Source organism: Miscanthus floridulus, chromosome 5, assembly GCF_019320115.1.
Source record: "Miscanthus floridulus cultivar M001 chromosome 5, ASM1932011v1, whole genome shotgun sequence".
NCBI classification, from domain to species: Eukaryota; Viridiplantae; Streptophyta; class Magnoliopsida; order Poales; family Poaceae; genus Miscanthus; species Miscanthus floridulus.
Window position 1 is genome coordinate 68,848,522 of NC_089584.1, and position 70,357 is coordinate 68,918,878.

At 48.1% G+C, this 70,357-nt stretch overlaps 5 protein-coding genes, 1 long non-coding RNA gene and 1 pseudogene across 6 annotated transcripts; 5 read left to right on the top strand and 2 right to left on the bottom strand.

Annotated features, from left to right (window-relative positions):
- The first annotated feature begins 21,010 nt into the window (after nt 1-21,010).
- Nucleotides 21,011-25,422, top strand: LOC136452299 (uncharacterized). The gene is made up of 5 exons (XM_066452921.1): nt 21,011-21,650; nt 23,027-23,132; nt 23,727-23,870; nt 24,532-25,130; nt 25,272-25,422. The coding sequence occupies exons 1-4, from the start codon at nt 21,373-21,375 to the stop codon at nt 24,796-24,798; spliced, it is 795 nt and encodes a 264-aa protein (XP_066309018.1). The 5' UTR covers nt 21,011-21,372; the 3' UTR covers nt 24,799-25,130; nt 25,272-25,422.
- An 862-nt stretch (nt 25,423-26,284) lies between these two features.
- On the top strand, nt 26,285-28,752 carry LOC136452300 (uncharacterized). Its single transcript, XM_066452922.1, has 7 exons — nt 26,285-26,479; nt 26,609-26,670; nt 26,798-26,881; nt 27,220-27,274; nt 27,933-28,068; nt 28,256-28,306; nt 28,404-28,752. The coding sequence occupies exons 1-7, from the start codon at nt 26,392-26,394 to the stop codon at nt 28,501-28,503; spliced, it is 576 nt and encodes a 191-aa protein (XP_066309019.1). The 5' UTR covers nt 26,285-26,391; the 3' UTR covers nt 28,504-28,752.
- Nucleotides 28,753-31,346: 2,594 nt separating this feature from the next.
- Nucleotides 31,347-32,131, top strand: LOC136450046 (uncharacterized). Its single transcript, XR_010758246.1, has 3 exons — nt 31,347-31,419; nt 31,538-31,803; nt 31,914-32,131. It is a non-coding gene; the product is annotated as an uncharacterized lncRNA (long non-coding RNA).
- Nucleotides 32,132-32,668: 537 nt separating this feature from the next.
- Nucleotides 32,669-40,401, bottom strand: LOC136454744 (glycerophosphocholine acyltransferase 1-like). Its single transcript, XM_066455052.1, has 5 exons — nt 40,317-40,401; nt 40,130-40,230; nt 33,622-33,717; nt 33,458-33,551; nt 32,669-32,900 (listed from the first exon to the last, which is right to left on the bottom strand). Exons 1-5 carry the CDS (start codon nt 40,399-40,401, stop codon nt 32,785-32,787), a joined length of 492 nt encoding a protein of 163 aa, XP_066311149.1. The 3' UTR covers nt 32,669-32,784.
- Nucleotides 36,253-38,513, bottom strand: LOC136450043 (3-oxoacyl-[acyl-carrier-protein] synthase I, chloroplastic-like; annotated as a pseudogene).
- Nucleotides 40,402-40,446: 45 nt separating the features above from the next.
- LOC136450044 (pentatricopeptide repeat-containing protein At1g10910, chloroplastic) lies at nt 40,447-43,740 on the top strand. The gene is made up of 6 exons (XM_066450306.1): nt 40,447-40,508; nt 41,407-41,511; nt 41,625-41,724; nt 42,572-42,891; nt 43,372-43,548; nt 43,636-43,740. Exons 1-4 carry the CDS (start codon nt 40,470-40,472, stop codon nt 42,817-42,819), a joined length of 492 nt encoding a protein of 163 aa, XP_066306403.1. The 5' UTR covers nt 40,447-40,469; the 3' UTR covers nt 42,820-42,891; nt 43,372-43,548; nt 43,636-43,740.
- An 11,366-nt stretch (nt 43,741-55,106) lies between these two features.
- LOC136454745 (uncharacterized) lies at nt 55,107-55,472 on the top strand. The gene has a single exon (XM_066455053.1). It carries the CDS (start codon nt 55,107-55,109, stop codon nt 55,470-55,472), a length of 366 nt encoding a protein of 121 aa, XP_066311150.1.
- The last annotated feature ends 14,885 nt before the right edge of the window (nt 55,473-70,357 follow it).

Consider the following 70,357-nt stretch of genomic DNA (forward strand, 5'->3'; position numbering starts at 1 on the left):
TTCCTTCGCCTGCTTATGAGCCGCTGCCTCTTCTTCTTCCTTTCCACCGAATGTGTTCGTGCGTCACGGCGGTTCCTAGGTGAGAGAGGGTAATGCCAGGGAGAGAAAAAACTCACGGATCCACTCATGAATCCAGAGCGTGATGTCGAGCTGGAGGTTTTCTAACGAATATGAGATGGCGTTGGCCACCTTTGCCGAGAAGGGGCCGCCTCCTCCGAAGGAGGAGGTGGACTAGAGGGTGCCGAGCGTCGTCGGCTTTGCCGTCATTCATGGCGGACGTTCTTTGGCGAGAAACGCCCCCGCATAGACGCCGTTGTTAAGGTTGCGGCTGATCATGGTGGTGTAGTCCCTGGACACTCAGCAGAGGTGCCATTGTTAGGGTTGCGGCTGATGATGATGGCATAGTCCCTGGATGCCCTAACGGCGATGCCGTTGTCAGGGTTGTAGCTGATGACGATGGCATAGTCCCTAGACGCCCCGACGGAGGAACCACAGTCACCAACATGGTGCTCGACGTTGTAGATGACGGCGCCCTTGAGGATCCTATGGAGTGGTAGGACATCGCCGATGGAGAGCGTGGCGCGGTGACTGTAGTAATACTCATAGTAGGGCTGGTCAAAAACTATAATCAAATAAGTTTGTGGGGGAGCCCCCGAGTGAACAGCCTTCTATATTGATGAATACAATAGTCCTTTTCATGATGAAATTAGTTTGTAAGCGATGAATTTGTGCAAAAAATGAATAAGTTTTCAACTTTCGCTACGGCAAATAGCTTTTTGGCCTTTCTCCCTCTTTTTGTAAAAGATATTTTGATGCCTTCTGACCCTTCTCATAGTTAAGGTCGCAAAAAACTCAGCGTGCGGGAGCGCCAACTCTGATCACACTGGTGAGCAAGGAGGCCATAGTCATGGGGGAGTGGGTTTCCCGTAGTCCTACCAGTTGTACTCAGATTTTGTTCCCGAAATTCTAGCCTTTAGGACTTACCATGAGAAAAAGGGGGAACACAGAAAATATTTGCAAAGATAACACAGATAGTGTTTACAAGATAAATGTACTTATATCAACCCCCGAGTGAGGTCCAACCCCTTGCTCTTTACAGGGGTCAGAAGTCACTAAAGATTGGGGATTTTTGGAGACAAAACTGATAAGAAAGAGTATGCGTTTATTTAAGGGTAAAAACGACGTAGCTGCTCAATGTTCCAGGCATTGGAGAAGACCTCACCATTGACGGTTTTCAACTTGTAGGCGCCTAGTCAAAGTATTTCTGCGACGACGTAGGGCCCCTCCGAAGGTGAGGAGAGCTTATGACGGTCCTTGTTGCTCTGTACGAGGTGAAGAACCAGGTCCCCGACGTTGAAGGCTCGGTCCCGCACTCGTTGGCTGTGGTACCAACGTAGCGCATGCTGGTACTTGGCCAAATAGAGGAGGGCGATGTCGTGGGCTTCGTCTAGCTGATCCATGGCGTCTTTGTGGGATGCCTTGGCTCCCTGTTCATTGTATGCTCTGATTCTTGGCGCTCCGTAGTCGAGGTCCATCGGGAGGACGGCCTCGGAACCGTAGACCATGAAGAAAGGTGTGTAGCCGGTGGCCTGGCTAGGAGTTGTCCTTAGGCTCCAGAGCACCGCAGGCAGCTCAATGACCCAGTGTGCGCTAAACTTGTTCAACCGGTTGAAGATCCTAGGCTTGAGGCCCTGTAGGAGCATGTTGTTTGCGCGCTCGACCTGCCCATTTGTTTAGGGGTGTGCGACGGCAGCCCAATTGACTTGGATGTGTTGTTCATCGCAGAATCGAATGAATTTCTTACCGGTGAACTGCATGTCATTGTCTGTGATGATGGAGTTTGGTACTCCAAAGCGATGGATGATGTCGAGGAAGAATAGCACAACCTACTCGGATTTGATTACGGAGATTAGTCGAGCTTTGATCTATTTTGTGAACTTGTCAATGGTGACAAACAGGTGGGTGTAGCCCTCGGGCGCCTTTTTGAGAGGCCCAACCAGATCGAGCCCCTAGACTGTGAAGGGCCACGTGATGGGGATCATCTGGAGTGCCTAGGCCAGGAGGTGAGTTTGGCGAGTGTAGTACTAGCAACCTTCGTAGGTGCGTATGATTTGCTCGGCATCAGCTACCGCAGTGGACCAGTAGAAGCCCTATCGGAATGCATTCCCAACCAAGGTTCTAGGCACAGCGTGGTGACTGCAGACCCCACCATGGATGTCGCCTAGCAGAAGCTTCCCCTATTCGGTGGGGATATAGAGCTGCAAGATCCCGGTGTGGCTCCGTTTGTAGAGTTTGCCTTCTACAAGAACGAAGGACTTGGCGTAACGTGCGAGCCATTGAGCTTCCATCTTATCTGTCGGTAGTGTGTCATGGAGGAGGTAGCTGAGGTAGAGTGTTCTCCAGTCGTCCAGAGGGTCAGGCTCTATCGCTGGATCCTTTTCAAGCTCCATGACATTGGGGCCGGGTGGAGCCGTCGGTTGGTTAGACCCTAGGGCTAGATTAGATGGGCCATCGTTGGCCCGCTCTGACCCTTCATAGCGCACCGAGGGTTTGTGTTGGTCGCTGGTGAAGACGCCCATCGGCACTAGTTCTCGATCGAACGCTGCTTTTGCAAGTGCGTTGGCCGCCTCGTTGAGGCACCTTAGGATGTGATTGAGTTTGAGGCCATCAAATCTGTCCTCCAACCATCGAACCTCTTGGTAGTATGTAGCCATCTTGGCGTCATGGCAGCTCGACTCCTTCATGACTTAGTTGACGATCAGCTGGGAGTCACCCCGGATGTCGAGGCATCGGATGCCCAACTCGATGGTGATTCGTAGGCCATTGATGAGCGCTTCATACTTGGCTACATTATTTGATGAGGGGAAATGGAGACAAACCATGTATCTCATGCGGACCCTAAGGGGTGATACGAAGACCAGCCTCGTGCCGGCGCCCTTCTTCATCAATGACCTGTCAAAGTACATCATCTAGTACTCTTGATCGATGACCGCTGGTGGTGTCTGGACCTCGGTCCATTCTGCGATGAAGTTAGCCAACACCTAGGACTTGATCGCCATTCGGGAGGCATATGTGATGCCTTGATCCATCAGCTCAAGTGCCCACTTCATAGCTCTTCCCGTGGCGTCCTGGCTCTAGACAACCTCGTCGAGGGGGAACGATGTCACGACCGTCACGGGGTGTGACTCGAAGTATTGACATAGCTTCCTCTTGGTGATGAGGACGGTGTATAGGAGCTTCTGGATCTAGGAGTAGCGGGTCTTGGAGTCAGATAGTACCTCGCTGATAAAGTACATAGGGTGCTGCACCTTGAGTGTGTGCCCCTCTTCCTCCTGCTCCACTACTAGGGCGACATTGACTACTTGCATGGTGGCTGCTATGTATAGCAGGAGGGGTTCTCCATTTCTTGGAGGAACTAGGATCGGAGGCCTTGTCAGAAGCAGTTTGACCATGTTAAGTGCCTCCTAGGCCTTGGACGTCCACTCAAAGTGGTCGGCTTTCTTTAAGAGTTGATAAAGGGGGAGACCTCGTTCGCCGAGGTGTGAGATGAATCGGCTGAGGGCGGCGAGGCACCCCGTGATTCGCTGAACCCCCTTTATGTTCTGAATTGGGCCCATCCTTGTGATGGCCAAAATCTTCTCCGGGTTGGCTTCGATGCCGTGCTCAAAGATGATGAAGCCGAGCAGCATGCCCCTTGAGACCCCAAAAACATATTTTTTGGGGTTGAGTTTGATGCTATTTGCTTAGAGTTTCGTAAAGGTTTGCTCAAGATCAGCGACGAGGTGATTAGCCCGTTTAGACTTAACTACGATGTCATCGACATAGGCCTCAATGGTCCACCTGATGAGGTCCTCGAAGCATCTGAGCATACAACGCTGGTACGTAGCTCCAGTGTTTTTCAGACCAAATGGCATTGAGACATAGCAGTATGATCCGAAGGGGTGATGAAAGATGTCACGAGCTGGTCGGATTCTTTCATCGTGATTTGATAGTAGCCAGAGTACGCATCAAGGAAGCAGAGGGTTTCGCACCCTAAGGTAGAGTTGACTATTTGGTCTATGCACGGTAAAGGAAATGGATCCTTTGGGCATGCTTTGTTGAGACCCGTATAGTCAACACACATCCTCCATTTCCCGCTCTTCTTTCGTACAAGAACAGGATTAGCTAACCACTCTGGGTGGTGCACTTTCCTGGTGAATCCAGTGGCCGACAGTTTTGCTATCCCTTCACCGATGGCCCTACACTTTTCCTCGTCGAAGCGACACAGGCACTGCTTCACCGGCTTGGAGCCTAGATGGATTTTCAAGGTATGCTCGGTGACCTCCCTTGGAATGCCTAGCATATCCGAGGGTTTTCACGCAAAGATGTCTTTGTTGTTGCGAAGGAAGTCAACGAGCGCGCTTTCCTAATTAGAGGAGAGTGTGGTACCAATGCGTACCATTTTACCCTCAGAGCTGTCAGGATCTATGAGGACCTCCTTGGAGCCCTCTACCGATTCGAATGACCCGGTCGACTTCCTCGCATCGGGTGCTTCTTCGGTGACCTCCTTCTTGAGGTCGGTGAGTTCCTAGGAGGCGATGATTGTTGTAGCATGGCCGTAGCAATCGACCTCGCACTCATAGGCCCACTAGAAGGAGGTGTCGACGGTGATGACCCCATGGGGACCCGACATCTTCAGCTTGAGGTATGTGTAGTTGGGGGCAGCCATGAACTTCGCATAGCATGGACGTCCCAAGATGGCGTGGAAGGTTCTTGGGACGTCTGAAACCTTCCACGCCATCCTACGACATCTGGAACCTTCCACGCCATCCTACGACATCTAGAACCTTCCACTCCATCCTGGGACCTACGAGTGCGAGGATCTTCGAAGGATCACATGCCTACTAACGATGTTTGGAGTCGTAGGCCATTGATCCTCTAAAGATCATGAGGCAGCCATCTAGCGTTGGAAAGCCATCCTCCTCCTCCTTGGTGTTGTCCATAGTGGGGGCAGGTTCCTTCCCCTATACCCCTTTGTTGGAGCTTCCGGACAAGAACTTCTACATGAGGCTGCAGTCCTTGAGCAGATGCTTTACGGGAAAGGCGTGGTTTGGGCACGACCCTTCAAGCATTTTTTCAAAGTGTTTCGGAGCGCCCTCCATGGTCTTCCGACCACCCTTATGGTCAGCAGTAGCCATGAGCGAGTCCTTACACTATTGCTTCTTATTATTTCTTTTGGCAGAATGATTGGAGGTGCCTTTGCTGGCACCCTCGTCCTGCCTTGCCTTGCCCTCGAGGAGATCAAATATTGCTCCGACTGCCTCCTCTCTTGAGGCATGGCTGGTGAAAGGTTCTTGTGTTGTTTTGGTAATTAAGTGATAACCTAGGTGGACTAATTATATTTATGTGAGAAACATAGGTGATTAGTCCACAAGTACATGTGTGTGAGAAACATATGCCATGAAGGTGAAAATGGCTTGGAGATGTTGCAAAAGCTCACACATGTGAAGATGAAGGAGCTCATTGCACATGAGACATGACATTGAGTCATGTGATCAAGGTGGAGAAGATCAAGACAAGACTTGGCTTGATGGACCGGTTGCAAGCGTGAAGGGCAAGTCAAAGGCTTTGGAGTGATGGACCACGTGGCGGTGAAGCTTGAGCAAGACTTGGTGCCGATGGACGAAGGCAACAGTGAAAAGCAAGTGATGTCAAGATCGATGAACCAATATGATCATATGATGATATGAAGTGGATCATATCATTATTGATCATGTTGGTGCATGTGTTGCATCAACATTGGAGGAGATGGAATGGAATGCGCAAGGCAAAAGTATAACCTAGGGCATTTCATTTCACCGGTTATAGGTGTGTAGAGAACTTTACGACCGGGTTTAGGATAGATGGACATACTATCAAGAGGGGCAAACTTGTTTGCATGTCGGTCATCTAGTGCCACTCGAGTGATCTAACTTTGTATTATCACTAGGATTGAGTGGCGTGACAAGTTGAGTGGCTAACCCTTTGGGAAATGATTGTGAAAAGCTAACACACGTACACATGGTGGTGTTGGCACATTTACAAAGGAGATGAAGTTGGAGTCGATGTGGATCAACTCGGTGAAGAAACGGAGATGAGAAAGGTCCCACAGAGTGGACCAGACTCTGGTCATGCAGTGACCGAACGCTAAGGCTCAGCGTCTGGTCAGTGGTGGCAGTCAGCATGCAGCATCGGTCAGTCGACCGGACGCTGACTCTAAAAGTGACTGGACGCCGGAGGTAGTGTCCGGTCCTATTGTCGGACGAAGCAGTGTCACTGGAGAGTGACCAGACACTAGGGCTGCGTCCGATCATGTCTGACCGGACGCATCTGGTTGGGGTCGGTACCTTACTGTAAATGACCAGACGCTGAGGGTCCAGCGTCTGGTCAGTTGAAGCTGCTGTGTCCGGTCAGAAGATGACCGTTGAGATCGAAAGAATGCCGTTGAATGCTGGTGACACGTGGTTGTCATCGGGCGATCAGACGTTGAGGTCCAGCGTCCGGTCAACATGACCGGAGTGTCCAGTCGGCTCGATTTTCGCGCAGTGAAGGGGTAACGGCTAGTTTAGCCCTTGGGGCTATAAATAGAAGTGGCCTTAGGCCATGGCTGGTGCTGAGCACCTTGGAGGACTTTGTGTCCATGCTTGAGAGTGCTTAGGAGCCCTCCATCTCACACATACTTGATAGCGATCATCCGATTGTGTGAGGGAGCGATTCTAGTGTGATTGCATCGTGAGGTTGCATCGAGTGGCACTAGGTGATCGAGTTGTAAGCCAGTGGTGCTTGTTACTCTTGGAGGCTGCCACCTCCTAGATGGTTTGGTGGTGGTCTCCGTCGAAGACCGCAAGAAGCTTGTGCGAGGGGTATTGTGCTCGCCCCACTGGAGTCGCAAAGAGCAACTTTAGTAAAGCGTGTCATTGAGCTACCCTCACTTCCGGGGTGGGTTCTTGCGGCGCCCGATGTGTGGGCTTAGCGGGTGATGCTAATTAGCTGCTGAACCACCAAGTGAGCGATCGACATAATGGGGACTAGCGTGTTGGCAAATACGTGAACCTCGGGAGAAAAATCATCGTGTCGACCTTGTTCTTCCTGTTGGTTTGCATCCCTGTTACCAAGCTTGTGATTACTTTCATATACATTGAGCTTGTGTTGTTGCTTTTGTAATTAGTTAGCTTGTGTAGCTTGCTAGTTACCTTCTTGCTTGTGTAGCATAGAAGTAGTTTCCTTGCGTGGCTAATTAGATTTGTGTAACCTTGTTAGTCACTTTGCTTAGTTTGTGTAGCTAAGTATTTGCGCTCTCTAATTTGGCATTGGTTGCCTTGTTATTGAGCATTGCTAGTGAGCTTAGTTGGCTTTATGCTTTTGCTTACTAGCATGTGTAGGAGCTCCCTTGTTGCTTAAAGTACTAGTGGCATAGGTTTTTGTGACCTTGCTCCTAGAATTGGTTAGGTGAGCTTTAGCTAGCCCAGCACCTTTGTTGCTTGATTAGTATCTTTGGAAGGTGCTAGAGAACTTAGATAGAGGGGTGTAATTTTGGCTAGACCGATAGTTTTAATTCTGCACTTGTTTCGGCTAGCCGACGCGATTAATTTTAGAAAAAACTATTTACCCCCCTCTAGTCCGCCATCTCGACCCTATAAGTGGTATTAGAGCTAGGTCTCTCATTTGTGGTCTTCACCGACCCGAGAGGATGGTGGCTTATGGGCTAGATGTTGATTGTCCATATATTTTTGATGGCACACACTTTACACGATGGAAAAATTGGATGATATGCGATTTTAAGTTTATTTGCCCTCAAATGTGGTGGATGGTAGATGTAGGCTTTTCTCATGTGTTGGATGAAGATAATCTAACTCAAGCACAAGAGAAATGCCTAGATCTTGACATCCAAGCTACTAACATCATGTATAGATCTTTGCATGATTGTATATTTGGAGAGATCATTGACATGAAGACCGCCCATGAGATTTGGAGTTATCTAAATAAGAAGTATGGGACGGTCTCCAATGATGAAGATGAGCCCAAGAAGGAGACGCATGAGTGTGTTGAGCATGACCATAATTCGGTGGTTGTGGAAGATTGCTCCACCTCATGGTCAAGTGATGATGATAATGATCATATCACAAGATCACTTGACAAGATTGATGATGATGCCATAAGTGATGCCAATGATGATGCTACTCCATGCACACTTGATGGTGATAATGATGGATCACGCTCAGGCTATGAGAGTGATGTTTCTTCAAGCTCTCCAACTACATCACATTGCTTCATGTCTCAAGGTGACACTAAGGTATCTAATGCAAATGTGATTGATCTTGATTCATATGAGGAGCTTCTAGATAGATATAGTTGCATGATCAAAGCTTTAGAAAAAGAGATGGCTAAAACCGAGAAATTGAAAAATGAAAACTCTTTTCTAAAGAACACATGTGAACAACAAAAGCATCTACTTTATGTTACTACTTGTTCACATGAGGAGCTAAAATTGGCTCATGATGAACTTAGTGTTGCTCATGATAACTTGGTACAAGACCATGCTTTTCTCACTAAGGAGATTTCTAATGGAAAAACTGAAACTAGTGAGAGATCATGACATGGATCAATTGATCAATCACATATTATTACTGACCCTTGTGATGTAGGCAAGAAGCATGTATCCACCTCTTGTGATGACTTATTAGATATGCCATGCTCTTCACATATAGATGCTTATTCTACTTCTATGTCTTGTGAGACTAACCTTTTGAAGGAGAACAATGAGCTCAAAAAAAGTGAAGAATTTGAGCAATAAGTTAGAGAGGTGCTACAACTCAAAAGTCACCTTTGAGTATATGTTGAAGACTCAAAGAAACTATGGTGACAAGTGTGGCCTTGGCTTCAAGAAGAAGATGACAAAGGGTGAAAGAAAGAGAGAGAGAGAGATAAAGAAGCTATAACAAAGAAAGCTCTCTCATGCCATGTGCTACCGGTGTAATGAAGTGGGACATCTTGCAAATGGTTGCCCTAACATTGAGAAGCTCAAGAAGATAAAAGAAGATGAGAGGCTCAAGCATGTCAAGTGCTTCAAGTGCCGCACTTGGGGTCATCTTACCTCAATGTGCCCAACCAAGTAATTGGTGAAGCAACAAGTGAAGCCTCAACCAAAGCCACAAGTCGAGCAAGAGAAGACACCCCAAGTTCAAATCAAGATCAACCATGAAGATGGTGGTGATTTGATGATAAAGAAGAAGAAAACAAGAAGGGGTGGAAAGGCAAGGCATCTAATGCAAACTCAAGATGCCAAGATGATAAGCAAGAATGAAGATGAGAAGAAAGATCATGCTCACATCAAGTGCTTCAAGTGTGGAAGTGTGGGACACTTTGCCTCTAAGTGTCCTACCAAGCTTGAGAAGAAGGCTCAAGCAATCCATGAGAGGCAAGGCAATGAGAAGCACCACATGAGCAAAGAAGAGAAGGCTCAAGCAAAGAGAAAGTGCTACTCATGCCGAGAAAGGGGACACATGGCACATTCATGTCCCCTAGGTAACACTCCTAAGCCTATTTCAATTGATGATGATTCTATGCTTAGGAAGGATGATAATGGTACCTCTATGGTTGCTATTGCAAAACATCCCGCTACTCATACTAAGACGTTGCCTAAGTATGTTGCTCCTAACTTGAGAGGACCCAAAGTTGTTTGGGTACCATAAAAAAGTGGATGATTATTTGTAGGTACCGTCGGCATTGGAGGCTTGGTTCAAATGATATTCATCTTGTTGATCATGTAGTTGAGCCAAGTATTGCTAAGTGATGATTATTATCCCAATGGCATGACAAATTGAGTGAAGTCCAAATGTGCTACAACATACAAGTGTCAATTTTAAGTGATTGGTGATTCATTGGATATATTTGATGACTTGCAAATAATTGAGTTGAAGCTTGCTAGTTGGATGATCATGAGCTAACCAAGGTATATCTCTTGTTGATTATTTTATTTGGGTGCATATGAGTTGATTGAATTAGATAAATATGCAAAGTTGCTTGCTATAAGTTGATTGAATGGATAATTGCTTAGTAATCAAGTTTGGATTGATTTATGTTGGATAAATTCATGAGATGACATTTAGTAAGTAATTTGAATGGATATATGTCTTATGGAAGTATTCAAACAAGTTAGTTTCAAGTTTGATTCATACATGATGAAGTATAGCTCAATTATTGAAATCTGTCCTATAACTGAGAATCTGAGCTAGCTGTGATCTTAGCCATGTTTGAGTAATCAACACTTATTTGATTGGCATAAAAATTGGTGTACATGCTCTAGACTTATGGTATAATATGCTGTACAATTTTTATGAGAATTGGATAAGAAATGCTTCGGTTTTGGAGTGGATCTTGTTAGCTATAGTGCAGCAGTTTTCAGCATATAGCAGTGGTGGAAGAATTAAAATCTGGTAGCAAACTAGAAGTCAAATGAAGCTCAAATTTTTAAATATGCTAGATAACTTAGTAAATCACATCTCCACCAAATTTTGTGATATTTGGATTTGTACTTTGGGAGATATGCTTATTTCTTTGAAGGGTACAGAATCTGCCAGAAAAGTGACAAATATTGGATTGATCTAGAGTCACTTTGATTGAAAGGTCCTTAAATTGGAAATATGTTTATAAGTAATTGAGGCATATAAGTTTGGTTTTAAGATAATCTAAAAGCATGACAAGCAAAGAGTACAAGGCCATTTGATTGTGGAGTGTACTTTGCATATATTTGGTACTCAAATTAAAAGATCAAGATCAAACTCAAGATGAAGTTAAAGTTTAAGTTCTAGTGACTATTGGAAATCATTTGGTAGAAAGAAAAAGACTTAAACAAGAAGAAAGAAAAGGACTTAAAGAAGGAATAAAGGTTACGCACCAAGTTAAGTCCATCACTTGGATCAATCAATCAAGTCATTTCAAGTGAGTATCAAGAATGATTCTTGGAGAGAGGTCACTTCTCCCTAGTGTAGGGGCTTGCCGCCTATGTGTAGGTGAACCAAGTGTGGTACTTGGAAGGCTAACATGGAAGTGGTGATCCGAGGAACATTTGAGATACTTAGTTGAAGCAATCAAAATGGTTGATCAAGAAAAGCAAGCAACACCCAAAAGAGAGCTAGTCATGATATTTCAAGTGGTATTCTCAAATTGATAATCTCATGCAAGCAAAGATCAAAAGATAAAGCAAGCCAACCACAACAAGAAAGTACACTTGATCATAAGTGGTATTCATTTTATATGGGTGAAGAATAAAATTCAACATGGTATCTATTGGTCTTCACCAAGCTTATAATTGGACTTCACATTGCTATTGAAGTAATGAATTAGAATCTATGTGACTATCCTCTACTCCAACATATCAAAGGTATCATTGTAATGTGCATGATCATTTCATCCCTTACTAGTATGTGGTTAGTGCATATAGTACATGCTTCATAGGATCATGCATAATAAATGAAATGCTTAAATTCATAGCCTACCACTATTGTTTGAATGATTACTTAATCTAGTGGTTAGTACATGAATTTGTTCGTGAGCTAGTGAACCCAAGTACTTGACTCAATTTAGATTGCTAACAAGTGACAAGTACAACATTGGCAAGATAACCCTTGCAAGAGGTGTGAAGAAGCTTGTCATTGGTTCAAACTGGACTTGGAAGCTTAGGCAAATCAATTTAGTTGAAGTTAATCATAGAAGCTCATGATAGTGATAAGAGTATAAGCACAAGACAACAATGCAAATGGATATCTAGTTTGTTTGTTTCAAATGGTATCTAGACTTAAAGTATTTTATCAAGAATCTATAAATGATGTCTAGATCAACTCACAAGTGATATCCTATAAGTGGTACTCATGAAGATAGCAAATGTTCAAGAAATGGTTTTTATTGATAAATCCAACAAGTGGTTCCATACTAGAAAATTCTTTCAAGTGATATCATATCTACACATGGTATCAATCATGCAAGACGATGGTTCCACAAGTGATCCTCAACTTTAAGTGATCATCAAATGAAGAATGCATCCCTCACCTACAAGAGCTTAAGTGTACCAAATGGATGACCCATGCTATCACATAGGGGGAGGTGTCCCATAAATTGATATCAAGATCAAAGATCCAATGTGTGGTATCTCAAGAAGCCCTACATAAGATTCAAGTGGTACAACTTTCAATTGGTATCAAATTGGTATCTATAAGTGGGGTCATTCCAACAATCAAGTGATGTCCATAAAAATACAAGACTCAAGCCTCAATCATCTACCCCAAAATGTATACCCTTGCATCATTGAGAAACACACCTTTTATGGAAATTAATGACAAAGGGGGAGAGAGTGTACAAAGATATGAAAGATAAATTGTGTAAGGGGAGAGATAAATTGTGTAAGGGGAGAGATAAGATATGAAAGCTTAAGAGGTTAGACATGAATATGGACAAAGAGGGAGCAACATTGAAGAAAATAGATGGATCAAAATTCTTGGACAAGAGAAGCACATAAGTAGGAGGAGCAAGCTCATGAACTTTGATTGATTGCATTTGATATGTGCATATTCATGTGCTTGCTTGCATTGCATAAGTTTTAAATTCAATATGCATGCTTGTGTGGTGTATGCTAGTTATAGAACTTGAATGACGATTTGATAACTAGCATGCATAGGATGATAGCTAGACACTTGGTATGCTTTTCAAGTAATGCTAGTACCTTGCTTTTAATATTGATCTCACAAGGTATCTAGTGCTTTTATTGCCAAGTAATATCTAGCTAACCATGGTGCTAAGGATGAATTTCAAGGTGCAACTCCGATTGGTATCACACTTCAAAGGTTTACTTTATACACCTTAGCATCATCTAGTAGTAATTACTCTCCCACAATTTTAATCTATGCATATGTGCGAACTTCAAATCAAACACTCTAGCACATATGTAGGGGGAGCTAATACTACCATTTTGGGTTTGTGGTACTTGTCCAAAATTATTTTCACATGGTAAAATTGCTTGGGCAAGCAACATGAATCCAAAAGAGCTTAATTTCCATATCTTTGTAGAGTTGTCATCAATTACCAAAAAGGGGGAGATTGAAAGGTCCTTGTGTGGTTTTGGTAATTGAGTGACAACCTAGGTGGATTAATTGTGTTTATGTGAGAAACATAGGTGATTAGTCCATAGGTACATGTGTGTGAGCAACATATGCCATGAAGGTGAAAATGGCTTGAAGATGTTGCAAAAGCTCACACATGTGAAGATGAAGGAGCTCATTGCACATGAGACATGGCATTGAGTCATGTGATCAAGGTGGAGAAGATCAAGACAAGACTTGGCTTGATGGACCGGTTGCAAGCGTGAAGGGCAAGTCGGAGGCTTTGGAGTGATGGACCGCGTGGCGATGAAGCTTGAGCAAGACTTGGCACCGATGGACGAAGGCAATGGTGAAAAGCAAGTGATGTCAAGATCAATGAACCAATATGATCACATGGTGATATGAAGTGGATCATATCATTGTTGATCATGTTGATGCATGTGTTGCATCAACATTGGAGGAGATGGAATAGAATGCGCAAGGCAAAGGTATAACCTAGGGCATTTCATTTCACCGGTCATAGGTGTGTAGAGAAGTTTATGACTGGGTTTAGGATAGATGGCCGTACTATCAAGAGGGGCAAACTTGTTTGCATATCGGTCATCTAGTGCCACTCGAGTGATCTAACTTTGCATCGTCACTAGGATTGAGTGGCATGACAAGTTGAGTGGCTAACCCTTTGGGAAATGATTGTGAAAAGCTAACACACATACACATGGTGATGTACACTTGGTGGTGTTGGCACATTTACAAAGGAGATGAAGTTAGAGTTGATGTGGATCAACTCAGTGAAAAAACAGAGATGAGAAAGGTCCCATAGAGTGGACCAGACTCTGGTCACGCAGTGACCGGACACTAAGGCTCAGCGTCCGGTCAGTGGTGGCAGTCATCGTGTAGCATCGGTCAGTCGACCGGACGCTGGCTCTGAAAGTGACCAGACGCTTGAGGCAGTGTCTAGTCCTATTGTCGGACAAAGCAGTGTCACTGGAGAGTGACCGGACACTAGGGCTATGTCCGATCACGTCCGACCGGACTAACCAGACGCTGGGGCTATGTCCAATCATGTTCGACCGGACGCGTCCGGTCGGGGTCGGTACCTTACTGTAAATGATCAGACGCTAAGGGTCCAGTGTCCGGTCAGTTGCAGCTGCTGCGTCTGGTCAGAAGATGACCATTGAGATCGGAAGAATGCCGTTGAACGTAGGTGACACGTGGCTATCATCGGGCGACCGGACGCTGAGGTCCAGCGTCCGGTCAACATGACCGGAGCGTCCGGTCGGCCCAATTTTCGCCCAGTGAAGGGGTAACGGCTAGTTTAGCCCTTGGGGCTATAAATAGAAGTGGCCTTCAGCCATGGCTAGTGCTGAGCACCTTGGGGGACTTTGTGTCCATGCTTGAGAGTGCTTAGGAGCCCTCCATCTCACACATACTTGATAGTGATCATCCGATTGTGTGAGGGAGCGATTCTAGTGTGATTACATCGTGAGGTTGCATCGAGTGGCACTAGGTGATTAAGTTGCAAGCCGATGATGCTTGTTACTCTTGGAGGCTGGCACCTCCTAGATGGCTTGGTGGTGGTCTCCGTTGAAGCCCGTAAGAAGCTTGTGCGGCGCTTCGGAGAAGTGCTTTGTGAGGGGTATTGTGCTCGCCCTGCTGGAGTTGCGAAGAGCAACTTTAGTAAAGTGTGTCATTGAGCTACCCTCACTTCCGAGGTAGGTTCTTGCGGCGCCCAACGTGCGGGCTTAGCGGGTGATGCTAATTAGCCGCCGAACCACCAAGTGAGCGGTCGACACAACGGGGACTAGCGTGTTGGCAAACACGTGAACCTCGGGAGAAAAATCATCGTGTCAACCTTGTTCTTCCCGTTGGTTTGTATCCCTATTACACAAGCTTGCGATTACTTTCATATACATTGAGCTTGTGTTGTTGCTTTTGTAATTAGTTAGCTTGTGTAGCTTGCTAGTTACCTTCTTACTTGTGTAGCATAGAAGTAGCTCCCTTGCGTGGCTAATTAGGTTTGTGTAACCTTGTTAGTCACTTTGCTTAGTTTGTGTAGCTAAGTATTTGCGCTCTCTAATTTGGCATTGGTTGCCTTGTTATTGAGCATTGCTAGTGAGCTTAGTTGGCTTTGTGCTTTTGCTTACTAGCATGTGTAGGAGCTCCCTTATTGCTTAAAGTACTAGTGGCATAGGTTTTTGTGACCTTGCTCCTAGAATTGGTTAGGTAAGCTTTAGCTAGCCCGACACCTTTGTTGCTTGATTAGTATCTTTGGAAGGTGCTAGAGAACTTAGATAGAGGGGTATAGTTTTAGCTAGATCGATAGTTTTAATTTCGCACTTGTTTCGGCTAGTCGACGCGATTAATTTTAGAAAAGACTATTCACCCCCCTCTAGTCCGCCATCTCGATCCTACAGCTAGTGGCGATGTCCAGGAGTTCCTTGGTGGTTCACGGGCCCTTGTGTACTAGCTTATGAACCAAGGACTCGCAGGTCATCCCGGACAGGAAGGCTCCTATTATGTCGGCGTCGGCAACGTTAGGGAGCTCATTGCACTACCGAGAGAAGCGCCAGATGTACCCACGGAGGGTCTCACCGGTCTTCTGATGGTAGTTCTTGAGGTCCCATGTGTTCCCAAAGCGTTTGTACGTGCCTTGGAAGTTTCCCACAAAGATCTCCTTTAGATTTGCCCAACTCTAGATTGTGTTGGACGGTAGGTGTTCCAACCACGCTCAGGTCGAATCGGCTAAGAACAGTGAAAGGTTGCTGACAATGAAGTCATCATCATCCGCACCACCGGTTTGACAGGCAAGCCGATAGTCTTCAAGCCAAAGTCCGGGGTTTGTCTCCCTAGAGTATTTAGGGATATTGGTAGGTGGTTGATACCTTGGCGGGAATGCAGCGTTGAGGATGTGCCGGCTGAAGGCTTGAGGCCCTAGCAGGTCGAGGCTCGGGCTCTGGTCCTTGCCACTGTCGTAGCATCCGCCGCGTCAAGGATGATAGCCGTGGCGGGCTCCTTCCCTTAGGTCACTGTAGGCGTGTCTACGGGAGTCGATGGTGCTGCGTGCATCGCGGTTGTGGCCGAGACGTTGATGTACTGGGATCGCAGTGCGCTGCCCGGCGCCTTGTGGTGCTTGGTGGACTGATGCGTCCCTGGCGAGACGCATCAAGGGCATACGCTGGTTGGTGTCGAGCTCACGTCGCTGAGACAATGAGCTTTTCGCCTACTGCGCTGCCGCACGCTCAAGCAGCATGTGAATTTTGCGGTGGGCCCGACGATCCTCAGGCATTGTGGCCTCTGGAAGGCCATGGAGCAGAGACGTTTGCGGCGGCGATGTTCTGGCTTGCCCGAGCGAAGTGAGGAAGGGTTTCATCATCGATGAAGATCCTTCGGTTCACGTTGCGGGCCACGGCGCGTGCGCGCCCACCGTTTTTGCGGTGTTCGATCTCCTGATCGACCTCCACGTATTCCCGAACAAGCTGTTGTCCGGCTTCATCTATTTCCCACTTTCGGGCTCTCAGCTGCTTCACCCCTACGTGAGGCAGGGCCGCTGTCCCCCCTTTGGATCCATCACCGAGGTTGCCTGTCGGGGTAGCATCATCCATGGAGATGATCTTGACGTGTCCCTCGGGGGTACCCGCCATGAAACATTCCTGGGAGGGGTGATGGCTCCCCTGTTGGAGTCAGAGCCAGAGTCCGACCCTGGTCCCTCCACGAGAAGGCCATGGAGGGATTCCATGATGCTTTCGATCATTCCCATAAACTCGTTGTTCGCGGGGGACGGGATCGTGTGCTGTGCCACAAGGTGGCTAACGGTCATCATGGTGTTGCGGAGACCGAACGGAAGCGCCATCAGGGCGCTTCGTGTGGAGTGTTCTGGAGAGGGGGTGAGGCGGCGCGGGTCCTCCCAAGATGGCTGGGGCCTAGGGGAGACGCTAGGCTGGCACTTAAGCCTCCCGTAGTTGAAGCTGACGGAGGGGAGAGACTGGATGGCGGCGTGGGCCAACGCCAACTCTCCTCCCACCGTGACGATGAAGTCCAGGTCACCGAAACACATGCATGCGCCCGGGACCCAGCTGATTGCGTGGCCAGCCATTCGAGGCTTGATTTGGAATGCGCAAAGGCCCCTACCTAGCGCGCCAACTATCGGTGTTTCGAACAAACACCGGCTAGTAAATTTATAATTGTTGCGCATTAGGCCCGGATGGTGCACTAAAGGACACAAGGTTTATACTGGTTTGGGCTGAATGTCCCTATGTCTAGTCTGTTGCTGCTCATGTTATTAGTACCGAAAAAGGTTCGTAGTAGAGGGTACAAACGGTCGAGAGAGGAACAGGTCCCAAGTCTCTAATGGAATGGTCGAAAGGACGCCAAGAGCTCGGTTGCTGTTTGGTTGTGTGTTATGTTGAATTGATTTGTCAAAAGTCGGTCCCTTTAGTGGGGTGCCATGCCCTCCCTTTTATAGACCAAGGGGGAGCAGGGGTTACAGATGAGAGAAAGAGGAAAAACCAAAGATGGAGAAGGTCCTTCGGGGGAGCCGGGTCTTTCTTTTCCCGTGTGCCTGCCTTGCTAACATGGCCGACCATCCCAGGGATGGCGTGTTTGTTGATCCTTATAGAGCCATGCCCTAGCTTATGTCAGCAAGTGGGTGCATCCCATCCAGCGCCGACGGAGGGTGCGGCATGTCAGAGGGCCAAGTTATGACCCTTTGGGGAGTAAACGGGGAAGTGACCCTACGCCCGTCACTGTAGATGATGTGAATTGTGTCTTGGATCATAGTGGTTGTCGTATGTTTGTGTTAGTATCCGTGTCCGAGGGTTGATGGCGGCGCCTACAACACTGTTCGGGCACTGTTAGGTCGGAAAGGGCTTAAAGTGCCCGTCCCATCGTGTCCTTGTGGTGCCTTCCTACAGGCGTACAGGGCATGGCCCTCGATACTGCGGTTGACTCAAACGTCCTATCGTACCCTGTGCTTGTCTTTATGAAGGATCAGGGTGCAGTCGTCGGGCGAGGCGGAGCCCGCCCTCAAGCGTCGGGTGAGGCGGAGTCTAGCCCTTAGCCGTCGGGCGAGGCGGAGCCTGCCCTCGGACGTCGGGCGAGGCGGAGCCCACCCCTAGCCATCGGGCGAGAAGGAGCCTAGCCCTCGGGGGTTGGGCGAGGCGGAGCCAACCCTCGGTGGTCGGGCGAGGCGGAACCAATCTTCCGTCGTTCGGGCAAGAAGCGCAGTAGCGTTCTCATCTGACCGGAAGTGTCAATGTTCGATGGTTATTAGTTCCACCTCGTTGGGTACCCCGGTATTAGGTCCCCGACAGGGACCATGCAGTTCTGGCCACATGGCTACACCGGTGTTGGCGGTCTTTAACTCGCATATTTTGACCGTCAAGTTAATCTAAAATGACAACTTTCCATGCTACATCCTAAGTAAGATAGTTTTGTCTAACGAGTTCTACGAGTTTTGATGACTTTGAATTGTTTTGCAGGATATACTCAAAATCGCGTTAAAAGGATATTAAATAGTACACGTGCTTGGCGAAAATTGAAAGACATTTGAATTTTGTTTCATAGCAAAATAGTTTCAAACAAAGATTTAAAGCACACATTGATAAGAGCTCGTCGAGACGATCGAAATACATATATTGTTCATGTATATCGGAGACCAGACGAGAGAGATATAAAATTCGCAAATTTAAAAGGCGGCACTCTACAAAATTTGACGTGAGCATGCAGCCATCGTGGCCATCAGGCCATGCAAAAGCTGCAGGGGGCAGCTGGGCCCCGCTGCTCCCCACCCACACCCAGCAGGGGAGGCCATCTCCAAGCCCCGTCCTGCAGGGCAGCGCGACGGGCCGCGCGCAACACCGAGGCAGAAGCAGCGCAGCATCCCAGGACCAGGGTCACCCGTCTTGGCCTACCAGGTGTCCATGTCAGCAATCCGTGGCTCGCTGAAGAAACATATTTATGGACGTTTTGGTGAGTTGATCAACGGCCAGTTTGATCCGGTGGTCACCAGGATGGCAGGATCTCTCCATGGACTGAAGGGTCCATACACTAAAGCAATCTACTTATCTTTTGATATACATTACAATAATAAACGTCATGTTCGTTTGGGCTGGTTTGGCTTATAAGTCATAGCTGAAAGTACTGTTGACTGGTTTGGTGTGAGAGAAAAATATTATTCGTTGGCTACGAGCAAACGAACAGGCTGAAAATGAGTTGTATTTAGAATCGGGGAATACTAGATTGTTGTGGCTCTAAAGCGGCTTCACTAAATGCTTATAAGAAAAAGTTCTCATGACCTTCTTAATTAGGAAACCAGATGTGTGTACTCAGGATCGGAATGGCATAGCTTCGCTACCAGCTTTATAATCTGTTTGATTTAAAGTTGTTTTTTACTAAACAATTTTTTTTTTTGCAAATAGTATTAATAAAGCTCATTAAATCATGCTCACATAGGAGTAAGTTAGGATGAAGCTGGAAATAATAGTTTTCAAAGCTTCACCTTATACTTGTGGGCCCTGTGTAGGATTCTATTAGAGCAAGCTTTAAAAAAATCTAATGTTGAGTTGTTTTGTTAAACGATTTACTAAAACAGCTTTAGCTTACCGGAAAAACTAGTACTCAGGTTGAGTTGTGCTAGAGCCTCGGACTATTGAAACCGATTAATTTTACTCCTTAGGGCCTGTTTGGGAGTATAGTAAACTTTTGCACCCGTAAATGGATTACACCTGTATTTTATTGTACACAAGAAAAACCCTTATAAGAGAAATGGATGTTTACTGTTCAGAAAACTGCTGTTTGGGTAAGGGGTCAAAGGAAAAATCGACTTTGTTGAACAACTCGACATGACCACATCCATTTGATTTGTACACTGCAAGAAAACTGCAAAACATTACCTCGCCTTGCAAGGATTTATCTAGAAAAAATAATAGGAGATCGTTCTAATTGAAAATACAAAAGGTCGAGAACCATGGTTTATCAGCAAAAAAAAAAATTCACTCTCAAACTCTGTTTTCCTATTGCGCATGAAATGCAACCGAGCCAAACCAAAATGGGAGCTAAAAGATTCAGATCAGAGCACCAAATTTCCAATCGAAGTATCAATTGGACCATTGAACTGAACAAATTTCATATCAAGAGTTCGTACAGGAGCTCCAGAAAAATCAGATGGAACCATCAATCGGGAGGCCATGGTCACATAACTGTCTGTCGGTGATTTGAGTACGCCGTATCTGAGTCCACGGACTCGATTAGCTGGCGTGGCTTTGCCACCCAACGTCACTCGCCGCTGCCGTGCTGGTTCTCCAATCCTGCACGGCCTCGCCCTCGTCCTCGCAGACTCGCTGCTGCACGGAATCGACGCTGCGTAGCCATGGCCATGGGAGAGGGAGCTGGGGAGGGAGGGATCGAGGGACAGCGACTGAGTGACGGGAAAGGAGAGAGGGGGAGGGACAGCGCAGATGCAGAAGGCCACGGAGCCGGGTGTCATCGTCGAGACGGCACTCGGGTAATTGGGGTTCCGACCGCCGCCGCCACAGGACGTGCGAGAGGCGCTCGAGGAGCCCGATGTTTCTTGTTTTTATTTCCGGGCCTTCACAGGTATTTATTTTTCCGGTGGTTTTAGCCCAAAACCAGTGTAATTTTTAGTAGGCTCACCGGCCATCCAAACAGCGATTTCCATCTTGAGCCGGAAAAGAATTGTGGCCTGTAATTTACAGGGGTTTTGAGTAGAATACCGGCCTTCCAAACATGCCCTTTTAAGACAGTTCCAGTCGACGTCGACGTCGACGTGGCACTACGAGGTACCTTCCATACTGGCCATTGGTCCCACATGTCAATCACACTCTCTCCTTCCTCCTCCTAGCGCCTGCTTAGTGGGCCAAACGGAAAGCTTCTCGCGGCCTACTCCGAAAAGCCAAAGCCCGTGCGAGGGAGCTTTTCCGCAGCGCCCCGCATCGGCCCCGGCCGCCTCACTCGCGCCGCCCTCCGGCCTCCGCCGCCTCGCGCTGCCTCCCGCCCCCTCGCACCGACCCCCTCACCCTCCCTCGCCGGAGCCCCTCCACCACCGGGCGCTTCCCTCGCCGGAGCCCCTCCCCTATCAGGCGCCTCCCTCGCCAAAGACCTGTGAATGTGAGCCGGCTTCCGGGCTCCTTTGTCCTCTCTCTGCTCGCCGCCTCTTGCGCTGCTTTCCATTCTTTCCTCGCATCCTGCGGAAGAGGGGAGAGGCGAGAGCGAGCCTCGACCGCATCCAGGGGTGGGGCTCGGTATGGGGGGAGGCGAATGCGCCCTGGGAGACGCCGCTATAGGCGAGGAAACCCTAAACTACGACGGCGATGACGTCGAGATGGCCGACGCGGACTCGGACACGGAGGAAGCCCTAGCAGCTGAGGTCTCAGCTGCAACTGGAGGAGCCGCCGGTGGTGGCGGGCACGCGGAGAAGGACGGACAGGAGGGAAAGAAGAAGAGGAAGAAGAAGAGGAACAAAGGGAAGAAGAACAAAGGGAGGCAGGATGGGGCGCCAACCACAATCGCTGACATTAATCGGTAAAAACCCTTGCACTACTCACCTAGGGTTTTGTGTTTTGGGCTATGTACGAATTGAGGATGCAAACTTTGGTTGGATACCGACTGGTAGTATTTTGTTTATGGCTATCGGGGTTCATATAGCACTGGAAGAATTTGTTCATGCCTTGGACATTTCGAACTAAAAACTGTTAGGGCCTGTTTGGATCCCTAGATTCGAAACCCATTCTTGGAATTAGATTCTAGGTATTAGATTAGACTCAACAAGAAAAGAATTTAGAATTACTCAGATATTTATTCAATTCAATTTTCTTGTTTGGATGTACATGGAATCCTTTTCTAAGAATCAATTGTAAATGTTGTTTGGATGATTGGAAATATGGAATATCCAAATGCAGCTGCTCTGTGTACACAACAAGATCGATATCACTATCGCTCACAGAAAACTCAACCTCTCACTACCCAATCTTCTCTCTGCAAATAACAAGTATGAATGTATGATATCTTTCTGCACACAATGTCAGAGAGCATGATGTGGCCATCTTCCCTCACGAGGATGAGCATGACATGGTTGTCTTCTGGCTTTAGGTCTCTGTAGACCACTCCAAGCATATGCAGGTACTCCATCACAAGGGGCACTTCTGCTTCATAAAACATGCCAAAAATGAAAAGAAACACACACAATAGAACCTTCCAAAAATGTGTCTATCCTAATTTAGGCATCAAGTTCCACAGCATTATATGCAGCTCTCCTGTATGTTCGAGAAAAAATAAAAAGAATATGGTGTAGGCTGTTGTGCCTTATGTTACATGGCAACACTTCTTTTGATCTGAAGAGGTAGAGTTTAGCTTTTGAAGGGCAGGCCTGGTGCAAGCGGTAGAGTCTTACCGCCTGTGACCGGAAGGTCCCGGGTTCGAGTCGCGGTCTCCTCGCAATGCACAGGCGAGGGTAAGGCTTGCCACTGACACCCTTCCCCAGGGTACGCCCTTTAGGTAGAGTTTAGCTTTTGAGATGTCTTCTTGGCAAACTGTTTTGTTTGATAAACAACTTGTAGTTATTTGAATCGTGATCGATTTTTTTATCATGTATTGATATTCAAAATGAAGGGCGGGCCTGGTGCAAGCGGTAGAGTCTCACCGCCTGTGACCGGAAGGTCCCGGGTTCGAGTCGCGGTCTCCTTGCATTGCACAGGCGAGGGTAAGGCTTGCCACTGACACCCTTCCCTAGACCCTGCACAGAGCGGGAGCTCTCTGCACTGGGTACGCCCTTTTTTTTATTGATATTCAAAATCTGCTTTCCATTACCACTGATTTGGCCCAGGAAAGTCTATTCTCCTTTTGCATCCAGTATATGTTAGGCTGCTGAATTTCACAAACTCCTTTTATCCCTGATGCAGATTTGTCCTTGACACTTGCAAGCGCTTGAAGGAGAAGAAGTCATACCTTGTCTGGAATGCTGTTGGCTGCCTTGGTGTCACTGCTGTCACTGATCTTGTTAGAGAGGTATGCAATGCTTATGTTGAACAGCGCTGCACTACTACTGAAATTTTATTAGAAGAAATAGTTTAACTAATAAGTGGCTTATTTCTTTTCTACTAAAGCAGTATAAATGCCATTGAATATTTGTATTTTAAGCTTTTGTTGACCTTTTGTTTTGCCTGGCACTTCAATGGTAGACCTGTATAGTAGTATTCCTATCCTTCATTGGAGATCTGTTGCCCACTGCTCTTACAAGCATCACTGCCTCAGTTATTTTTGCAGTTCCTTGGATTTGTTTGTTTTGTGTACTTGAGAGATTTGGAGTTATTTCAGGAGAATCTCTGAAAAATATTACCATCTACATACTTGTTTTGGTGACAAATCAATTTGCAGTTAAGTTTCTATTTCATTGCTACCATGTTATGAACTCCTTAGCATTAACATATACATATATATATCATACTCTGTATTATGTAAAAGCAAATGTCATTAACATTCAATTTTAGGAGTTAGTATATCAATTGTTGTGTTAAAACTGGTGTTTGGTTTGTAGATGTGTAGTTTGTGATACTTATATGTTTATTCCGCCGTAGTTATCCTAAATATATTTGATTCCAGGTGGAGGCTATTCAGAAGTGTGGTGGGCAGACTATTGCTGATGGAAGCCGTTTCCGCACTGGCGGTGGAATTCTCTGGAACATCTTAAAGTCACGGGAACCCAAGGCTTACAAGGAAATAATGGCCAAGGGGAAGGAACTTGAGGTACACTTTTTTATTATTATGAAGGGATTAGTTATGTGTATGATGCCTATACTACGAAAATAACAACAAAAACAGGTACAAAGTCATTTAGTCCCAGGCAAGCTGGTGTAGGCTATAGATGAAACCTGACATGACCCACAAAAGTGGAAAAAGAAATAACCTAGATATGCTTTAGCAATTATATACAGGAGATAAATGTAGTAACTTGTCTTTATTAAGTAATTTGTCGTTTTCCTCAACTTTCTTCTACCTTTTCAAAACAACTTTGGAGTCACTGTGCATGCCCATCATTATCATAGAAACTTTGGGTATTGATTTCTTCTTTGAGGTATCACTGCCTGTGTGGACTAGAATTCAGTTCGGTATTAGATTGCTGCCTCTGTAATGAAAATAATTGAAGGAATCATTGTGAGTCCCCCCCCCCCCCCCCACCCCACCCCACCCCACCCCAATTTGTCGACATGAAGAACTGAGAGTAAATTACTGTTCCTTTCCTTTCGTTTTCTTTTCTTCCCAAGACACTATTTTGAGCATTCTACTAACACATTGATATTTTTCTTTGTCAGTAAATACATGTTTTGGTGATCCTTTTATTAATTCACTGGTCTTTTTTGGCATCTGTTGTATGGAATTAACTCATATACCTGTTTCCTCCTTGCAGAAGCAGTTTAGGTATACAAGACGACCACAGATTAGCAGAAACGAAGATGCTAGTTCACAGGGCAGTGCATTAATCGATGATGAAAGTGAAGCGCAAGAGCAAAAGGAAATGTTGAATGATCCTGAGCAGTTGGATGATGTGGAGGAGCCACCTGCATCAGATAACAAAGCTCAACGCAAACCACTGGCGGACAGAATTCGTGCTCCTGTTGCTTATGACGATCTGTTTGAAGAGGGAGAGATACACGAAGGAGAACCACAAAGTTGAAGCATTTCAAAGGTTATGCCTCGTCACGAGTTGTGAGGCCCAAAGGAATGGCACATAATTGCAAGAGCATGAGTATGAACTAATGAACTACCACTGCAGTGTAGCAATTTTTCCCCTAAACATCATCCCCGTGATCTTGCAGCGATAGAGATTTTGTTGCTTTCAGTGAAACCAGTGTTGGGCCTGAATTCAGTGGTCAATGGAAATCGTGGTTATACAAGTTTTGGGTGTATAATGTATTGTTTTTTCACCACACTATATTGAGGAAGAAAGAATAGTGCGGCTTTGCATTTACTAGCAGTCTAGCACTGTAGAATCGTCGTTAGGTTTAGGCCCCGTTCGCTGGTCTGAACTTTGGCTGAAACTGGCTGAAAAACACTGTTCCGGCTGAATTGTTGTGAGAGAAAAATACTATTCCGGCTAAAAAAACAAGCCGAACAAGCCAAATTTAAGACAAGCGAACGGGGTCTTAGTGTTGGCTCTGGCCTTGCTGGGGTAAAAATGCCAATGACATGCATTTTAAGTTGCTAGCCCTTATCCATCCTGAGTATGCTTTACGTAATACGTAGTCACAGGAAATAAAACCAAGTATAGCAATGCTCAATCTAAGGGTTCAACACCTAAGGGCCTCTTTGGAATGGAACAAAGGAATGTCCAAAGAATACAAAACGGATAAAAGATCCGAGGTTCTGAGCTCCAAACAAACGGCGTGTTCGCTGGTTGGTTTCCGGGCTGGCTGGTGCTGGTTCGTTGTGAGAGAAAACACTGCTGGCTGATTGAATAAGCCTGGCTGAAACCAACAAGCGAACAGGGTGAAAGTGATCTAAGTAGTACTACTTGGATTCTTATGGCACTTCGAAATTCTTGCGTGAACTAGGCTTTTATTTATTTTGGAAAAGAAATAGGTGTAGCTAGTAATTTGTATATGAAGCTTCTGTAAAGAATTTGTGTCGCAATATTTGAGATTCAACTTTTGTTTACCTAACTGAAACATAAGTTCTTTTTGTGTTTGTTTTTATTAAATTTAATTATGTTATATACTCCCCTGTCTCCTTAAAAAAATATAATTCTCACTTCTCGATTAGTCAAATAATTTGAAGTTTGATAAAAGTTATATATAAGAACATAAACATTTATGATACAAATAACCATTATTAAGTTAATTATGTAATATAATTTCCTAGTAGATCTACATGAAGATATAAATGCTAATACCACATTAAAAAATTGGTTAAACTTAAACAAGTTTGACTGGCACAGATCTCATTGTTATGTTTTTTTTTACGGAGGGAGTAGATTTTGCGACCAAAATTTGGACAAATCTTTTAAAATCTCGCTTTCAGCGCTGTCCCTTGACTGAATTCAGGCGATTTCAGATCCTCATGACAAATTTCCAAATTTCCCCGCTACAAATTTAGCGGCTGAAAATTAGCAGAGTAATAATAAATTACTATACTAATATAATTGTATATTTCCATTTCGCAACCCCAAGTCCCCCACCGGAACTGCGAGCCAAAGAAAGGTCGAAGCGTCGTCTCTTCCGCACGGAGCCCTCGTGCCCGACCTCCTGAGATCAGAAATTCAGAAGCGAGGATGGCGACGACTGCGACTAGGCGGTGGTGGAGGCGGCACGACGGCGGCGACGATGACCCCGACGACCTCGTCCCCATGGACACCCAAGGTACGATTCAATTTGGGTACCCATTCAATTTCACGCGCGCTCACCTCCCCGTTACCCCGCCCTTGGTGTTTTAGACGCTGCTGACGCCACGAAATCGAATAATTGTTGCTGCGTTGATGCGTTTTGCAGAGCAAGAGGAGCTGGTCCGGTCGCTGGAGGCGAAGCAGGCGCAGCAGAGCCGCCGTTGGAGGGTGCGTTTCAGATTCCCGATTCCTTCGGCCTGGCGTTATGGGAGGAGAGACCTTCCGTGGGCGCAGGGCTCTGGTTTGTGTCTAGATTTGACGATTTCGTGCTCACATCACCTGCTGTTTTGCGCAGCGCGTCTTCGCGGGGTTCGTCCTAGGTTACGCGGCCTTCCTTGTCTACTCCAGTTTCCACCATGCTTGGTCTCCCTGGGAGCTGGTTGGTTGCTTACTCCTATCAACTATTCTTCCGTTTATGATGTTTAGTGATCGTTTATGCCCAATTGTTGATGTACACCTGCCATCATTTGGGGCCCCAAGATAATTCAGGCACTGCACAACGAGTTCCTTTTATATTGGATTAGGATCATAAATATCAAAATCATGTTATTTTGTTCTGTACTTCTTATGCTTCCTGATAACTGAAATGCTTGCAATAAATAATTAGTCACTGATGTATGCTTGGCACTACGAAGAATCATTATTATTGGAAGAATCAAGTTTTGCTCATTGGTGTAGTTATCTATTTGCCTTAAACTGTGCTTCTCAAATTAACAGCGGTACCATGCTTACTTCATGGAAGATTTGCCTGCACCAATGGTCATAATTGCAGGTTTGGTATCTCCTTCAACTATTTAGTTTTAGCTTGACAAGTTCTAAACAAACAATGTGTTGATGCTTCTAACTGAATTATTTTGGATCACGTTGTTATTTAGTCAAAGTTGACTAGGGTGCTTACTTACAATTTGATTTGCCACCTAAAACAATTGTGAGCTTCTCCATGTTATCAGAAGATGTATTTATGATTTATAGACCACACATGTTCATTAATCATTATACTGTACAATATTGATGATCATATAGGGGTCTACTTTGCATAGTTGTGTCTGCGTGCACCATATTATTCACAATGCTTATATTTCTTACCTTAGTTCTGCCAGGGCTTCCCTGATCATTTGCATCAAAAGGCTGTTTAGACTCAACAAGTTTCATGATTACGATTTTATTTGTATGCTAATGGCTACCAGTAGATAGTTGTAACTTAGGAGTCTGAAAGAGCCTAGGGAAAGAATGGTACTGATGCCTTACCAGTACCTGGTTGTTAGTAAATTATTCCATTTGGATTCCCGTTTTGTCCTAGGATCCCCATATAAAATGGAGAACACAGTGCTCATAGCCTGATAGGCACAAAGGCATATATATTACCTAACTCAAAATAGTTCTCCCAACACTTTGATCTGAAGATGCATATATGTTAAAATAAATTGCAGATTGGATAGCTGCTCTAGCATGCCTATTTGCTGTTAAAGGGTTACTACAGAATTCAGGCCCATCAAAGAAGTGGATGTGGTATTCGTGCTATATTGGCATTTTGGTAGCCATCTTTTGGACATACTACATATTAAGGTATATCATCTCAATCAACTATTCATCTCTTTTGTCCTCCCTGAGTCAATCAAATGCTTTGCTAAAATGTTAGCATCTCGACCAATTTCTATCATGACAGTACTATTCTAGCTGTTGCAGCTACATTAACACACAGCAAGAAATTCTAGGTATTGTCTTCTTCTGACTGTTGGTATTGGTGTTGTAGGTTGCCAAGAATTCGATGGGATGTTGCATGGCTCCCACTCGGCCCTTTGATGTAAGATGGACTTGAATCTCTCTTAAATCTTCTTTCAGCAACTACTCATGAATAGTAGTTAACATAGATTTTCTTGTATATATGTGCTACTGTGCAGGGCTGGTGCATTGAGCCTTTATGTGGACCATGTGCTGCTGGAGTCGATGCAAAATATCAGCACATTGAGAAGTTACATGTATAACTTTAAGGCCTTGTAGCTATATGTGGAACAGGTTCAGGCCATTTCTCCTTTTTTAGTGGCAGAGTTGAGGAGGCACCTTGTTACATGGTGTATTAAGTATTAACATGAATTTTTAACCTCGGTGACTACTTGTGCATCCCTTTGGCTTTGTGGCGGGTGTATATACCAGCTGTGATGTCAATAGGCACCACAGCTGTTTGAAACATTCCCCTGCTTCTACTGATGTTCATATTTGTATTAAAAATTGATGATTTTAGAGGGGCTACACCGCAGGGAAGGTTTTAACTCTAGCATTGCGATTCCCCCATTATGGATTTTCATTTCAAATAATAGGATGATTTCTTTCTTTGCTTTGTGAGAGAGGATGGCTATGTATTTCAGTGACGACGCATTTGGTTTGGGGACTAACATACGATGGGATGATCCCGTCTCTATTTTTTAGGCAAACAAGGGCTATCACCGTCATGTGTACATCCGTACAGGTTGGTCCGAGTAAATTGATGATCTTGTGGTTTTTGTTCGAATGATTGGGCAAGTGATGAAGGTGAACAAAGAAGGAGTTGTTGACGATTTGATGCATAGGTGGATTTGTTATAAGAGATATGACGAGATGTATGTTGATCTTAGAGGGAATCTTTTATAAATTCATACAAAAGATTATTTTTTTTGTTTTCATCCGCTCATTAGTAACTTATTTTTAGATAATATATACGTAGTAGATAGAAAGAATGCTCAAGTAGTCCTATTGAAATCGTCCGTCCGTCCGGACGCCGTATTCTTGGTCTGCGTGTATCAGCCCTATTTACTCTCTGCGTCTTTCGTCTCTTCTCTCAAAAATATCTCACCATCGCTCTTGCCACGTGCTGCTTTGCGTCGTGCGCTTGCTGTTGCTGTCTTCTCCGTCGCGCACCCTATCTCGCGTTGTGTGGCTCTTCCATCCAGCGCTGCGCTCCATCCTACCTATGCCCCCTCCATCACCGCACCACGCTCTATCCCCCACCGTGCCCGCTTCAGCTCGCTGTGCGCCGCGCCCCACTACTGCGCACTGTGTGGCCTCCTCTGTGCATGGCGAGGTGCTGTTGGGGTGCTGTCGACGCAACCATTCCCCACTAGAAGGTTGTGGTCGCTATTGACCCCATGGCCGTCGTGATGCGTGACCTTAGCAAGGAGATGTCGCGGTGAAAGCGCATGTTGCAAGCATATGTTTCAAGTATTTTCAGAAGTATGTTATAATTGTTTCATATGGATATTGCAAAAGTAGATCGGGGGATGTTGCAAGTGTTTTAGAGGCACATTGCAAGTGTTCCAGAGGTTTGTTCAAAAATGTTTCATTTGTTCTAGACGTATGTTGCAAGTGTTCTGATCTAGATATTGCATATGTTTTACACATGTGTTGCAACAATATGTTTCAAATATTTCAGTTGTTTCAGTATTATATTGCAGTAAGTGTTTTTATGTTGCAAGTTACATATATTTCGCACATATGTTGTAAGTGTATGTTCTAGATCTGTTTGCATACGTATGCTGCATTCAAGTGTTTTATGTTGCACATCTTTCATGTTGTTCAGAGAGTCAAGAGGCACGGGGAGTGATGGTGGAACGGCACGTATATCGGGGAATTGGCGCGGCGGTGCCCTACAGACGGGGCACGCTCGAGGCCAGTGGTTGGGGCACGATGAGGGCGGGGCGCAAGTGCAGGGGTGGAGCAAACGGCCTCAAATCGAGACGAATAGAGTGGGCTGCGAGTGCAAGGCGAGTCCTCCAGACACACTGGCTGCTGCGATAGAACGGATGCGCAGAAAAAAAAATCAACGGACGGGTGCAGGCTGCGCGCGTCCTCTTATTTTAAGTACAGCTGTAGAATTTGTTCGGATACAGACACACACCACCACACACCCGCACACCACACACACGGTATACGAACAAACCTACAACTATACCTAGACAACGAACGCAGCTGAGAGGTATTCGAAGATCAACAGACTCCGAGCGTGGCGGGCACGTCACTTGACCATTGTGGCACGTCTGTGCGAGAGGCAACTGAAATTATTTAGGGAACTACTGTTCCCGGGTGAGACGCTGGCATCGAAGCCAGGCTTCGAACGCGGGCGGGCAGCGTGCTCACCTGCACCGCTAGCCAACCGAGCCAGAGCTCATTCTCGCCCACGGCAAAGTGGGATAGGCCTTCCTAGTACTCCGTAACTCGGCCCCGTCCAATGCGAGACAGGGGAGTCGGGAACGCAAACAGATAGCAGCATCCCGCGACGCCGCGTTGGAAGCCTCGCCCTTGCCGATGCTCGTTGCCTCCCGCTTCCTATCTCTGCCGTCACTGCTGGCGCCGACATGCCCCCAGCGGACCGCCCCCTTCGTCCGCGTGGCCACGCAGACGCTGGAAGCGCCGGAGGCGCCCAAACCGCCGCGGCCGTCCCCCAGGCGCAGCGCCGTTGCTGAGGTCAATGGGGCCCCGGACCCCATCGCCGCCCTCAGTAGGTACTCCCTAGCACAGTTTGCTGCTGGCGCTGGCGCTCTGCTTCCATTGGCAGAGACGAGGGATGTTAGGATGCGGTCAGTAGCTCAGTGCTCATCGATTTCAACTGAAGCCGAACCCTGCAAATTACGCCCTCTGTGTGCAGGTTTGAGGAGGTACTGCATGAAAGCTTAATAATATTGTGCGCTCTCTTCTTTTTCAGGCCAGCCGGTCTACTGGGCTGACTCTGTACTTGCTCTGATACCATAAAAGCGTAATAGGAATTGTGGAATACGCGATGTATTACTTAGGGGTCTGTGTTGTATATATATAGGTACGATGGGGAGCCGGATACGGCAGGCCCATGGGCCGTGTCACGTTTACAATCTAACACTGCAGACACAAGACTGCAACATAATTCTGCGCCACTGCGGGGACACTAGGCGTTGGGATGACCTCTCTAAGGTAGTGTCTGCCTGCCCGGGGCCTTTGCATTCTCTGGTGAATCGGTGCTAGCCTGTGGGACTAGGGAGGAGAGATGCTGACAGACAGATAGCAAGCTACTGAACTTAGCGTGTTTCAGGTCTTCGAGTGGATGCAGGAGCGCGAGATGACCAACGCTGCATCTTATAGCAGCTACTTCAAGTACCTTGGACTGAGCTGTGACCCTGCGAGGGCTCTTCAAGTGTACGGTGTCATCAAAGACCGAATGATGAGGGTCCATGTCTCCGTCTGTAATTCGGTTCTCGGGTGCTTGATGAAGAATGGGAGGTTGGACAGCAGCTTCAAGCTCTATGACTTGAGATGATACGAGAAGGTCTATCTCCTGATCCATTCACCTACAGCACCGTATGGGACTTTGACCCTTTCGCTTTATTTGTCTGTTAACGTTGTGACTTGAATCCTGTTTGTTCGGCTAGGAGGGCATGATTTTGATATAGCTCTCTTGTGTCATCCAGCTGCTGTCAGGGTGTATGAAGTTGAAGCAGGGCTACACCAAGGCAATGGGATTGATCAATGATATGAAATCCCGTGGTCTTCAGATGGATATTGTGATATATGGCACTCTTCTGGCAATATGTGCATCTCATAACTACTGTGAGGAGGCTGAAGTATACTTTCAGAAAATGAAAGATGAAGGCCATAGTCCTGCCACTCCCCATATGTGATTATGGTAGTTAGGATGGTGGCTGAAGAAGGAACTGTCCATGTTCTATCAAGGCCAGGGATCTCAGGAACTTGGTCATGGGGCTCATCTAGGTCTCCTTCCCTGGTTTAATGTCTTTTGCGTGTTTATTCTAATTACCTAGCATATATAAATTTAGTGTGTGTGTGTGTACGTGCGCAGTGTTTGGATGGTTTTCTTTGTATCCTTTTTCTTCCCTTCTTTAAATGATGATACACAGATTTCTCGCGTGTTGAAGAAAAAAAAAAGAAATGCAACTTCACCTGTGATTAACGAGATTAATTAGTTTTAATATCATTATTCACTGGTGACCAAGTGACACATGCAGTAAGTGTGTCAGGGGCAAACACAAGCCCATCTTCCCTCCCTTGCTATTTCATAACCCTACCCTTTTGGGTATTCAGTTCATTTCTCTCAGTACAAAGCAAGAGGGCATGCAACAATACAGATGCATAGCAAGCAAAACGAAGTACTCCAGTACATATAGTGCATGCTAGACCTTAATAAAATGCAAACATGTACCTGTAGGATGTCATGACTTCAGGGTCCCTTAACAACCTCTGTCGACGCAGGACGTTAACTATGAGGAAATACATAAGTTCCCACAGGGTGTAAGCAGCTAGTGGAATAAAAAAGAGCCATGTCTACAGATATGATTTATCCTCCACATATGGCCATGTATCTCTGGCTTCTCTTCCTTCTGGGTGCATGGCAGCAAATGTTTGTGGATTCCACCATCGGATAGTGAATAGAACAATCCCTGCAGAGGCACTCAATCAGTCATGAAACCCGACCAATATTCAGAAACAAAATGCAATTGATAAAGAACAGAACTACATAATCCTAGTATACCAAGGACCTATATGAAATTTGATAAGGCATCAAGTATATCCCTTCTGTAGTTCAACTGAATCTTAACAGGCCCAATTGCACATTTTTGTTGAATTCATCAGACTGAGTGTCAATAATTTTGTGTTCCTCATTGTTTCATATTTTGGCATCACCATTCCATTTGTAGTTTCCTTGAAACTTTCAGATATAAAGGAAGAAGGAAGTTCAGCCAGACAAAAATGGGATGTGTGGGTTAAAGAATCATGAACGAGAACACTAACATCACATACTAATTAACAAAGCGAAGAAATAATTCAAATTCAAATAATGTAAAGTCCCCATAGATTACTCACACAACGGGTCAAACTCAAATATGTCAATAAACTGAAATGATTACATATTTTCACTAGAACAAAATGATGTTTACCTGAAAAAATAAAATGCTGTATGTATTGAATCCAGATATTCATGTCTGAGACCACTTACCCGGTAAGAGATGTATCAGGACACTAACAAGTTTGTCAAATGAACTAAAAACCAAGCTGCAACGCCACACAATTAATGCCCAAGCAAGTGGACCCTGTGAGGATTTAAAATGATTAAATACATCCTGGACAAGCTCTGGAAATAAACAAGGGTATTTTTCATACCTCTGCAAACGAGAAGCAAACCATGAAAAGTTTTTCATCCTTTGGATAGAAGAGAATCATTACAAGGAGAAAGGTGTTGGCATAGTAGCAAAAGTCCTGCAGAAAAAAGAGAAAAAATTAACCTCAAGGTTTACACACAAGATGATGGCTTTAGAAATGGAGAAGATCCCATCAAAAGAACACAAAACTGTTGCTTAGCAAACTTATATTTGTGACAACATTCAAACTGTAAAATGAAACAGAACCTAGAATATTGACCTAGATATAATGTAGGCACACTATTTATCAGGTAAATCAGGTAAAGGGCTATTCCTGGTACACTAAAAAATACCATCGACACTCCACATCATTAGAATGGAGTGGCTCCTCTTTTAAATTTTAAAGGATAAAGACATGAGATATGTGACGATAGGTCTACCGCTTACACACAGCCACATAGGAATATTGTGCAACTGCAAGATGTTGGGACAATGTCATACAACAATATATCACCCACACTCATCATACTAATACTAGCCATTGCTGCCCGCGCTTCGCTGCGGGTGATGTGCTTGGTATAGGAAAAATCTTAGGAAATATGGCTCATGTGTCTAATATGTTTTCTCATCGCATTGCTATGAAAGGTTGGTCTATTTGATACATTAAATAGAAAGTATGGGAAGGAAAGATAACATGCCTTTTTTCATTACAATGTTGTAAACCAACAAAGAGGCTGGTTATCATTATATGGTGCCTATTCTAGGCCAGCAAATCAATAACATGTTAGTGGAAAGAAGTATTTGATGGAGTTGGGCTCAAGAAACTAACACACTTAGATTCAAAGCACAACATTGGCTAGGATTACATTATAGGTAGAAAGAGCAAAAACTACAACACAAGTACGCCGCCTAACGCGAGGGTTTACAAAAGAGTGAATTAGGATCCACTCCCCTTAGCCAAAACTACAACACATTTCGTAAATCTGGAATTACACGAAAGATTACATGGCATCGAACACTAAATTATACCGGGATTTAAAGTTATATGGTTAAGAGCAACCTAGTATAACCAAGACGTACTCCAGAAGTTGGGATAGACGAGGGCAATAGAGAAACAACAAGATAATGATTATCCAAAATATGACGTATAACCAACAGGTGAGCACATTTAATGCCTCTCCTTTACATGTAGAGATTTTTCACACGCGCAGAGATGCCCGCTCCTCCTACAACTGCGCATGCCTACCGAGGCCACCTCGGTAGCAACGTACATACAACCCAAGCCGTCTCTTAGATGCATGGATGCATGTGTAAGTATAAATGTTCCTGCATGGTCGGTGAATTATTTTTATCTGATGGTAAGAAGGAGAGGCATTAAATGTGTCCTCCTCGCTGACTTGTTTTTATCTGATGGTAGCATGGAGGGGAAACATTAAATGTGTCCACCTGCTTTCGACACACCCTGCGTAGGTGAAGATATCGAGTGCTTTCAAATTTACTGAGTGAATTTCTAGATAGCTTAGGGAGGCACTCGTGCATGCATGGAAATTTACTGCCTAGTATCTATTGATAGTAAATTCATTAATATAGAGGAAGAAGGCACATGTGATGTAAATGCCTCATGTCATAGTAACTTTTTTTATGTAAAGGACATGTGAAAGCACACCGATGTAAATCCATGTACCATAGTAACTTTTTACATGCAAAGTACACCTACAGGGAAGCAAGCAAGCAAGACCTCAACATGCATGCAAAGTACACAAACAGATAGCTCATGCATGCATGCAAAGCAAGTAAGGCCCCAACAGCATGTACGCACGTACTCGCATGCGTGCCAACCACCATGCTAATTAGGCACCGGCCATGCATGCTGAGAATCCACCGTCCCCTGCTACGCGCCACCATCCATTTGCGTGCCGCGTACAATCAACAGGGCATGCAAAGTACACCTACAATTTATATTGTCCTTGCATGCATGTTCATTCAATTTTTCGTCTACTTCATTGAATATGTCCACTTGCTTCATCTATCCACTGCCATGGAGAAAGACCGGTTATGACGCGCTTCATCTGAGTCGTGGAATTTTCATCTAACGCACCAACTAAATAGAACGTACGTGGACACCTTGGGAGACCGCCGATTCGGCGTGCCTTTGTATCTCTAATAGAATGATAACGATTCATCATTGACCATCTTGTGAATTTTGGAGGGAGAAACTTATTGCTCGACCTTAAGCTAATTATGAGCACGTGAGGAGCAAGGAGTGAGGTTTGGATCATTCCATTCAACTCACCAAATAACCAAACAGAATATAAATAGTAAGATGTGCTAACAGGACCACCTTTTATTTACCTCTAACCAAACGATGTAAAAGTTCTTTTTACTTTATTAATAAAATCCACCCCTTCTCTCAAAAAAAAATCTAGCAAACACGTAAGTCAGGCAAAATGGTGTAAACAGGCCAAAACCCATCTTACAACGCTGCCGCACTAGTGATCTTTTTTTTTTCCTGTCAGTCCGTTCGTTAGCTTCAACATCTGGTCCATATATACATACATGCATGACAAAAGGCCCTGTTGTCTACTGTGACGACCCAGGGAGATCGAATTTTCGTTTTCTCTTGATGCTGCCGTTTTACACAATGCATTACACAAACACAAACAAACAATTCTGTATGGGGACTTTTCACTATGGCTAAAAAACATCAAGGAAGGCATATATCATGTTCCACCAAAACATGTAGTATAGTGCTCTTGGCCACTCATAGCCATTCACAAGTCACCAGGGTATGGGCTTGAACGGTGCGAACACTGCCACCGAGTTGTGCCCACCAAACGAATTGGAGATACCTGCATGCCAGAGGGACGAACTCATCATCATCACCACTACACCAGTGCCAGACTTCCAGGGAGGGAGCAATTCAGTTCTGTACTTGTATGTATTGACAGTTCGCCACTCACCGACGTGTACCTCGTGCCGCTGTTTTTACCCCACTCACCGTGTCAAATTCATAAACTGCCGGCTCAGGATTCTGCAGTCGATAGAGCAAAGCCAATAAATAAATAAATATCACTACGCTTCCGGTACGTACAAACGTCACATTTGTATAACAACAAGATAGAAATTCATTCGAAGCTTGATTCAATTTCTCAGGGACCAGTAGTTTCAGAGATGTAAATTTACTAACTTGTATCTCGTTGCAAACTTACGAATTGGTTTATGGTCGGATGCACCCAGCCGGTGGTTATCGCTTTGACGGTAGCAATGGCTTCCAGCCCGCCGGCCGCGCCAAGGCAATGCCCGATCATGGACTGCAAGAAGACACCCACACAGATATCAGTTACATCATGCATCATGCACGAACTTCATGCCAAGTTTTTGCAGCAAAAACAGATCATCGTCAATTCGTCATGGCGCAAGTAAATACAAGATCGATCGACCACCTTGGTCGCGTTCATTTTGATCTGGGACGGGTTCTTGAACACCTGCTTCAGTGCCTTCACCTCTGCCAGGTCCCCGGCAAGCGAGGAGGTCGCGTGAGCGTTCACGTAGTTCACCTGCAGCAGCGGATGCATGCATCTCAGATTCTCAGTGGATGGATCACCACGCAGCTTACTAACCCGTTCACGCCAATGCAATGGGCGAGGCATTTTGGCAGGCACCATACCTCCTCCGGCGCCACGCCGGCGTCTTCCAGGCTCCGCCTGATGCACGCCGCCGCGCCACGGCCGTCGGGCCTCGGGTCCATCAGGTGGTGAGCGTCGCAGCTCGCCGCGCCGCCCAGGTACTCCGCGAGGATCGGGGCGCCGCGCCGCCTCCCGTGACTCGTCATCAGCTTGCAGCGTGGCAAGAGCCGCACGCACCGCACGACGAACAGTAGCGGCGAGCACAGACGCACGCACACGTTCCCTCGAGAGCGCGGCGACGGCGCGCACGTACCAGTACCTTCGCCCAAGACGAAGCCGTCGCGGTCCCTGTCCCACGGCCGGGACGCCGCGCCGGGGTCGCCGTTCCGCCGCGACAGCGCCCGCAGGGCCGCGAACCCGCCGAGGCAGACGGGCGCGACGGCGGCCTCCGCGCCGCCCATGACGTCGGAGCGGCCTAGCCGGATCTGGTCCACGGTGCTGTGGAGGCAGTGGTTGGACGTGGCGCAGGCCGTGGAGATGGAGTAGTTGGGGCCAAGGAAGCCGATCCCGGCGTCGATGGAGACCAGCGCCGACGCCGCGTTGGGCATCGCGAACGAGATGGTGCAGGGGGAGACTCCCTCGGCCCCTTCCTCATGAAGTCCTCCACCCCGGCGGAGAATGTCGTCGCACCGCCGTTGCCGGAGCCCACGACCACGCCGGCGCGTTCCTTGTCGATCTACGGGCCGCTGCGATGGTTAGAATAGATTGGTGGGGTCGGCAAAGCGGTGAGCGAACCGCGTGCCTGGCGTGTGATCGGCCGACCTTGTACATTGCTCTGGAGCCGATGGCGAGGCCGGTGGACGCGAGGGCCTTCCTGGCGGCGACGAGGGCATAGCGCTGGCAATCGTCGAGGCGGCGGTCGCTCTCGTCGTCAATGTGGCCCTCGCAGGAGAAACCGCGGATCTGGGCGGCGAAGCGGGTGGAGAACCTAGAGGTGTCGAAGCGGTCGATGGGGCCGGCACCGCCGCTCCCGGCGAGGAGGCGGTCGTAGTAACACCGACACCACGCCCATCCCCGTGATCACCAGCCGCTTCTTCGGGTTCGACTCCCGCCACGGCGTCCGCCGCGGGGCAGAGGTTGCGTGCGCGAGGGCACGTCGGAGCAGCAGGGCCGCCTCCGCCTCCGCGTGGGAGGCCACCATTGCTCGCCGCGCCGCGCGCCCGGCCCGCGCCGCTGCGCCACCATGGCCGCTGCGTGCTGCCCCGGCGCCTCCGCACCACGTCGGTGTGGGGCCCGCCCTACGTGACGACGCATGCTGGCAACGTGAGCAAGGCCTCGCCCGCGCTGGGGGCCTCCTGTGCCGGTGGCCGCTCCGATGGACCCGCCGCGGCGCGGCATCACCACGCCCGCTGCGCGCTCTCCCCGCGTGGGGCCCGCCCTAGGTGACGACGCGCGCCGGCAACGTGAGCGTTGAGTGATCCACTGAAAGAGGATACTGGGGGAGCTAGAAGATGGAACCGAACCTGAGGAACACCGGATCGACTCCATGGCTGGGCTGCTGTCGTTCGCCACATCCCACCACCATACACCGGCATCTCCATGCCGTTGTTCGTTGTAGCCCGCTAGTCACTCGACGGGAGCAAGGACGCCGTGGGTCGGAGGAGCGGGTCCACGCCGCTGCAAGGGGCCACCGTGGCTGCGGGCAGGGCCGTCCCACAAATTTCATGGGCCCTTGGGCCAGTAAGACACTGAGGGATGTCCGTGGTCGCGCTCGCGCCTAGCCCTAGCACGCCGACACCGTCACGCAGTCCGCAAACACACACTCACGATCGAGAACGAGAATACGAGCGGCCGTTGCCAATTGGTACGCAGACCTGTTGGTACGCACTGTTGTCTTGCCGGCATATGGGCTGATAGCATCTACTATACAGTATACACATGGTTACCCTCATGGGCCCCCAGCCTCATGGGCCTATGGGCATCGCACAGGCTGCACCCCCCTATAGGACGGGCCTGGCTGCGGGTCGGGCCGCACCGCAGCCAGGGCCCGCCTCTGCCGGGGAGCCGAGCGCGCGTGGGGGAAGGGCTGACGCCGCCGGTCGGGGAAGGGGCGGATTAGCGCCGCCGTGGATCGGGGAAGGAGCGGGGCCGCGCCACCGTGGGTCGAGGAAGGGGCGAGGCCATGCGTCGCCGGTCGGGGAAGGGTCGGGGACGGGCCGCGCGCTGCCATCGGAGGGGGAGGGACGCGGACGCGAGAAGAGCCGGCACCGACATCGAAGCTGCTGTCCCATGACGCCTCCTCGCCGGTGGGGGAGCGGTGTAGGCAGCACCACAGCAGGCCGCCACCGGTGCCTCCTCGCCGGATGACATCTGAGACTGAAAAAGGAGAGAGAAACGTGAGCATTCAATGGAACTGGAGGGAGATGAGAAGGGTGGGGCTTTCGTTATATTTTTTTCGGGCAACCAGCTATTCGTCAAGCAAAGTGTGAGCAGCTTTTGCATGCATGCAAGCAAGGCCCCAGCGGCATGCGAGGATGTGTGCCGACCAGCATGTAGCAAGCGCCGTACTTTATTTAATGAGTACACTTGCAGCTGATTCATCTATCTCATCTGAGCCGTGGAATTTCAATCTAACGCATCAAATAAAAAGAACTTACGTGGACACCTTAGAAGGCCGCCGATTCGGCGTGCCTTCATATCTTTAATTATGTGCTATTTACAACTATTTATCCTTTCATTCAACAAAGCTTTCTATTGTGAGATTTGTGGTGCGAATAACAACTAAATTTAAAGTAAAGTAAGACACTGAAACTAACAACCTTAAGTTATGAACTAAGTAAAATTCTGAGGAAGCACATTTCTGGTACTTGACGCATTTCGAATGTGAGATAATAATGGACTCACCAGGAGATAGTAATGCCATTTCTTGTAGTGGTAGTAAATCCAGCGGAGCGGAACGAATATGACATAGAACAGGCAGTACACATATGGCACATCCTGTGGTCCTGCAAGCAACACCAGAGCCAACAAGAATCTTATGATGCACAGTACGCAACACCCAACCAAATAGATCAATGCTGCAGTAGCTTACTGGCACCCAGGAGATAGCAAAATCCCCCAAATCCAAGAACACCCAGCAAGTGTGTGACCTGCACATTTAAAACGAATAGCACCATATGAGAACATTCCCTACACCCAATCCAGCGGATCCAATTATTCTGATTATGGAAAAGCTGAGCTGTTGATGAAAGATCTGAGGTCCTCTGGATTAACACCAAATAAGGTCACTTGTTCTTGTTTGTTGGTCCTTTTATTAATTAGCTTGAATGTATATTCTTTCATAATATGCCAAAGGATATTCTTACATTAAGGAGGGGAAGTGTCTGCAAATCCCATCTAGCTTGCAATCATAATTTTCTGCACGATACATAATTTGTTGAACGAGACTTGGATCAGCCCGCATTATAGTGTCATGGAGAGCACTGGTGCTCCGTACTCCTGAATGTTTCTATAACCTAGACACACATCTATAGCCCAGATTGTAGTGTCATTGAGAGAACTGATGCTCGGAGCTCCTAAATGTTTCTATAATAGCCTCTTCACTTTGCAACTATCTTTTGTTTCTTTCTTAAAGTCCTATGTGGCTATACCTGTACTCAGGCCTAGTTTGGAAACTCCAATCCCTCCGGGATCCCGGACTTTTCCCGGGGTGGAAAATCCATGGGGATATCATTTTAGTTATTATCTTAGTTCTTAGTGGGGGGTTTTCCATCCATGGGTTTTGCTCCCCCTCTTCCAAAAGGAGCCTCAAGGTGTTTAGTGTTTATACCTTGTATATATGTGTGTCTAGGTTGTGGGGTCTTTCTTGTAGGACTTCTTTCTTCTATTTATGCAATGACATGCAACTCTCTTGTGTTTGGAAAAGATAGGCTTATTTTATTTTCTGTCAGACTTTGATCATTGGTTTCTCACAAAATATATTGTTTATCGCTACGAAACCAATTTAGTGCAAAGAAGAACTTTGAAATATGGATCTAATTGTATAGTATATACACTAAACATACTTAGGATTTGATTAATTATTGGTCAAAACATGCAGAGTTTGATTTTTTTTTTCAAAACAAATACTTCTTGTATTTTTTAAGTGAGGGAGTACCTTCAAAATTACATTGCACTTGCAGGTTATATTGACCACTTTGTTAAAGGTGTATTCTAAAGGCTGTCTCTTTGAGAAGGCTAAGGAACTGCTAACTGAACTGGAAGCCTCAGGCTTTGCACAGGATGAGGTAAAACATGTGGTCTCATACACAGAAGTTTTAATGTGCATACTTGCATGGTCCCTTGAAATTAACCGGCTTTACATGCTATCATGATTCCTTAATCCTTGTACTGTATCCAGATGCCATACTGCATATTAATTGATGGCCTTGTCCAAGGTGGGAAGATACAGGAAGCAAAGATTCTATTTAATGAAATGAAAGAAAAAGGCGTCAAATCTGGTATGGAATATAGCTGGATAACAGATTAAACTTTCTCTTTTTCTAGTTTTTAGTTGCAAATGTATTGATATGATTTTTCATAATATATTCTTTTAGGCTATAATTATTTGACTAGATTCAAATAAGCACGTTGAATTTTATTTAAGTTTTATCTCAGAAAATCATACTACATTGTTGTGTTAATCTCCTGCTTGTATTTAGAGTCATCTAGCTTTTTGACCTTATGTGGCGTAGTGTGTTGTAATACTTCCTCTGATTCCAAAATGTAGTTTTAGGATTTTTTATCCAGTGAAACTTTTTTAATGGACAATCGATATATGGAAAGTTACATAGATTCACAACACATGGTTGATGTAACCCTATTCATCATCGAAAATACTTTCAGAATATATTATTTTTATTATTTAGAATGGTATATTTCAACAAAAAATGCAAGTCAAAGTTTCACATTGGTGACTGTCACTGCCCTAACCGACCTATATTTGAAACCAAGTGTGCTCAGGTGTGTGTTGTAAGGGTTCTTGCTCCTTTTTTCTTCTTAATATAATGATACACAGCTCTCTTGCGTGTTCAAAAAAAAATCAGAGGAAGTAATAATTCTCTAGAGCTTTCCCATGCACTCACATGTAAGCGTCTTATTGCTATGTATTTCTGATCCTACTATAAACTGCTCCCTCCATTCCAAATTATAAGTCTCTTTGACTTTATGCATCTAGATATAATAATATGTCTAGATACATATCAAAATGGATGAACCAAAAAAGTCAAAGCGACTTATAATTTGGACGGAGGGAGTATTTGTGTCTTGTTGACATTTTCAGTGGCCCTTATCTTCTTGTTTCTGCAGATGGTTATGCATTTAGTATCATGATTTCAGCATTACACAGAGGTGGTCATCACGAAGAATCAAAACAGCTTGCAAAAGAATTTGAGTCTGAGAATGCATCATATGATCTGGTTATGCTTAATACATCACTGCAGACTTACTGCAGCACAAATGATATGGAGAGTGTAATGAGGATGCTAAAGAAAATGGATGAATTGAACATATCACCTGATAATATTACATTTAATACCTTGATAAGGTACTTCTGAAATTCAAAGGTTTATCACCTAGCATACAAAACGGTTGAAGATATGCATACAAAGGGTCATCAATTAAATGAGGTATTTGGTTCTCGCAAATCATTTGTGAGTTCTATCATGGATCAAACCTCATCTATCACATCCTTGTTACTCTGTCCATTCTTGATTAGAATCATAACTTTGTTTATTTTCTTTGCATTATTCCATTTGCTCATATTGTATTCCACATGGGGTTATAGTTCCGATTTTATTGGGCAGATTAAGTGGGAATGCAACAAAATGATAGGTTTATATGGTTTTTGTAGTTTGATTGGTTAATTCTGTTGTCATCATAGTATAGCTTGAGCTTGGTCGAATAGTTCCATGTTATCGTATGTTTGACCATTTACCATTGCTGATTGAACCATTGAATCAGAATGAGTATGCCTCTTGTTGTGAGTTATGACACCCTTTTAGAAGAGGGTGATGATTACACAACTTCCTATAATATACTTTAACTCAACCTTTTATTGCAGAAAACCTATATGTAGTTGATAAAAAAAATCTGTATATCTTTTCCAGGAGCTTTGTTCTCATGTAATGGTACAGCTAGGAAAGGCAGGTTTTCCTTCTGAAGCATTTTCTGTGTATAATATGTTGAGATACAGTAAAAGAACAGTACACAAATCTCTGCATGAGAAGGCCTTAGGCATCTTAGTTGCAGCAGAACTTCTCAAGGAAGCTTATATAGTTGTTAAGGTAATAAAATTCTACTGCTTTTGCATTTGCTACTGCAATCTCTTTTGTTTGTTTTCTGTGTTCCCACTAAGCAAATCAAATTGACAGGACAATGCTAATCTGATATCTCCTGCTTCTTTGGAGAAGTTTGCTAAATCTTTCATGGTATTAGGCAATATAAATCTAATTAATGATGTCATGAAAACCCAAAACTGTTAGAATAAACTACTGTTTTCTTTGTGTGAACACAGCAAGGGAAGGCGGCGCCGAAAGGCCCCCTGCTGTGACATTGTAGCCGCTGTAGGTGTAGGCGCCGCACGGCTCACCTGCAGCACTGTAGCCACATGCAGAGGCCGGCGTAGAGTCAGCCCTGTATGTTATCTAGTTACTGTTACAGCATGTGCGCTGTACTAGGACTAGATGGATAGAGTTGTATAAATAGACTACTACGACAACTCAGTAAATAGAGTTCAGATTTGTCATCTCCCATACAGGGCTTCGGCCAACGCTGGTATCTTATAATGTGTGTATACTCTATTCTCCCTTCTTCTTTTAGCTCCAGCCATAGTGTGTGGGGACGGACAACGCTTGTTTGTGATCGGCTTAGCTAGTGAGTGTTCGGCAACACTAGCGGGTGCTCGACAAGACAGGTGAGTGGTTCACTCACCTGAGCTGGTGATCCTGTGGGCTAACAAGTGGTATCAGAGCCGTACAAAGCGCCATCGCCAGACTAACCGCTGGCGACGACGGGCGGTTCAGAGATGGGCGACAGCAGTGGCCCTGCTGTGGCTGCCCAGCCACGACCGAAGGTCGTTGTTCGCACGGTGCAGGAGGTCAGCGGCACCAGTTGGCCGACGCTGACTCGCACCAACTATGGAGAGTGGTCGGTGACCATGAAGGTCAAGTTCAGAGCTCGACGGCTCTGGAATGCTGTTGACAAGGGCACCAACAATGAAGAAGATGACATGTCAGCGTTGGAGGCTATCCTCGCTGCTGTACCGGCGAAGTACAGGGAGCCGTTGGGGACGAAGAGCTCTGCTAAGGTGACATAGGAGGCTATTGCGGCGATGCGGCGTCGGTTCCGACCGCGCAAAGAAGGCGACGGCCCAGCTTCTGAAGCAGGAGTACGCCATCCTCAAGTTCAAGGATGATGAAATGGTGGAGGACTTCTCCCTCCACCTGCAGACGCTCATCAGCAAGCTGAAGAGCCATGGCATCACTATCGACGAAGAGGAGGCAGTCTCCAAGTACATCCACTCCGTACCGGCAAAGTACATCCAGATCACTCTCTCCATAGAGACGATGCTGGACTTGTCCACCCTCACCATTAAGGATGTGACAGGCCATCTGCGGGTGGTGGATGAGCGCCTAGAGCAGTCGACAGCAACTAAGGACAGCGGTAAACTGCTGTTGACGGAAGAAGAGTGGGCTGCTCGGAGGAACTCTGAGAAGGCAGCCTCCTCCAGCCGCAGTGGTGATGGCAAGCGCCGCGGCAAGGCTTCCTCAGAGAAGAAGAAGCAAGTCGACCCCAACGCCTGTTGGCGCTGCAGGAAGATGGGCTATTGGGCACGAGAGTGCCTAAATCGCAAGCAGGAGAAGAAGACTGTGGCTCATCTAGCATAAGCCGATGATGAGGATGAGGCCACTATCCTGATGGCGACGTTCTATGCATTGCACGACGTCAAGGCCGAGGAGAGGGAAGAGGCGAGACAGTGGAAGGACTTGGGAAGGCTCTGAAGACCGTCAACCTCGACGAACCACGCGCCCAAGTCCACCTCAGACATGTGGGCACCGACCAGGAGCAGTGGTGGTATCTGGACTCTGGTGCCAGCAACCACATGATGGGCTCCAAGGCATCTTTCTTCGAGCTCGATGACGATGTTACCGGTACGGTGAAGTTTGGTGACGGCTCACGGGTGGCAATCCAAGGACATGGCACCATCATCTTCAAGTGCCAGAACGGGGAGCACCATGCACTAACGGATGTATATTACATCCCACAGCTACGTTCCAGCATCATCAGCATTGGTCAGTTGGATGAGCGCGGTAGTGAGGTACTGATCAAGGACATAGTCCTTAGGATCAGGGACTAGGAGCAGCAACTTCTTGCCAAGGTGAAGAGGTCCCTAAACCGGTTGTACCTGCTTGACCTGAAGGTAGAGCAGCCGGTGTGCCTGGCGGCAAGGCACTCTGAGGAATAGTGGATGTGGCATGCCTGGTTCGAACATCTTAGCTTCGACACGCTTAGTCGGCTGGAGAAGATGGTCCAAGGGCTATCCCACATCAAGCACGGAGGCGAGCTGTGTGATAGTTGCCTGGTCGGGAAGTAGAGGAGGCTACCATTCCCAAAGGCAGCCAAGTATCGCACGAAGGATGCTCTCAAGCTCGTCCACGGCGACCTATGTGGGCCGATCACGCCAGCTACAAACGGTGGTCAGTGGTACTTCCTCCTGCTCATGGACGATTATAGTCGCTACATGTGGCTACAACTCCTAACGAGCAAGGACGAAGTGGTGGCGGTGATCAAGAAGTTCAAGACGCGCGCGGAGGCCAAGAGCGGCAAGAAGCTCCACGTGCTGAGGACTAATCGCGGCGACGAATTCACTTCGGTGGAGTTCGCTGCGTACTATGTGGATCTGGGTGTGGAGCGACACCACACCGTGTCGTACTCGCCACAACAGAATGGCGTGGTGGAGCGACAGAACCAGACGGTGGTCGGCATGGCTAGATCCATGATGAAGGCCAAAGGCATGCCGACAAGGTTCTAGGGGGAGGCAATGACCACGGTGGTGTTCATCCTCAACCGCGCTCCAACCAAGGCCCTGACGGGCAAAATGCCATTTGAAGCTTGGTATGGGCGCAAGCCGAGCGTGTCCTTCCTCCGGACATTCGGCTGCATCGGCCACGTCAGGAAGACAAAGCCGAACCTCACCAAGCTGGAGGACAGGAGCACACCCATAGTGTTCCTGGGCTATGCGGAGGGTACCAAGGCATACCGGCTCTATGACCCATGTGGAGACAAGGTGCTTATCTCACGCAACGTCATTTTCGACGAGAAGGCAGCTTGGGACTAGACCAGTCCGAGCACAGGAGAACCTGGCGGCTTCACCAGCACCTTTGTCGTCAAGCACCTGGTCATCCACGATGGTGGAGACGCTGGGGAAGAGGTGCCAAGCGCTCCGGAAGGGGTGCTGAGCACTCCAGTGGCAGAGCCGAGAATTTCTGGAGGGATGCCGAGCACTTAGGTGAAAGGTCCTAATATGGCTAGAGGGGGAGGTGAATAGCCTATTTAAAAATCTGCAAATCAACTAGAGCAATTTGATTAGTATGACAAATAGCGAAATACAAACTTGCTCTAACTCTACAAGGGTTGCAAGCCACCTATCCAACAATTCTAGTTGCAATGATTACTTGGCACACAACTTACAATGTTACTACTCATTAAGAGCTCTTAATCTTGCTACTCTAAAGAGCTCCACTAGATGAACTTAAAATAACAAAGCAAACTCTCAATTCTAATTACACTAAAGAGCTTGCCACAACTAGTTTGCAAGAATATAAATGAGTGAGTAGGGTGATTATACCGTCGTGTAGAGGAGTGAACCAATCACAAGATAAATACTAAATCAAATACCGGAAGAATACCAAAGGGCAAGAGACAACCAATTTTTCTCCCGAGGTTCACGTGCTTGCCGGCGCGCTAGTCCCCGTTGTGTCGACCAACAGTTGGTGGTTCGGTGGCTAAGAGGTGTTGCACGAACCTCATCCACACAATTGGACACCGCAAGAACCTACCCACTAGTGAGACAACTCAATGACACAAGCAATCCACTAGAGTTACCTTTTGGCTCTCCGCCAAGGAAAGCACAAGACCCCTCATAATCACCACGATCGGAGCCAGAGACAATCACCAACCTTTGCTCAACGATCCTCGCTGCTCCAAGCCGTCTAGGTGGTGGCAACCACCAAGAGTAACATGTGAATCCCGCAGCGAAACACGAATGCCAAGTGCCACTAGATGTAATCACTCAAGCAATGCGCTTGGATTCTCTCCCAATCCCACAATGATGGAGATGGGTGGGAGGGCTTTGGCTAAGCTCACAAGGTTGCTATGTTAATGCAAAATGGCCAAGAGAGTGAGCTTGAGCCAGCCATGGAGCTTAAATAGAAGCCCCTATGAAATAGAGCCGTTGTACCCCTTCACTGGGCACAACACGGGGTGATTGAACGTTTCATTCAGTTCGATCGGACGCAGGACCCTAGCGTCCGGTCGCCCGATGCTTGCACATGTCATTGGCTTCAAACGCCAATCGCCCAATTCCAATGGTCAAGTGATGACCGGACATGTCAGTTAGAAAGTGACTGGATGCAGGACCCTAGCGTCCGGTCGTTTCTAATAAGGTTTCGAACGTGAAATTTCACGACCGGACGCGTCCGGTCATGCTTGACCAGACTCACCCGGCATTCGGTCACACAACGTTTCTTTTGTGCGCCTCATGTCAGCATACATCAGCACTGACCAGACTCAAACCATGAGCGTTCGGTTAGTTTACACGCTAGCGTCCGGTCACAAGACCGAGACCGTGTGCTTACTGCTGTCACTGACCGGACTCTGAATCCAGTGTCCGGTCACTGCACCACCAGCGTCCGGTTACTCTGTGAACCCCTATCTTTTCTATATAGGGCGCCGGTGAAGTTTCTAACCCTTGCTCAAATGTGCCAACCACTAAGTGTATCACCTTGTGCACATGTGTTAGCAAATTTTCACAAATACTTTCAAGGGTGTTAGCACTCCACTAGATCCTAAATGCATATGCAATGAGTTAGAGCATCTAGTGGCACTTTGATAACCGCATTTTAATACAAGTTTCACCCCTCTTAATAGAACGGCTATCTAACCTAAATGTGATCACACTCGCTAAGTGTCTTGATCACGAAAATAAAATGGCTCCTACTATTTATACCTTTGCCTTGAGCATTTTGTTTTTCTTTTTCTTCTTTTCCAAGTTCAAGCATTAGAATATCACCATGCCATCACCATCGTCATGATCTTCGCCATTGCTTCATCACTTGGAGTAGTGCAACCTATCTCATAATTACTTTGATAAACTAGGTTAGCACTTAGGGTTTCATCAATTAACCAAAACCAAACTAGAGCTTTCAATCTCCCCCTTTTTGGTAATTGATGACAACCTTTTCACAAAAATATGAGTTGAAATTTAATTGAATCTATGTTGCTTGCCCAAGCATATTTACCATGTGTAAAGGTGTCGGGTACTAGAAAAAGGGGTACCCCAAGCAAAGACCAAAAAAACTGCTTAGACCCTAAAAAGCAAGAACCAATAGAACAAACAAGGTCTCGGCCAAAATCTTTGATTCGCCTGAGGCCCCCTCACCGAGGCCTCAAAGGAAGCAACGAATCTCCGATTCGCTGTGGCCCCCTCGCCGAGGCCTCAGAAGAAGTACCGATTCTCCGATTCATGCGAGGCCGGCTCGGCACCAGCCCCGCAACTGCCGCTTTGACCAAACTGCTCTGGCTGAACATCACATCCAATCAAAGCGCTCAACTACTCCAACAACCGCATGACGGCATGGTACAGCGAAGTGGCCGACTATACGTCAGTCGCGTCAACACCCTGCCATCTGCGACGGGATGAAGCAGGGGTTACCGATCACTGTGCTGCCTAACTCCTACACCAAGGATAACGCGACGTGGGGAGTCATGGCTGGGTCCCTGTAACCTTGGAATCAGTGCACCAACCGCTCCATCTCACCCGAGACCCCTCGACAAGGCCTCGGACTCACTGATCCCGCTCCATCTCGCCCGAGACCCTCTAGAGGGGCCTCGGACAAACTGTTCGTGCTCCGCCTAGCCCAAGGCTGGGCTCCTCCTGCAACCTCGTCGTCTCCACCTCAAACATCGCTCTGGCAAGTTGTCGCATCCAATTAATGTGCCCAGCTGCACCCACTATATAAGCCACGATCGGCAGTGCACTACTACAGGAGCGATGAGACAACGGTCAAATCTCCTTTTTACCATCCCTTGCTGACAATTCCGGTACCATACCCTGTAGACGCACGTCCCGCACTGTTCTGCCTAAATCAATTACGAGATGGTCACCGAGACCCCCGCGTTGTCGCTTCTAAAGGCCTCTACACAGCGGGCCTCGGCGTGACTAGCTACAGCAGCCGCCAGGCCTCGGCACTTCATAAGTCAACAAATCCACAGGAGCGCAGCATGTCGCCTACCTGACCATACTGACTAGACTTCTACGGGAACTCCCACGATGGCACACTGCCCTAGGGGTAGAGTACGTCATCAAATAGTCCTTTAAAAGCTCTACGTATAGCTCTCTCATGTACGCTGGCTTCCCCCTTGTGGCTATAAAAGGAGGTAGCCAGTACCGTTTCGAGGGGGGAGGAGGATAGATCAAATCGGCTCACGAATGCCCACACAAGTAACGCACCTCACTCTATAATTCAGATTTCCCCTCACAGAGACCTACGATGAACTCCCTCTCTCGCCTAGCTTGTAACCTGCTACTACAAGCACCCCAGTGCGAGGAATACAAGAACACTTTCTTAGACTGGACGTAGGGCATCCATTGCCTGAACCAGTATAAACCTTGTGTCTCTTTGCATCACCATCTAGAATTGGGAGCACGCAGCACAAATTCACTCGTTGGTTGAGGACCCCTGGTCCAAAATACCAACAGTTGGCGTGCCAGGTAGGGGCCTCTGCGTGTCAGCTTAGTCATCCTAGCAGATTCCGGATGGTAGATCTCATGCGACCGCTGCATCTCAGGACGATCGTCTGGTTCGGGAGCCTAGAGTTCATATCTCTAGGGCACGAGTACGACATGGTACTCCTCTCACCCAGAGCACCGTCGACCGACGACGACGCCATGCACCGGTGGCCCACGCGTGAACGGCGCCCGGGCCACCGCTTCGGTCAAGCTCGCTAGGCACGACGTGAGCAGGGCCACCCCAACGCCATGCGAGTTCAGGGCAACGCCCCGCGCTCCGCTGATGTCCCGCGCTCGGCTGCTGGTACAGAGTCCCTGCATGGGTACTTGTCCAGATTAAGCCTCGATGGGAAAAACATCGGTGGCGCATGATGTCACCCCATCATCAGGCTCTGTCCCATCTCCTCCTGAGGAGCCAGCTCTAGCGGAGCAGGGCCCGGCAACGGCACCATCCCCGTACTCTTTCGGGCTGACCAACGCCGCCGCCTCCTACGCCACCGCTCTCATCTCCATTCATCAACGTCATGCTCTTGACCCCATTACCACAACTCCAATCCACGCCCACACTGACTCCTCGGAGGAGGACGAAGCATGGGTCGGAGCAGACTTCATCGGGCTTCGCGACCTCAAGGCGATGCGCCGCTTCATGGTCACAAGCGACTACTGCTTCGGCTACTCTGACTCCGACGATGAGGATGCTCATGACCCGACTCGTGAGTGTTTCCAAATCAAGCTCGGAATGCCGAGCATGGGCAACAAAGGTGGAGCGGCAGCCAACACCACGTCGCCATGCAGAGGGTCCCCGCCAGCGCTAGCGGGTGTCCCCACCCCCGATGAACTTTGACGCCTAGACCTAGAGTAGCTCTATGAGCTTCAGGCCAAGGTCAAGCAAGACCGACTCCTCCTGCAGTAGCTCTGAGCCACCCTCGAGCAAGAGCAGTGGGGTTGCGATGATGGCGGAGCGGCCCGATGGAGAGCTGGCGACGTCCACCATCGCATCATTAACAACGAGGGGAGTGAGCAGCCCCCAGTCTTCAACCGTGCTAGCCAAAACGTCGCGGCAGCGGCAATGCTAGTCAGAGCGATGCCCGAGTCCTCTACCATTGTGGGATGATAGGTCCGCGGCGAGCTCCAGGAGCTTCTTAAGACCGCCACGATACAGCAAGCCGAAAGCTCTGCATCTCGATGGCATGGGGACACCCCAAAATAACCCTCGGTGCACGACCGTCTTAGGGCTCCCTCGGTGCACGACCGCCTCAAGGCTCCCTCGGTTCACGACCGCCTCGACAACTGACGCGAGGCGTAAGATGACCACAATGTGGTCAAAGGGCGACAGTGCCACAACCATGATGGGGCCACCCGAGGCTACCAGGTGCACCGAGGTGGCCGCTACAACAGTGGGGACGACCACAGTCCTTCTCCTAGGCCACCTGGCCCTCGGGTCTTCAGCAAGGCCATCCGTAGCGCCCACTTCCCAGCCCGGTTTCAACAACCGACCAACCTCTCAAAGTACAATGGTGAGACCAACCCCAAACTATGGCTGGCCGACTACTGCCTGGCGTGTCAGCTAGGCGGCGTGGACGATGACTTGCTCATCATCCGCAACCTTCCCTTGTTCCTGTCAGATTCAGCGCGAGCCTGGCTCAAACACCTTCCCCCCATGCAGATCCACGACTGGCGAGACTTGGTAAAGGTTTTTGTTGGGAATTTCCAGGGCACGTACGTGCACCCAGGGAATTCCTGGGACCTCAAGAGTTGTCGCTAGAAGCCAGATGAGTCTCTCCGAGACTTTATCCGGCGATTCTTCAAACAATGCACCGAGCTGCCTAGTGTCGGCGACTCAGAGATTGTCTAGGCATTCCTCTCCGGCACCACCTGCCGTGACCTGGTCCAGGAGTTGGGCTAGAGCGTGCCAGCCATGGCATCGGCACTCCTCAACATTGCCACTAGTTTCACCTCAGGCAAAGAGGCCATTGGGGCCATCTTCCCCAACAACAATGCCAAAGGGAAGTGGAGCGACGAGACCCTTGAGGCCTCGACATCTCGCCCCACCTAGAAGAAGAAAAAAGGTCGTCAGGGGAAGCGGGAGGCCCTCGAGGCCGATCTCGTCATGGCCGCGGACCACAAGAACCCTCGAGGCCCAGGGCTCTTTGACGACATGCTCAAGAAGCCCTGCCCTTACCATCAGGGCCCGGTGAAGCACACCCTCGAGGAGTGCACCATGCTCCGGCATTACTACGCCAAGCTCAGACTCCCCAACGGCGACGCCAAGAAAAGGGGCGCAGGTGACAGGGAAGACGACAAGGACGATGGGTTCCCCGAGGTTCAAAATGCTTTCATGATCTTCGGTGGACCTTCAGCGTGCCTAACGGTGCATCAGCGGAAGAAGGAACACCGAGAGGTCTTCTCGGTTGAGGTAGCCACCCCCTAGTACCTCCACTGGTCTCGAGAGGCAATCACCTTCGACCGAAAGGACCATCCCGACTATGTCCCGAACCTCGGGTAGTACCCACTTGTCGTCGACCCAATCATCGGCAACACTCGGCTCACCAAGGTGCTGATGGATGAAGGCAGCGGCCTCAACATCCTCTACGCCAACACCTTAGAACTCCTAGAGCTCGACCGGTCACGGCTCCAAGGTGACGCCACGCCCTTCCACGGCATCATGCCAGGGAAGCGCACACGACCCCTCGGACGCATCGACTTGACCGTCTGCTTCGGTACCCCCTCCAACTACCACAAGGAGGTTCTTACCTTCAAGGTAGTTGGGTTCAAGGGAACATACCATGCCATTCTGGGGCGCCCGTGCTATGCCAAGTTCATGGCGATCCCCAACTACACCTACCTCAAGCTCAAGATGCCAGGCCCAAATGGCATCATCACTGTCGGGTCCACGTATGAGCATGCATATGACTATGACGTCGAATGCGTCGAGTACGCCGAGGCTGTCATTGAGGCTGAGACCCTCATCGTCAACCTCGACTAGCTCGACAGTGAAGCACCCCACTCCAAGCGCTGGGCCAGGACCTTCGAGCTAGCAGAGGCCATCAAGCTCATCCCAGTCGATCCCACCTGCTCCAGCGACCGAGCACTAAGGATCAGCGCCACCCTCGATAATAAATAGGAGGCCATGCTTGTCGACTTTCTCCACGCGAACGTCGATATTTTCACATGGAGCCCCTCGGACATGTTGGGCATACCAAGGGAGGTCGCCGAGCACGCCTTGAACATTTGGGCCGGCTCCAGACTGGTGAAATAGCGCCTATGCCGATTCGACGAGGAAAAGCACAGGGCCATCGGCAAGGAGGTGCAGAAGCTTTTGGCGGCCGGATTCATCAAGGAAGTGTCCCACCTAGAGTGGTTAGCTAATCCTGTATTAGTTAAAAAGAAAAATGGAAAGTGGAGGATGTGTGTAGACTACACCGGTCTAAACAAGGCATTGTCCAAAAGTTCCGTTTCCATTGCCTCGAATTGACCAAATCATCGACTCCACTACAGGATGCGAGACCCTGTCTTTCCTTGATGCATATTCCGATTACCATCAGATCAAGATGAAAGAGTTCGACCAGCTCGCGACTTCTTTCATCACCCCATTTGGCCTATACTGCTATACGACTATGCCATTCGGCCTCAGAAACGCAGGGGCCACGTACCAGCGGTGCATGACCCGGGCCTTTGGCGAGCACATAGGGTGAACCATCGAGGCCTATGTGGACGACATCGTAGTCAAGTCCAGGTAGGCCAATGACCTCGTCAAGGACCTAGAGATAGCCTTCAAATGCCTCAGGGAAAATGGCATCAAGCTCAACCCCGAGAAGTGCGTCTTCGGGGTCCCTCGAGGCATGCTCTTGGGGTCATAGTCTCAGAGCACAGCATCGAGGCTAACCCAGAGAAGGTCTCGGCCGTGACCAACATGGGACCAATCTGGGACATCAAGGGAGTGCAGAGGGTTATGGGATGCCTTGCGGCCCTGAGTTGCTTCATCTCTCGCCTTGGTGAAAAAGGTCTGCCTCTGTACCGCCTCTTGAGAAAATCCAAACGCTTTTCCTGGACCCCCGGGGCCGAAGAATCCCTCACCAAACTCAAGGCACTGCTCACCAATCCTCCCATCCTAGTGCCACCAACTGAAGGCAAAGCCCTCTTACTCTACACTGCCGCAACGACCCAAGTGGTCAGCGTGGCCGTAGTGGTCAAGAGGCAGGAAGAAGGGCACACTCTACCCGTCCAACGACCTATTTACTTCATCAGCGAGGTGCTCTCCAAGACCAAGACACGCTACCCCCACATCCAGAAGCTAATCTACACCATAATCTTGGCTCGACGCAAGCTGCGTCACTACTTCAAGTCCCACCCGGTTACCGTGGTGACATCTTTCCCCTTGGGAGAGATAGTCCATAACCGGGAGGCCTCGGGTAGGATTGCCAAGTGGGCCGTAGAGCTCATGGGGGAAGCCCTATCCTTCGCACCCCGAAAAGCCGTTAAGTCTCAGGTCTTGGCTGATTTTGTGGCAGAATGGACTGATACCCAACTATCGCCTACTCAAGCCCAGGCAGAATACTAGACCATGTACTTCGACGGGTCTCTGATGAACCCAGGGTAGGCACGGGTCTACTCTTCATTTCACCCCTCGGAGTACATATATGCTACATAATCTGACTCTACTTCACCGCTTCCAACAATGTGGCCAAATACGAGGCCCTCGTCAACGGCCTGCAGATCGCCATTGAACTTGGGGCACGGCGTCTCGACGTTTGAGGAGATTCATAGCTCGTCATCAACCAAGTGATGAAGGAGTCAAACTGCCACGACCTCAAGATGGAGGCATACTGCACGATGGTACGCAGCCTAGAGGACAAGTTCGATGGCCTCGAACTCAACCACGTCGCACGAGAGTTCAATAAGGCCGCGGACGAGCTGGCAAAGATGGCGTCGGCATGGACCCTAGTCCCCCTGAATGTCTTCACCAGGGACCTCCACAAGCCTTCCATCAACTACATATCAATAGTAGAGGCAGGCCCCCTGGTTGGGCCCACCATAGGGCCCGAGGCCCCCTCTGTCACTGAGACCTCTGCTGCTGAGCCCGAGGCCATGGCAATCGATGTGGAACCTCCCATGGGTGACCAAGGCATGGACTGGCAAGTCTCGTTCCTTGATCGCCTCGTTCGAGGAGAGCTTCCTGCTGATAGGACTGAGGCCTGACGGCTTGCGCGACGAGCCAAGTCCTACGTCCTCTGCAACGGCAAATTGTATAGGCATAGCCCATCCGGTATTCTCCAATGATGCATCACCACCGAGGCTGGCCAATCCCTACTTTGGGACTTGCATGCGGGAGCCTACGGGCACCATGCGGCGCCTTGGGCGCTCGAGGGAAACGCCTTTCGCTAAGGTTTCTACTGGCCAACAGTGGTGGCCAATGCCACGAAGCTAGTACGCTCCTGCGAGGGATGCCAGTACTACGCTCGATAGACGCACCTCCCAGCCCAAGCCCTCCAAACCATCCCCATCACATGGCCATTCATCGTGTGGGGGCTGGACATGGTTGGGCCTCTATAGAAGGCACCCGGGGGCTATACCCATCTGCTGGTAGCCATCGACAAATTCTCCAAGTGGATCGAGGCTCGTCCAATCACCCAAATCAAATCCGAGCAAGCAGTGCTGTTCTTTACAGATATCATCCATAGGTTTGGAATCCCGAAACCATCATCACCGACAATGGGACACAATTCATCGGCCACAAATTCCTGATGTTCTACGATGACCACCACATCCGCGTGGCCTGGTCGGCCGTAGGGCATCCTAGGATAAATGGCCAAGTAGAATGTGCAAACGGCATGATCCTACAAGGTCTCAAACCTAGAATATACAACCGGTTGAAGAAATTCGGCAAGAAATGGCTTACTGAACTCCCGTCAGTCATCTGGAGCTTGAGGAATACACCAAGCCAAGCCACGGGGTCCACACCATTCTTCCTGGTCTATGGTGCCAAGGCTATCATCCCCACTGACTTGGAGTACGGTTCCCCGAGGCTACAGGCCTACAGCGAGCAAAGCAGCCGCACTACCCGCGAGGATGCCCTCGACCAACTGGAGGAAGCCCGAGACGTCGCACTACTACACTCGGCCAAATACCAGCAAGCCCTACGATGCTACCAAGCCCAGCGCATTCGAAGCCGAGACCTAAAGGTAGGCGACCTGGTGCTGAGGCTAAGGCAGAGCAGTAAGGGCCGCCACAAGCTGACCCCGCCATGGGAAGGACCGTACATCGTCGCCCAAGTACTGAAGCCCGAAACCTACAAGCTAGCCAACGAAAAGGGTGAAATCTTCACCAACGCTTAGAACATAGAACAGCTACGTCGTTTCTACCCTTAAATTTCCAAACATTGTTTACATTGTTTCTTGAAATACAATAAAGAAGCGTTCTTTAGTTGTTATAGTCTTTCGAGGAACCCCCTTATAGACAAGTCGATTGTATGGAACCTAAGGATCGAAAGATCGTCCCAAAGGCAAAAGGCCGGCCAAGCCATGAGAATGGCCTATGCCCCCAGGCTACAGCAGCTCCCTCACCACCTTTTCACCCAAGGGACAGCTTAGGCTCCGAGGAAGTTCTTTGCGAAAAAGCTGTCTATCGATAGGGGCTCGATGTCTCAATAATGCTATAAGGGAGACTCGGCTCTGCCTCTGCAAAGCCAAGCCTCCCTCGGGGGCTATAAGGGGGAACCCCCCTAAGTCCCGGACACCGTTTTTTAACCATCTTTCAAAAATTTCTACGCCAAACTCTCTCGTGCTCCGACAGGACCATCGCAAAAAACCTAAGGACCAAAAGCTTGTCTCGAGGCCAAAGGGCCAGTTGAGCCGTGAGAACGGCCTATGCCTCTGGGCTACGCAACTCCCTCACCACCCTTCACCAAGGGACGACTTACGCTCCGAAGAAGTTCTTTACGTGTGTCCAAGAACGAGACAGAGGGTATAGGCTCGGAAATAGAACAGAAAATGGTTAAAAAACGCACACGTGCAAATACTTTAAAGGCCTCAACGACCACAAAACATCATGATATGACAATTAACCCAATCCGGTTACATGGCCACTTTTGGCCCAGGTCAACGCTTAAGGATCGGTGCCTGGCGCGGGAGGGACCACCTCTTCTTCAAACAGATGGGCCAGCACCGTGCCAGGTGCCTCGGCCGCCTCCATTGGCTTCGTGACCTCTGCATCGGCCTCCTCGTCACCTTCCGGCAAGACGTAGCCATCGCTGACAGCCTCGAGGTTGACGGCGTAGTGCAAAGAGACAGTGGCTAGGGCGCGCTTGACACTCATGTGCAACGCCCCTCGGAGTCGCTCGTCAACGCGGCCGCTCAACGTAGTCAGGCGGCTCCCAAGGGAGTCGGCTGATTCGACCCCCTCAACCTCCAGAGCCTCGCAGGCGGTACGGGCGGCGCTGCGCAGCGCCTCGTGCTCCTAGACCTCAACGTCCAGCACCGCTTGCATTGCGACGGAGGCCTTGGCCGCCCGGGAGAACTCTTTCTCCAAATCTATGACACAACAAAGAGTCAGGAGTCAAAACGCAAACCAGAGCAAATGGAACAAGAGGCGTGGCTCGGCAGATCTTACCCTTGCCTTTTTTCTTCCAGTCTAAAGCCTTGACTCGAGAGGCCTCGGCCGCCTTGGTAGCCTCTGCCAAAGTGACTTTCGTTGGCTGGTGTTCACTCTGCTCTACACCTAGCTGCCCGGCGCTGGCCTTAGTAGTGGCCGTCGCTTCTTGGGCCCGGGACCTGAAGGAGTCCCGCTCCTACTCTAGCTCCTTGATCTTCGCCACCAAAGGGGCAGATTGCTCCTTAGCCATGGCCACCTCGGCCTGAAGGTCAGCACAGTGAAGGCGGAGGTCCCCCACTTCCGCACTCCGTGCCGACAAGAGCCCCTGGGCATCGGCAAGTAGGCCCTTCTGCCACCGGAGCTGGTCCCAGATGTCCCTCTCCCTTCGTAGGAACACCGATTTCCCAAGGGACCAGGTCTCGAGCTCCTGAAAAGGCAAAAACGCATGTCAAATGCTATGACGGGGCTCGGAGAGAAAACAACATGGCATGAGAGAGGAAAGTACTTACCTAGGTAACACCAGACAAGTCCCCTTCCATAATAGACATCGCTGTCTACAGCGACTGCACTGCCAGTTGGCGGTACTGCTCGAGGGTGTCTCATCGCCCCCCCTCTGCAACATCTTCAAGGGCGAACATGGGCTCCCCCTTAGGGTTGGCCTGGTCTCACCAGAAAACATGTGGGAAGTTCCACCCACGGGGCTCAGGTCAGACCCGGACGAGGACCGAACTCCCCTCGGCGGGAGCCGAGACTGGTTGCTCCATGGTACTGGCTGCCTCGATGTCCGCCGCCTCCTTCCATTAGGAGGAATCATCAGACGAGATCACCTGAACCAGGGGCGGTGCCAAAACTTGCCCCGTCTCCATCTCCACCGCCTCGGCCTCGATGGAACCGGGGCCTCTGGCCTCTGCCATCTCTACCTCGATGACCCCCATGTCCACCGCCATGGCTTTAGAAGTCTTGGGAGCTCCGGCCTCACCCTCAATGGCCTCGGCAGGGGTGGACGCCTCGGCCTCATTCACCCCAAGAACCATGACACCGCGGGGAGTGGGCTCCTCCTCCCCCACTCGTTCCGTGGCCGCCTCAGCACCCTTTTCTTGGGCAGCCAGTTCCTCCAGGACAGCCTCGCCCGGCGCCGCGCCACCCTGCATGCCAGCCTACGCCTCCTCTGCCTGATGGGCGGTGGAGCTGACGTCCACCTTGAGCACCTTATGGGGCGCCAAGGTAGGTTCCTCCCCCCGACGCTTTAGGCTGGACGCAAAGACACTCCCAAGGTCAGCGTACAACCCAGGGGCGAGCAGGGAATACTACAAACTCTGCCAAAAAAACACATTTACCGTGAATGGGGACACAACCGCTTATGTACGACGTCCCTCCTCTTCAACGGCGGTGGTGGCGGCGGCGGCATGGCCTCTGTATCCACCGGTGCTGGCTGGTCACCGCCGGACCCCGGCACCCCCTCAACCGACCGCAGAGATGGTTGAGGCACCCCCGCCATTGCTCGCCCTACCTCCGCCGCCAAGCTCACCGGGCTAACAGCGCGCTTCCCCAACACCCGCGCCTTGGGCATATTGTCCTCGACAACAAGACGGATGTCTCCTAGAGACACCCCGGGCACCACCTCCTTAACATCGGGAAGGTGGTCCAGGGTACCCTTCCCCGCCTCGCTCTCATCGTCATCACCCGAGGATTCCGACAACGACGGCATCGATGACGACTCCACCGGGAGACCTTCAAGCTTCTGACGCCGGCGACGTTCGTCCAGCTTTTCATGCTCAAGGATCTTGCTCGTGCGCTTAGCCTCCTCGACATCCTTTCGCTTCTTTTGCGCCTCAGCACATGTTCAGTTCGCCGCCCGTCGAACCGCGTCCTCTGGAACAGGTGGCAGGGAGGTTCGCACATCTCTCATCCCCTGCAGGAACGACGAATAAAGGCAATGGATAAAAAAGACAAGGAGCAAGAAGGCCGTGAAGGCCTCGGCAACACCCAACTTACCAGTGAGATGTACCCCCATGACGGGCGCATCGGGAAAGGCATCAAATCGTCAAGCTTCACCTTCCCATCCACCACCTCTCTCACCCGACGTAGGGTCTCGTCGTTTGAAATGGCGAAGGCGGACATCTTGATACCTTCGATCGGATCACTTGGGGTCATCTCAAATAGGCGCTACTGCCGAGCCATCAGTGGCAGCACCCTCCGGCGATGAAAAGCCACCACGACCATGGCCGCCGTAAGGCTGCAGTCACGTAGCTTCCCTAGAGCCCTTAGGAGCGGTTCTAGCCTAGGCTGATCGACCTTGACAACACCATAACCCCATTTCTCTGACTAACTCTCCACAATCCGCCCAGTATAGGGGGAAACCTGCCATCATCATTGCGGAGGTAGAACCATCCGTTATGCCAGCCACAGTTGGACGACGCGAGCTGAGCCGAGATATAGAGGGACTGCCGGTCTTGGTGCACTTGGAGAGTGCAGCCACTGGCCCTCAACGCCTTTCGAGCGCCCTTCATGCCCACCGGCTTGGTGGTGAAAACCGCCTGAAACAAGTGGAGCCACATCTCCCAGTGGGGAGAGATCCCTAGATACCCCTCGCAGACGGCGACGAAGATGGCCGCCTGCGCGATGGAATTGGGACTGAAGTTGTGAAGCTCCACACCATAGTAGTGTGGGAGCGCCTGTATGAACTGGTCCACCAGCACACCGAGGCCTCGGTCGTGGAAAACGACAAAGCTCACCACGTAGCCGTCACGTGGCCTCGGCCCCGACTCGCTCCCCGGAGTGATCCACTCTAGCCTACCGGGGTCAGTGATCGGGCGGAGAAGACCGGCATCGACAAGCGCCTATAGCATCTCCACTGACGCGTCGAAGCGACCCCAAGGATCTGCCTGGTGGATTCTAATGCCCGCCATCGGTGCAGTGGAGAACACAACTGCAACGGTAAGATGAATTCTCGACTACTCGCTCCCTCTTTCTCTCTTTTCCCCTCTCCCCACTTCTTCCCAGCGCTCTTCTCTGCTCTTGGCAAACGCTCGAAGGCAGAGAGGGCGATTGTGAGCGAAAAAGGTAAGGAGAGGCAGAGCCGTGGCTCGTCACGTATTTATAGGGGAGAGGGCAAACGGCGAACGACGAAATCAGAAATGGGTGAGCGACGAAATCGAGGTGATGATTTTCTAGATCTAGCGCGATTAATGCAGATCTGGTAAAACTGCCCACATGTCCATTTTTTACTAACTACGCGTAGTAATGTCCCATCCATAGACAGCGCGACAGAGTCTATCCGTAGCAACGGCAGGCGCCTTTTTTGCCCCCCGAGAAACCGCCGTGAAAGGTGCGCCTGCCGTTGTCAGCCGATGGAAAGGGAAAATCCCCCACGCGATTCCTTCCAGACTAAGGGACTGGGCACCGAGCCCATTACGGTCTAGAGGTTCGAAGGCTGGGCCCCCGAGGGTCTCGACAGCCACCTCAGGACAACAGAGTCATGGACAACTATGGGCAAGCCCGTACATGGCTAAGGCCTAGGCGAGCGATTGCTTGGGATGCCCTATGTCGTGTCCGAGACCAGCAGGAGTTCTCTAAAGGGGATCCCATCGTAGGGAGGCACCAAGCCCCTAGGGCCAATCGAACGGCCCCGGCACCCGCTAGAGAAGCCCTCTGGTACCTTTATGGAGTGTGTCTCGGGATCACTAGCCGACCCCTATCAAATGGGGCACGGGCCTCCACTCAGACTTACCCGCTAATAGCTCACCGGAAGTGTCACCGCTCGCACCCACCGAGGGTAGCCTGGCATATTCCACCCCTCCTTCTGAGCGAAAAGGATGCATGAGGGTCATACAAAAAGCCAGGGGAACTCCTGATTGCCCTCTCACTTCGTGCGGAGGCTCGGGGGCTCTTCCTGTAGCCTCGCCGAGACCCAGCGACCTAGGCTCGCACGCGAGGGCTCGGCAAACAACCCCTCCATCAAAACAAAAAGGACGCGCGAGGGTCACACAAAAAGCCAAGGGAACTCCTGATCGCCCTCTCGCTTCATGTGGAGGCTCGGGGGCTCATCCTGCAGCCTTACCGAGACCCAGTGACCTAGGCTCGCACGCTAGGGCTCGGCAAACAACCCCTCTGTCCGAACGAAAAGGACATGCGAGGGTCGCACAAAAAACCAGGGGAACTTCTAATCGCCCTCTCGCTCCGTGCGGAGGCTCAGGGGCTCTTCCTGCACCCAAAAACAAAAACGAGTTACCCAAGTTCACACCCTGAGGGTCAGAAAAACGCGATGAAAAAGGCACCGAGCCCATTACGGTCCAGGGGTTCGAAGGCTGGGCCACTAAGGGTTTCGACAGCCACCTCAGGACAACAGAGTTAGGGACAACTATGGGCAAGCCCGTACATGGCTGAGGCCTAGGCGAGCGATTGCTTGGGATGCCCTATGTCGTGTCTGAGACCAGTAGGAGTTCTCTAAAGGGGATCCCATCGTAGGGAGGCACCGAGCCCCTAGGGCCAATCGAATGGCCCTGGCACCCGCTAGAGAAGCCCTCTGGTACCTTTTTGGAGTGCGTCTCTGATCACTAGCTGACCCCTATCGAATGGGGCATGGGCCTCCATTCGGACTTACCCGCAAACAGCTCACCAGAAGTGTCATCGCTCGCACCCACCAAGGGTAGCCTGGCATATTCCACCCCTCCTTACGAGCAAAAAGGAAGCGCGAGGGTCGTACAAAAAGCTAGGGGAACTCCTGATCGCCCTCTTGCTCCGTGTGGAGGCTCGGGGGCTCCTCCTGCAACCTTGTCGAGATCCAGCGACCTAGGCTCGCACGCGAGGGCTCGGCAAACAATCCCTCCTTCTAAACGAAAAGGATGCAGAGGGTCATACAAAGAGCTAGGGGAACTCCTAATCGCCCTCTCGCTCTGTGTAGAGGTTCGGGGGCTCTTTCTGCAACCTTGCCAAGACCCAGCGACCTAGGCTCGCACGCGAGGGCTCGGTAGGCTCAGGGACTCCTCCTGCACCCCGAACAAAAGACTAATGACCTGAACTCACCCTCTTGGGTCTGACAAACACAACAGAACACCTTGCTCGATGAAGAAAAAAGCCCCTGGAGGAATGAACTCACTCCTCCAGGGCCTTGGGGGCTACACCCGGCGGGTGCACTCGCGCGCACCCACCGGAACCTCAAAAAACAAAACACAATCCCGACGAGAGCAGCTGCAAGCCAAGTCTCGACAAAACCTCAGGGAGAGTGCCTCACACTCTTGCCCGAGGCTCGGGGGCTACTGTCGGGTACCAGAAAAAGGGGTACCCCAAGCAAAGACCGAAAAAACTGCTTAGACCCTAAAAACCAAGAACCAATAGAACAAACAAGGTCTCTGCAAAAATCTCCGATTCGCCTGAGGCCCCCTCGCTGAGGCCTCAGAGGAAGCAATGAATCTCCGATTCACCGAGGCCCCCTCGCCAAGGCCTCAGAAGAAGTATCGATTCTCTGATTCGCGCGAGGCCGGCTCGGCACCAGCCCCGCGACTGCCGCTTTGACCAATCTGCTCTGGTTGAACATCACGTCCAATCAAAGCGCTCAACTACTCCGACAACCGCATGACGGCATGGTACAGCGAAGTGGCTGACTATACGTCAGTCGTGTCAACACCCTGCCATCTGCGATAGGACAAAGCAGGGGTTACCGATCACTGTGCTGCCTAACTCCTGCACCAAGGATAATGCGACGTGGGGAGTCATGGCTGGGTCCCTGTAACCTTGGAATCAGCGCACCAACCACTCCATCTCACCCGAGACCCCTTGACAAGGCCTCAGACTCACTGATCCTGCTCCGTCTCGCTCGAGACCCTCCAGAGGGGCCTCGGACAAACTATTCGTGCTTCGCCTAGCCTGAGGCCGGGCTCCTCCTGCAACCTCGTCGTCTCCACCTCAAACGTCGCTCTGGCAAGTTGTCGCATCCAATTAATGCGCCCAGCTGCACCCACTACATAAGCCACGATCGGTAGTGCACTACTACAGGAGCGACGAGACAACGGTCAAATCTCCTTTTTACCATCCCTTGCTGACAATACAGGTACCATACCCTATAGACGCATGTCCCACACTGTTCCGCCTAAATCAATTATGAGATGGTCGCTGAGACCCCCACGTTATCGCTTCTAAAGGCCTCTGCACAGCGGGCCTCAGCACGACCAGCTACAGCAGCCGCCAGGCCTCGGCACTTCATAAGTCAACAAATCCATAGGAGCATAGCATGTCGCCTGCCTGACCATACTGACTAGACTTCTACGGGAACTCCCACGATGGCACACTGCCCCAGGGGTAGAGTATGTCATCAAATAGTCCTTTAAAAGCTCTACGTATAGCTCTCTCATGTACGCTGGCTTCCCCCTTGTGGCTATAAAAGGAGGTAGCCAGTACCATTTCAAGGGGGGAGGAGGATAGATCAAATCAGCTCACGAATGCCCACACAAGTAATGCACCTCACTCTGTAATTCAGATTTCCCCTCATAGAGACCTAGGACGAACTCCCTCTCTCGCCTAGCTTGTAACCCCCTACTACAAGCACCCCGATGCGAGGAATACAAGAACACTTTCTTAGACTGGACATAGGGCATCCATTGCCTGAACCAGTATAAACCTTGTGTCTCTTTGTATCACCATCCGGAATCAGGAGCACGCAACACAAATTCACTCATTGGTTGAGGACCCCCGGTCCAAAATACCGACAAAAGGATATGGACAAGTTTCGTGAATCCCAAATGGTAGCAACTGCTCCTCCCTACATATGTGCTAAGAGTTTGGATTGTAGCTTGCACATATGCTTAGATAGGAAATATAAGAGACAATTTCTACCGTATGATGCTAAGGTATAAGAGATGGACCTTTGAAGCATGATACCAATCGGAGTGCACCAATATACCATCCTTAGCACTGTTAGTAACTATATATACACAAAAACTACAATACCCCATGAGATCACCATTACAAGCAAGGGTCTAGTTTCCATAAAATGAACATAAGTCTAGTTACTTTAGCCTATGCATGCTAGTTTTTCATTTCACCATTCAAGCATATAACTAGCATACACCACACAAGCATGGATATTGAAATTTAGAACTTATGCTATGCAAGCAAATATATGAAATGCACATCAAAATGCAACATACAAGTTTATGAGCTTGCTCCCCCTACTTGTGTGCATTTTTTATTTTTCCCCTTACAATGTCATTTCATTTGTTTGCTTCTCCTATCTTACTATCTTTGTGAATTTCTCTTCCCCTTTGTCAACAATTAGCACAAAAGGTGAGCTCAAATTATAGATAGATTGGAGTGAAACCATATGAAATGAGGATCATTTTCCTAATTTGGTTCAATCTAGATTACTTGCAAAAGATATTTAACTCGGTTTGATCCAAGGACAAGCTTCTTCACACCTCCAAATAAGGGTTATCTTGTACCATGTTGAGTTAAACACTTATAGCTTATTTTCTAGATCAAACACTAGGTTTACAAGTCCACAAACATGTCATATGCTACCACTAGATCATTTCAAGCATACAAGCAATAGTGGTACCATACAAGCATCAAATTCATTTGATTTTTATGAATGAGCCTATTCAAATGTGAAAAATGTCTAGATGCACTAAACATGTCCTTAGCAAGGATGTATGCCATGCCAATCAACTTTTACCTTAGATTGCTCGAAGAGAGGCATGTCATATAAGTGGGGGTGCATCAACACATATTGGAGAAGTTAAGTATGTTCAATTCATTCCTTAGCTTGCAAAACCTCTTTTCATCAAGTGGCTTGGTAAAGATATCGACAAGTTGATCTTCGGTGCCCACACTCTCAATGCAATTGTCCCCTTTTTGTTGGTAATCTCTTATGAAATGATGGCGGACATCAATACGCTTTGTTCTTGAATGTTGAACTGGGTTGTTGGTGAGCTTTACAGCACTCTCATTGTCACATAGCAATGACACTTGCTTGAATTTAATTCCAAAGTCACTCAAAGTAGCCTTCATCCAAAGTAATTGAGCACAACAACTATCGGCCGAAATATACTCTGCTTCAGCGGTTGAAAGTGCTACACTATTTTGCTTCTTTGATGACCAAGACACAAGTGATCTTCCCAATAGTTGGCATGTGCCCGATGTGCTCTTTCTCTCAACTTTGCATCCCGCATAATCGGAGTCTGAATATCCAATCAACTCAAATCTTGCTCCTTTGGGATACCACAATCCAACATTTTGTGTATGCTTCAAGTACCTCAATATTCTCTTTGTTGCTTTCGAATGACTTTCTCTTGGTGAGGCTTGGAATCTAGCACACATGCATACACTAAACATCACATCCGGCCTTGATGCTGTCATATAGAGTAGGCTTCTAATCATAGACCAATACATCTTTTGATCCACCATGTTGCCACTAGCATCACTATCCAAGCTTCCACTTGTCCCCATTGGTGTACTGATAGCTTTACTATCATCCATTCCAAACTTCTTGAGCATGTCCTTGATATACTTGCCTTGACTCACAAATATGTCATTCTTCATTTGCTTGATTTGAAGACTAAGAAAGTAGCTAAGCTCTCCAATCATGGACATCTCAAACTCACTTGCCATCATCTTGCCAAACTCCTCACAAAAATCTTGATTTTATTGACTCAAAAATGATATCATCAACATAGATTTACATTACAAATAAGTTATTTCCAAGCTTCTTGGTGAAGACAGTGGTGTCACCTTTCCCATCTTGAATCCCTTAGAGAGTAGGAAATCTCTCAATCTCTCATACCATGCTCTAGGTGCTTATTTTAATCCATACAAAGCCTTTCTCAACTTGTAAACATGGTTGGATTTCTTCTCATCTTCAAAACTAGGAGGTTGCTCAACATACACAAGCTCATTGATGTACCCATTGAGAAATGCACTCTTCATATCCATTTGGTACAACTTGATATAGTGGGCATAAGCATAGGCTAACAAGATCCTAATTGCTTCTAATCTTGCAACCGGGGCATATGTTTCTCCAAAGTCAAGACCTTCAACTTTAGTATAACCTTGAGCCACTAATCTTACTTTGTTCCTTATTACTATCCCATCTTGATCTTGCTTGTTCCAAAAGGCCCACTTGGTTCCAATCACATTATGATCCTTAGGCCTCTCAACTAACTCCCATACTTGGTTTCTTGTAAAGTTGTTTAGCTCTTCATGCATAGCATTGACCCAATCAACATCCTTCAAAGCTTCATCTATCTTCTTAGGTTCAATGGATGACACAAATGAGAAATGCTCACAAAATAAAGCCAATCTTGATCTAGTTTGCACACCTCTTGAAATATAACCAATGATAGTGTCAAAGGGATGATCTCTTGCAATATTGGTTGGTTGAAGCACTTACATTTGATTGCTTGCATTTGATAGATCACTTGGTTGAGATGATGAACTAGCCACTTGTTGTTGATCTTGCACTTTGTCATCACTAGTTCTTGCTTGAACTTGATCATGAGAACCACTAGCTTGCACATTTGAGTTAGAGAGCACTTGATTCTTGTCATCTTCAACATCAATCTCCTCTCTAGGTCTTATATCACCAATGTCCATGGTCTTCATTGCATTGACCAATTAAGTGCCTCTTACATCATCTATATTCTTATCTTTCTCTTGGAAACCATTTGTTTCATCAAACTCCACATCATGAACCTCCTCAAGAATACCACTAGCCAAATTCCAAACTCTATAATCCTTGCTAGTAGTGGAGTAACCAAGCAAGAAACCTTCATCACATTTCTTTTCAAACTTGCTCAATCTAGTGCCTTTCTTCAATATGTAGCATTTACAACCAAAAACACGAAAGTATGCTATGTTGGGCTTTCTTCCATTCAAAAGCTCATAAGGTGTCTTCTCCATCATGGGGTGACAATAGAGTCAGTTGCTATAATAGCAAGCCGTGTTGATTGCTTTGGCCCAAAATGAATTACTCACATTGTACTCACTCAACATTGATCTTGCCATGTCAATCAAAGTTCTATTCTTCCTTTCAACTAAGTCATTTGATTGAGTGTACTTGGCCAAGAATTGATGTCTAATTTCAAATTCATCACATAACTCATCAATTCTAGTATTCTTGAATTCACTACCATTATCACTTCTAACTTTCTTGATGGTTGTTTCAAACTCATTGTGAATTCCCTTGACAAATGATTTGAATGTTGCAAACACATCACTCTTGTCAACAAGAAAGAATATCCATGTGTATCTAGTGAAATCATCCACAATCACAAATCCATATTTGTTTTCACCAATGCTTGTGTATGTGGTTGGTCCAAACAAGTCCATATGCAATAACTCAAATGCTTTACTTGTGCTCATCATGCTTTTCTTAGGATGGGTGTTTCCAACTTATTTTCTAGCTTGACAAGAGATACAAAGCTTATCCTTTTCAAACACATCTTTCAAGCCTCTAACCAAGTCTTGCTTAACCAATCTATTCAATTGTTTCATTCCAACATGACCAAGCCTTCTATGCCATAACCAACCCATGCTAGACTTAGTGAACAAGCATGTAGATAATTTAGCTTCACTAGCATTGAAATCAACCAAGTATAGATTCTCATATCTAAAGCCTTTGAATATCAAGTTAGAGCCATGTACACTTATAATCTCTACATCATCCACACCAAATATGCACTTGAAACCAAGATCACACAATTGAGCTACCGACAAAAGGTTGAAGTTCAAGCTCTCTACTAGTAGCACATTGGAAATGCTCAAGTCATTGGATATTGCAATCTTACCAAGCCCTTTGACCTTGCCTTTGCCATTGTCACCAAATGTGATACTATCAATCCCATTGCTCTTGTTTTCATTGATTAAATGGAACATTCTTGGATCACCGGTCATGTGTTGTGTGCACCCACTATCAAGCACCCAATGCCTTTCTCCGGCTTTATAATTGAGCTACAAAAGAAGATCAATTCTTTTTAGGTACCCAAACTTGCTTAGTCCTTGAAGGTTAGTTACCAAGGTCTTTGGTATCCAAATGGCCTTCTTCTTTGGGCCCACAATTGGTGTACCAATGAACTTAGCCTTCACACCATTGGCACCCTTAACAAGCATGTAACAAGAATCAAATTTAATTGAGGATACAATAGGTAGCTTGTTCTTGTTAATCTTGCAATATTGCTCTATATGCCCAACTTGCTTGCATCTATTGCAAAACCGACCATTGCCCTTCACAAAGTTAACTTTAGGAGTGACAAAGGCCACCTTGCCTTTCTTGGGGGTATAGCCTAATCCCTCTTTGTTGAGAGAAAACCTTTGGCTACCCAAGCACTTTAGCAAGCGGGCATCTCCACCATAGGCATTGCTTAAGGCACGAGTGAGCTCATTCACCTCCTTCTTGAGGGTCTCATTTTCCACCATTAATGAGGCATCACAAGCGAGACCATCACTCAAAGGTAAAGTAGAAGTAGTAGTGCTACAAGAAGTGTTAGTGAGAGCAACTATAATGGGCTTATAAAGATTCATCAATAAGATCACATGTTAGTCCCACATCATATGATACAATCACTTGTTCCTTCTTGGCTTCCTCTTTGACTTGCTCGATGAGAGAGGAGTGAGCTTTCTCAAGCTTAGAGTGAGCTTTGCAAAGCTTCTCATGGGCTTCCATTAGCCTCTCACGAGTGGCATTAAGCTCATCAAGGGATTGCTCAAGAAATTTGACTTTCTTGTTTAATTCCTTGCACTTCATTCTCTTCATCTCAAAGCAAGTATGCACATGTCCATGAGCTCCTCCTTGGAGTACTCCTCCTCCTCATCATCACTCCTACAAGCATCACTTTCACATTCATCATCATCACTCACATCATATTTTACCTTGATAGGTTTTGCCATGAGGCATGTCGAAGGAGTGTCGAAGATGGAGGGCTTGTTATTGATGGTGATGCTTACTAGTGCTTTCTTGATAGATTTCTTGCCATCATCACTAGAGTCATCACTATCCGAAGAGCCATCACTATCCCAAGTGACCACATAGCCTCCACCCTTCTTCTTCTTTTGGAAGGTCATTCTCTTCTCCTTCTTCTCCTTTTCTTTCTTATCCTTCTTGTGCTTCTTCTCATCCTCATCATTGTCACTATTTTAGGGACAATTTGCTACAATGTGATCAGAACTCTTGCAATTGTATCATCTTCTCACACATTCTTTGCTTTTGGTGTGATCTCTTCTCTTTCTTGCACCATAGCCCTTCTTCTTCATTAATTTTCCTATCTTGCATACAAAGAGGGCCATAGCTTCATCATCAATATCACTAAGATCATCATCATCACTTGATTCTTTCTTGGACTTGTCCTTGTTCTTGGATGATGATGAGCTAGCCTTGAATGCTATACTCTTCTTCTTCTTTTGTTCTTCTTCCTTCTTGTCATCCTTGTCATCCCTCTTCCTTTCCACACGGTATGTCTCTTGGGTCATGACATCACCTAGTACTTGGTTAGGGGTAATCTCCTTCA

Coding starts and splice junctions, on each gene's coding strand:
- LOC136452299 (XM_066452921.1), top strand. CDS start 21,373: ATGGGGGGAGGCGAATGCGCCCTGGGAGACGCCGCTATAGGCGAGGAA. Junction 23,133..23,726: donor TCACTGATCTTGTTAGAGAG/GTATGCAATGCT, acceptor ATTTGATTCCAG/GTGGAGGCTATTCAGAAGTG. Junction 23,871..24,531: donor CCAAGGGGAAGGAACTTGAG/GTACACTTTTTT, acceptor TCCTCCTTGCAG/AAGCAGTTTAGGTATACAAG.
- LOC136452300 (XM_066452922.1), top strand. CDS start 26,392: ATGGCGACGACTGCGACTAGGCGGTGGTGGAGGCGGCACGACGGCGGC. Junction 26,882..27,219: donor CTTGGTCTCCCTGGGAGCTG/GTTGGTTGCTTA, acceptor TCAAATTAACAG/CGGTACCATGCTTACTTCAT. Junction 27,275..27,932: donor ACCAATGGTCATAATTGCAG/GTTTGGTATCTC, acceptor AATAAATTGCAG/ATTGGATAGCTGCTCTAGCA.
- LOC136454744 (XM_066455052.1), bottom strand. CDS start 40,401: ATGGTGCTATTCGTTTTAAATGTGCAGGTCACACACTTGCTGGGTGTT. Junction 33,718..40,129: donor AATGGCATTACTATCTCCTG/GTGAGTCCATTA, acceptor TTTTTTCTGCAG/GACTTTTGCTACTATGCCAA. Junction 32,901..33,457: donor CCTGATACATCTCTTACCGG/GTAAGTGGTCTC, acceptor GTGCCTCTGCAG/GGATTGTTCTATTCACTATC.
- LOC136450044 (XM_066450306.1), top strand. CDS start 40,470: ATGAAAGATCTGAGGTCCTCTGGATTAACACCAAATAAG. Junction 40,509..41,406: donor CTGGATTAACACCAAATAAG/GTCACTTGTTCT, acceptor TTGCACTTGCAG/GTTATATTGACCACTTTGTT. Junction 41,725..42,571: donor AGAAAAAGGCGTCAAATCTG/GTATGGAATATA, acceptor TTGTTTCTGCAG/ATGGTTATGCATTTAGTATC.
- LOC136454745 (XM_066455053.1), top strand. CDS start 55,107: ATGGTACGCAGCCTAGAGGACAAGTTCGATGGCCTCGAACTCAACCAC.